General features: G+C 32.0%; 7 protein-coding genes and 1 pseudogene across 8 annotated transcripts; 5 read left to right on the top strand and 3 right to left on the bottom strand.

Annotated features, from left to right (window-relative positions):
• Positions 1-5,614: 5,614 nt before the first annotated feature.
• Positions 5,615-6,309, top strand: LOC108468743 (agamous-like MADS-box protein AGL80; annotated as a pseudogene).
• A 1,820-nt stretch (positions 6,310-8,129) lies between these two features.
• LOC108467670 (CASP-like protein 5A2) lies at positions 8,130-11,400 on the top strand. Its single transcript, XM_017768393.2, has 3 exons — positions 8,130-8,884; positions 10,052-10,184; positions 10,948-11,400. The coding sequence occupies exons 1-3, from the start codon at positions 8,643-8,645 to the stop codon at positions 11,137-11,139; spliced, it is 567 nt and encodes a 188-aa protein (XP_017623882.1). The 5' UTR covers positions 8,130-8,642; the 3' UTR covers positions 11,140-11,400.
• A 1,252-nt stretch (positions 11,401-12,652) lies between these two features.
• LOC108467628 (homeobox-leucine zipper protein REVOLUTA) lies at positions 12,653-18,777 on the bottom strand. Its single transcript, XM_017768339.2, has 18 exons — positions 17,714-18,777; positions 17,460-17,625; positions 16,965-17,044; positions 16,784-16,874; positions 16,603-16,698; positions 16,388-16,501; positions 16,209-16,292; positions 15,928-16,083; positions 15,763-15,837; positions 15,392-15,498; positions 15,091-15,274; positions 14,761-14,949; positions 14,555-14,635; positions 14,055-14,189; positions 13,561-13,895; positions 13,314-13,419; positions 13,092-13,241; positions 12,653-12,980 (listed from the first exon to the last, which is right to left on the bottom strand). The coding sequence occupies exons 1-18, from the start codon at positions 17,944-17,946 to the stop codon at positions 12,831-12,833; spliced, it is 2,532 nt and encodes an 843-aa protein (XP_017623828.1). The 5' UTR covers positions 17,947-18,777; the 3' UTR covers positions 12,653-12,830.
• Positions 18,778-33,134: 14,357 nt separating this feature from the next.
• LOC108470183 (double-stranded RNA-binding protein 2-like) lies at positions 33,135-36,496 on the bottom strand. 2 transcript variants are annotated; one of them, XM_017771449.2, is made up of 3 exons: positions 35,927-36,496; positions 34,300-34,519; positions 33,135-34,174 (listed from the first exon to the last, which is right to left on the bottom strand). In XM_017771449.2, the coding sequence occupies exons 1-3, from the start codon at positions 36,170-36,172 to the stop codon at positions 33,375-33,377; spliced, it is 1,266 nt and encodes a 421-aa protein (XP_017626938.1). In that variant the 5' UTR covers positions 36,173-36,496; the 3' UTR covers positions 33,135-33,374. The 2 variants fall into 2 exon arrangements, with proteins under 2 accessions (XP_017626938.1, XP_052874202.1); XM_053018242.1 differs by lacking the exon at positions 35,927-36,496 and adding an exon at positions 35,587-35,889.
• A 1,564-nt stretch (positions 36,497-38,060) lies between these two features.
• Positions 38,061-44,447, bottom strand: LOC108468744 (vacuolar fusion protein MON1 homolog). The gene is made up of 15 exons (XM_017769603.2): positions 43,762-44,447; positions 43,415-43,494; positions 43,229-43,300; positions 43,052-43,091; positions 42,290-42,391; positions 41,965-42,086; positions 41,061-41,193; positions 40,826-40,917; positions 40,152-40,233; positions 40,002-40,066; positions 39,484-39,783; positions 39,281-39,372; positions 38,766-38,830; positions 38,540-38,662; positions 38,061-38,186 (listed from the first exon to the last, which is right to left on the bottom strand). Exons 1-14 carry the CDS (start codon positions 44,200-44,202, stop codon positions 38,567-38,569), a joined length of 1,782 nt encoding a protein of 593 aa, XP_017625092.2. The 5' UTR covers positions 44,203-44,447; the 3' UTR covers positions 38,061-38,186; positions 38,540-38,566.
• An 8,631-nt stretch (positions 44,448-53,078) lies between these two features.
• Positions 53,079-54,006, top strand: LOC108467594 (60S ribosomal protein L12-3). The gene has a single exon (XM_017768290.2). The coding sequence runs from the start codon at positions 53,291-53,293 to the stop codon at positions 53,789-53,791; it is 501 nt and encodes a 166-aa protein (XP_017623779.1). The 5' UTR covers positions 53,079-53,290; the 3' UTR covers positions 53,792-54,006.
• Positions 54,007-63,006: 9,000 nt separating this feature from the next.
• Positions 63,007-64,685, top strand: LOC108468942 (probable aquaporin PIP2-2). Its single transcript, XM_017769809.2, has 4 exons — positions 63,007-63,574; positions 63,663-63,958; positions 64,052-64,192; positions 64,292-64,685. Exons 1-4 carry the CDS (start codon positions 63,277-63,279, stop codon positions 64,403-64,405), a joined length of 849 nt encoding a protein of 282 aa, XP_017625298.1. The 5' UTR covers positions 63,007-63,276; the 3' UTR covers positions 64,406-64,685.
• A 2,696-nt stretch (positions 64,686-67,381) lies between these two features.
• On the top strand, positions 67,382-68,088 carry LOC108469207 (uncharacterized). Its single transcript, XM_017770103.2, has one exon. It carries the CDS (start codon positions 67,484-67,486, stop codon positions 67,901-67,903), a length of 420 nt encoding a protein of 139 aa, XP_017625592.1. The 5' UTR covers positions 67,382-67,483; the 3' UTR covers positions 67,904-68,088.
• The last annotated feature ends 3,799 nt before the right edge of the window (positions 68,089-71,887 follow it).

The raw sequence follows: 71,887 nt of genomic DNA on the forward strand, positions 1-71,887 counted from the left end.
TTATGAATTGTATTAATTTCAGTAGTCAATGTGGTACCGAAATCTCGGCTAAGAAAGGACAAGACAAAGTCAACGGAGTTAGCTCAAAATTACGGTTTGTATTTCTATAATTGAACTTAGTTATTATTTGTTATATTTATATACATATGGCAATTGTTAGTGTTAGAATTATGATGTTTTACAATTGGAATGGATTGATTTTGGTATGCGATGAATTTATTGAATTTATATTGATTGAAATTATTTTGATTGAATTTATATTGATTGAATTATATAACATATATGACTTATGTAGAAATTTGAATATTAAATGAATGTTATATTGAAATATATATTGATTGGAAATATGAGAAAATTGATATGAATATATGAGATTGTGATATTTGAATATTTGGTATTGAAAAGTGAATTGAATTGTATTGAATTATGAATTAATGTGCATAATTGAAATATATTTGTTGAATTGAATGAAATTGTATGAATTGTGAAAATGGGTAAATATGTGTAATTATCGGAATGAGATATTGATGAAAGAATTATTATATTGAGAAAGTGAATGAAATACCCTATTAAATAGTCAATTTGAGTCGGATATAATTGGCATGCCATAGGATCTGGAAGTGTACGGATTTGCGGCTTTATCGATCGGGCACTTTATGTGTCATATTTCAGGCACCTCGTGTGTCGTATCGGCACCTCTTGTGTCGTTTTAGGCACTTTATGTGTCGATATCGATCGGTACTATGTACTGTTTTAGGCACAATGTGCCGTCTTGGTGTGTTTGGGTTGGAATCCGTGTATCCGTCAAAGTCTGGGTTTGTTAATAGGGTAAATAAGTGAAAGATAAATCGAATAAATTTGATTGATCAAGCTATTGAAATGAAACGAGAAATTAAATTGAGAATTGAAAATTTAGATATGAATTGAAAATATGAACCAAAGGTTCATGAAATGATTGGAGTTCGAATTGATGATATATGATGCCACTTGATGGATTGAAATGTGATTTGAGATATATGAATCGTATGTATATCTTGAAAGCTATCGGGATAGTAAGTTGATATGATATAAATGAAATTGATATTATTGAAATGAATTAAAATGGAATATGATTGATAAGTGTATAGTTGAATATAGTTTAATGATATTGAATTGTGAGTAAATTAAGGAAAGCTATACCGAGTAGTAAGTGAAAGAATGGAGTAAATAATAATGGATTTAGTTAAGAATTGAACAATTATGTTATTGTGTTTATTATATGATTTGTATAAAATTTATATGGTAAGTAGTTGAAATTTATCTATGAATAAATAATTGCATAATTGTAATTGTTATTATGATCTTAAGTATTTGTTATATTATTAAATGTTCGGATTTTAGAAATACCACTGAGTATACCATACTCATTGCGTCACGGTTTGTTTCGTCTTGTGAGTTAAGTAAAGATAGTACGTTGAATCAGCATCCCGGACGATCCCGAATTCATTAAGGTAAAGTATGTTGAGTATTGATAGTGGCATGTACCCAGGATGTTTAAGGAGAGTCATTTAGGTTGTAGAAGTATTGATGAAATGAGCAAATTATGGTTGGCAACGGTATGTAGTATGAATTTTGAAATTTACTGTTCATATTGGACCGCGAGGGCCCATTAAAGGGATGACATCTTAAAACTAGGATGTGTGTGAATATTTATTTTAATTAATGACCGGAATTGGACTGTACTGACTGGTAAGGTAATGTCTCGTAACCCTGTTCCGATAACGGTATAGGGTTAGGGGACGTTACATAAATAAGACCGTGGATGGGAGATGCTATGACATCAATTGAACAATTGATATTCAGGTAATATGTATCTGATGATGAATGGTTATATATGTACAAAATAGTTGTATGAAATAATTAATGTAGCGACGTAAAAAAAAATTTAGTTTCGCTTGGTCGCTAATTGTGGCGATTTATTAAACATTTGAAAACCAACTTTCGATTTTATTAACAAAGGGAGTCGCCACCGATCCTTTTTTATAGGTGTGATCGGACACCTAATTATTATAAAACAAAAAGAAGGCCAAATTTAGGTCTACATGAAAGTCTAGAGAAAATTGGGGTTCGAGTCGATTCTGTGAGGAAGATATTAGCACCCTCGCGACGCCCAAAATTGGTATCTCATAAACATGTGTTGACTTGATTTTCAAAAATACGAGTTCAATATAATATTTAATCGTGATCCGATTGAAAAATGAGAATTTTAGTTTTCAATTTTTTTAGAAAGGGTGTCCTGCTTTTTAACACAAACCAATTTAATTTCACCCAACATAGCGATGAAATCGATGGCTTAATATTAAATCGGTACATTGCCTTATTTTTGAAATTAATTAAAACATGAGAAAAAATATTCCTAAAGTGAGAAATTAAAAATAGATGAAGGACTTAAAAAAATGATATCATTAATGAAAATATTAACATGGAATACTAGAATATTAGAATAACAATAATAATGAAATTTACAAAAAATAAAAATAAAAACAAATCATGTACTAATAATAAAATAGGAAAAATGATATATTTGGTAATAATAATATAAAATAATAATATGTACAAAAATATACATATATATATAGGCATATAATAAAAGTATGTAATAATAATAATAATATCTACAATAAAAGAAAATATTAGGAAACGTACATAAATAATATATATATATAGCTAAATGTAATATAATAATAACAATATATAAAAATAATAGTGATAACAATATTACATATATAACATGATTAATATTTAAAGCTAAATTAAATAGCAAAATAATATGAAATCCAAGGTGAATCGAAAAATAAATGAAAAAGGACCAAAATTGGATTAAAATCAAAACTTTGGGGCTAATTTTTTAAAAATATAAAGGAGAAAGGACCTATTAGAACGCAGCATAAAAGCTGTGGGGACCAAAACACAATTAATCCTCCCTCAAAACATAACATAGCAAGAGGGACTAAATGCAAAGCGCTACATACTTTAAGGCTAATTTTGACAAAAAAATCATTTTGAAGAGAGAAAAAAAAGGAGAAAGAAGAGAGAAGAGAGGGGAAAGGAAATCCGGCCAAGGGGCGATCCCACGCCGATCGTCGATCGCCATGCCTGTCATGTAACCATCGCCCACAGTGGCCGGAAAAGGTAAAAAAAAATTTTCTTAACAATATATGTATATGTAAAGAAAGAAAAAAAACACAAAAAAAGAAAAAAAAGATTCGAAAGAAGAGGAAAAAAAGAAAAAATGCAACCTTTTTATTGATGTTTCTTTTGTGTTCAAAATTTGAAGGATTTTGTGTTTGTCTCCTTTTTCAATCTTTGTAAAATCCCCTTACATGATTTTTGAATGGCTTTTTATAGTCATCTTTTACATGATTTTCTATTATTTCTTTTTCTATTTTGTAGGTGGTGGTGGTAGACAATGGATATCAAAAATGGGAGGAAAAATGGGGCAAGTGGGAAAGTAGCTAGGTGGCTAGGGTTTCTTAGTTTTTTTGGGGGGTTAGGTTTTTCTTTTTTTTGGGGGGGTTAGGTTTTTTTTTTTTGGTTAGGTTTTTTTTTGGGAGGGCTTAATGGGCTTTTGAATTGGGTTTAATATTTGGGTTTTGTAATGGGTTTAGGTAGATGTAAATGGGTCATGGGTTAAGGGTTTTAGTGGGTTTAGAGGTTTGGTTGGGTTTTGATATAATCGGGCCCGGGCAATTTGGGCTTCTACAATTAAGAAGATAGATAAATGAAATAAGTATAGGTACATGGAATTTAATTTATATTAAGTTTAATATGAACTATTACCGAAATAAATATACATAAGATATAAGGAAATGATGGTGCATGAAATATTGATATAACGAAATGAATGATATATGCTTATCAAAAAACGGTAAGAGAATAATATGTTTCGTGACATGTACATATATGATTATCTTTGTTATGTTGATACAAGGAAACTATGTAAGTTGAGACTATTATTAAACTCAAGTGTGATATGTCGAGAAAATAGGTATATCAATATTAAAATTATATGAAATATGTACAAGTATACTAATAATGTTGATGTTTGATACTTAGACAAGTGCCAAGCTATTGATTGAACGGTAATATGTTTATTTGTATGATGCATTGAATCGGTAAGTATTTAATTGAAATTTTTGTTAAATGGTATGTAAATCTTGTTAATGCTTCGAAACCCTGTTCCGGTAACGAATACGGATTAGGGGTGTTACAATCATCTCAATAATTGCAAGTATGTCAAGTAGATGAATGTTAGCATTAGGTATTGAATTTAATCGAAGATGTGAGCTTCTCAATGGTATGACATTAGCAAAATATAAACGATTGTGGCATCTCCTTTTAACTAATGGTTGACTCACCCTGTATGTAATTTGGCTATTCAAATAATAATGAAAGTCGTTTATACTTAGTCTAGTTGGCATTCTTATCATATGTTTTTATTTTTTATTTTTTTCACACCATTAAAATATTGACCAAATTTAAAAGAAAAAATTACAGCACATTATTTCATTTCTTAGTTAACAATTTACACTAATTAAACAACAAACATTCTTATATGGTAATTATATAACTACCGCATACTATTTATGTATTACAATATTATTATTTTTCTTTTTTAATTTTCCAAAATAATTTTATTTAACCTTTTGTTTTTAACAAATAAATATTTGTTGTTTTATATATTTTGTTATCATTAATAAATTTTTGAAGAGCAATTACCATTAATAATTAAAAATTGTCATGGTGTAGATACATGTATTGTATGTCTGAACACTTGAAATTTATTTACTTATATATACACATTATTTTTATCTGGATTACCATTTATAAATTAATATATAAAACATTTATGGCTTTTTTGTAATATGGATAAAATATGCTATTAGTCCCTCTACTTCTTTCGAACTTAAGATTTAGTTAGGATACTTTAAAAGCTAAAAATTAATTGTCTTACTTTTTCAATTTAAAACCCTAGTCCCATAATTATCATCATTGGTAGTTTTCGTTAAAAATTATTAACTTAACAATATAATTTTTCATCAATCATATACCATGTTACATGAGGACAACTTAATCAACTTGTCAAATTGATAAATTTGGATGAAAAATACTTACGATTTTAATTATTGGACTGAAATTTTAAATAAAAAACTTAAAGTTGACATTAAGATCTTTCTTCGCTAGACTTATATATACATTATATATTTTTCGCTGCCATATATACATGTATATATAATACTTATTTTAGTATAAATACATGATGAAAGTCGTTTTATCGTTTTATAACTAACCAAATTATTTGATATTATTATATTTGTATAAATATGAAATAAAAAATTTTGTAATACAAATGACGTTGCTTTATGACTAAACAAAATATATATCCATGCGAAACTTTAATCATGATAAAAATAAAAATAATAAAACCTAACCCATTCAATTGAATTCTTTGTATTACTTTACAGCGATATCTTCTATATACTAAAATTATTGGCTATTATTGTTATTTAATTTGAGAATATTTTCACTCCCTTCACATCTATATAAAGCGTCCATTTGTTGTTTGGCCGGGTAAGTAATACCATGGAAAAAGAGGAAAAAAAACCATTCCAATATTCCCATTTTATTTGCAAGCCATGACGAGGAAGAAGATTAATCTTGCTTATATCACCAATGATTTAGCGAGGAAAGCCGCCTACAAGAAAAGAAAGAAGGGTTTGATGAAAAAAGTGTGCGAGTTGGGTACCCTTTATGGGATTGATGCTTGTACTATCATAAACAATCCGTATGAGTCCCAACCCAAGGTTTGGCCATCCTTATGGGAGTCCAACAAGTGCTTTCCAAGTTCAACAATATCCCCAAGATGAGGCAACTTAAAAAGATGGAGAACCAAGAGAGTTTCCTCTCCAAAAGGATCGTTAAAGTAGCTAAACAGCTCAAAAAGCATTGCAAGGAAAATTGGGAAAAGGAGATGGCATAATGTTCAACAACATTTGTTGCAAAAGGGTCATATGTAGTTTGAACTTGGGGGACTTGAACGATCTCAATAAGTTGCTTGATGAAAAAATAAGGGATATCGACATGAGGATTGATAAACTTTCCAAGACACTCCTTAATCCTCAATGTGCGTTGTCATTATTGTCCTCATCCGTGATTGCACTAGCACCGATGATGATGGTAACGCCTGAAGCAATGTCGAGGTCAAGTATGGAGGAGATCGGGCAAACAAAGGTGGACAACATGGAGCTGATGAACAACAACCCCCCTTAAACTCACGGGGGAGGCAATGAGATGATGCTCTAGTTTGGTGACATCTTCAACCCCAACAACAACCTATGGTCCAATGCTTTTTTTCCTTGGAAAAAAATAAGAGTTCATTTGGATTATTTGTTTTCGTTTATTATGGCTTTTGATCCAGAGGTATTTATCATATTATGTCATGATAGTGTTGTGCTTGTTCAACTTTGCTCATAGATCACAATTTTTTCTTGAAACTGAAGTAACTAAATCATGTTCCTTTTTAAGATTGAAACATTATGTTTGTTATTTGAATTCGGAGTTGTTATGTTATTCTCCTAATTTGGGGTTTTTATTTATCTTTTATTTTTCTATGGTTGAATCTTAATTACTTAAATGAAAAAAAATTATTAAGTTCATAAGTTAGATTAAATCTAATTTGATAATTTTGAGAATAAGAATTCTTATAACAATTCATAAAAGCTATCTCTAATGCATGCTATAACTCAATCTAGGAAGATACCTTATTATTTTTTAGACAAATCGGTGGAGGGATTAAAAGTGATGAGGGATAATTAGGGAATGATAAAACTAGATTTGATGTGGTTTTTTATAATTCTATGGGGACCAAAACTATATGTTTGATGTGTGTTTGGTTGGTATTCTTTTTTTTTAATACAACATAATATAAATTTATATAAATTGTTATCACTACATTTTAGTCTTTATTGTATTCATGTTTTTTTCAATCATATATTTCTATTGTGTTATTTTTCTTTATGTTCAAAAGTTTATAAATATGTATTGACAACTTGTATAAATATTAAAAATATTATATTAAATTAGATGTTATTGAACAAGTCAAATTTGTTTTGATTGGGTTAATTTTGATTGATTAATTTAACTTACAAAGCTTTTTTTTCTCATTTGGTTTTAAGAGTTAAGATTGGATTATTATGTGTTTGGATTATTTTGAATTTAGATAATTAGGGTTACTTTTTCAATAATTTCAAGTTTCGATCAATTTAGGTTAGGATTGGACAAGTTTGGGTTGTTGACTTTTTAAGACTAAATCAAGTTGGGTTCTATTTGGGTTCAGATTGATAGGTTGGTTTTCGAATTCGGATTAGAATTTATAAGCCTATATAAAATAATATGAATATATAAATAATTTAAAACTTATATAATAAAAATTATTAAAATTCTAAAAATAATTTAAGATAAATTACAAAATTATACATTAACATTCATTCAATGTACATTGATATGTGAATTTTATGCAATTGTATAAATGAATTTTTCCTTTTAATTTATTGTACAAACCACTAGCATTATGATTAGAGGTAAGTTAAATCCATTTCGATTCAAAAAAATAAAAAAAAATTAAATTTCGAATTAATCGAGTCAATTAGAATAAGTAATTCGAGTTTCGAGTTCGAATCGAGTTAAATTTTACAAATTGAATAACTCGAATAATTCGAATAGCAGATTGGTGTAAATATGGTTACTGTCAATTTTGAAAATGAACAAATTAATTTCTCTTTCAACAAAAATCACAATAAAAATTAAAATAATTTTAAAATTTTAAAATAATTTTAAAATTCAAAATATTTATAAAAATACTAAAATTTAAGTTTTTTTTAAATTATATATTTTTTTAAAATTCTAAACAATAACAAAGAAAGTTAAAATTTTCTAAAATAATAATTATGAAAAATTAATTAATTATCGGATTTATATTTGGAAGATTAAAATGAGAACTCCTTAGAATAAATTTACCGTGTAATCGGGTGGACCTTGAAAATGTTGACCATTCTGTGACAAAAATAAAGCAGTAGAGTTAAAAGTTGACGTTTTATTACTCTATAATCTGTAATCTCTCTTTTTTTTTTCTCTTTAATTTTTATTCCTTTAATTCACACTTATTTTTTACCTTTTACTTTCTTAAACCTGAAGGCAATTAAAAAGGCATCACCAACAATCACTTTCTTAATACCAGATTTTATTTTTTTAATTATTTTAGTTTGACGAATCTCTGTTTTTATTTGGTAACTGTGAAAATTTGTTGTTATTTCCTTTTTCTCGATCTGTTAGTAGCAAACAAGATTCGATTTTAATTTTTTTTTTTACCTTTTAAGGAATGATTACTTGATTAGAGAAGAGTTGTTTGATTATCTCATTTGTTGATAAGTTACATGAGCTGATTTTCAATAGCGATGTTTTAGCGGTTTTGAACTCTTATCTTTTTTTTCTTTTATATTTCCATTTGATTACGGTGTAAATCAGTGAAAAAGATAAAACGTGTTTGGTTATATGATAAGTTTCTGGAGCTGTGAGTATGAACTGAAGGAGATTTAGTGGCAGAGATGAATGTAAGCCATGCTTCGGTTCACCCAGCGGAGTATCCACCGACCACGGACGAAGGCGGAGGCGGAGGCGGTGGCGGTGGCGGCAACATCGAGGTGCCGAGAGTAAGGATGAAGGATTTTCAAGGGATGCCCGGTACCCAAGGAGGACTTGCGTTGCGGATATGTCAGTTTGTTTTTGCCGCTGTGGGACTTTGTATTATGGCAACAACTAGTGATTTTCCATCCGTTACCGCCTTTTGGTAATTCTTTTGATTACATTATAAGGGTTTGTTCTCTGCTTAATATTTGTTTGGATTTGCTAGTGATGATGAGGATCTCCAAAATTTGTATGGTGATGCTGATGCTATAAATGAAATGTCAGAACCTTGCTTGTGCTTATATAGATAGGATTTTAGAATTTAAGAATTTGAATATATGAAGCTGTGTGGGTATATATAATGAGGAGGGAATAGGGAGATTGGGTCATCCAGATTTGAAGCTCAAATCCTAAACCTAATGTCAACCAAGACTTTAAATCAATGGAACTCTTTTGCCGCTTATTGAGTGGCTTGGTTGACATGAAGCTGTGTAATTGGTTACTATAGTCATTGCCATCATTCAATCCAAGCATTCTGGTTTTTCTTTTGGTTACATCTCTAGTTATGAGTTAATTTACATATAGTTCAGTCATAGTATGTCTTGTAAAAGCACCAATATTTAAATATATTTAAATTGTAATCAGTATCTTTAGTTAACGGGAATTTAAATTTTTATGGAATTAATTGTTGAAAGTTAAAACTACACTTCGATATCCTGTAATTTAGTTCTTACTATGTCAGTGAGCTTTTTGGATAACGAAGGGAAAGAAACCAATTTCACATATGTTGTTCATGTGAAGATTAGCATCTTTCCCTTAATTCATCTTTGATTGCTTTCTGTTTATGGGTTTGTTTCTAGCCTAATTCCAGTGGGTGCCAAAATCTTAGTGTAATTTGCTAACTTGACATGTTTTACATGCTTAGTATCAATCTAATGCCAAAGAACTAGAGTGGGAGTTCTTAGAAAATGGCAAATGCTGATAATAGGATGTCTCATGTGGCACTCTCTAGGTGCTCTACTATCTGGGCTTGTTAATAATCTTAAAATGCGGTGTGCAAGAGATAGATTTTCATACTCTAACTAGCACTTCAGAGGAGAACCTAAATTGATTTCTCTTAATGGATTCTTTACAGGAATGTTTATTGTTCAGCATGGTTCTTACATGCATTGCTATTTGAACCTTTTTCCATATTCTGGATCTTTTGTTTGCAAGCTTTTAGCTTTTTTGGAATTCATATACGATTAAAAAAGTGAAGCTGCTAGTGTTGTTGTATAGTCTCAACTGTATATTGATCTAACATGGAATTTTTTATTATTTTCTACATCAGCTACCTTGTTGCTGCTACTGGCTTGCAGAGTTTATGGAGCTTATCATTAGCTATTATTGACATTTATGCTCTTCTAGTGATGCGTTCACTTCAGAATTATCGAGTTGTTACTTTCTTTACCATTGGTGATGGGGTAAGACATTTACTTTTTGCAGTTACGAATGAAGCTAGAAGGCTGAAGAACATGTGATGTCCTATCAATTTCTGTTGAAGCACATATATGTCTCTAGCTTGCATGTCTGGCTTTCTCATAATCGTGTAGTATATCTACCTTTGTTATTGTACATTTGGCACATACTTATATGGCCTCAACTATGACTAGTTTCTAGGATGTCTACCTTGTGCCTCCTTTTGGAGAAAAGCTTCAATCTTCGTTTTGAAATATGCAGTAAATCATTACTCATTCCAGTATTCTTCAACTTTCTTTCCTCTTTAACAAATTTGGCTTTAAAGCAACAAAATTGTATTGACAGTCTTCATTTCAATGTGAATATTCCAATCAAACTCATTGACTTGCCATAGGATCTGATCTTAGCTGCTATAAGACATTGGTATTTGCAATGGCCAACAACTAGTAGAAGACTAGTAGTCTCTACTAACTCTTAAGTTATGCTGGTTGGATTTTCAGCTGGCACTTTGGTATGTTTTTTACTCAACTGAAAATTATTGTTCATACTTTATACCTGTCTCTGTTTGAAGAAGCCTCAGGGTTGCCATGATTTTCTCTTATTACTTATATAGCTATTCCTTAGACTCCTCCAGAGCCAATTACTAATTTACCCATTAGAACTAAGAACTTAACAATAGTTCCTGTTATACATTACACACCTCTCCATTGTCTTGATACTAGTTTTCTGTAATTTATTGGTCCTGATGATATGTTTTCTGCACTGCAGATCGCATCCACTTTGACATTTGCCGCAGCTTGTGCTTCTGCAGGCATAACCGTTCTTATTGACAATGATCTTGATATCTGTTCGCAGAACCATTGTGTGCAGTTTGAAACTGCTACTGCAATGGCCTTCATTAGCTGGTTTACTACATTACCTTCATTTCTCTTCAACCTTTGGTCACTGGCATCCCGATAGAAGGTTACACAGAAAAAATCGGTGTAAATGATGCATTTTATTATGCCAAGTACCATTTTCTTGTAACATTCTCGGGTGCCTTGAAAACAAAAACTTGTTTGTGTGATTTTAAAAGTTGTATAGTTTGGTCTATAACTATTATCAAATTGAATCAACAGCATCCCCTATTAAAAACATACTGTATTGTAATTATTACAATTCGATGAGCCCCAATATTGCAGGCTATTCATGATGTTTTATCCTTTTCTGATTCTTCGTTAATTAGCCAATGTCGGGTTTTTAGCCAAGACTCTGATGGAGATTGAATTGCCAGGAAACTTCTACATGGTTTAAACTAAAGTTGGGTTCACCAGGAAGGAAATTTTGAATTAAATTAACAAAAGTTGCATACCTGATCTGGATTGGGTGTTTGAATATTACAAAAGGCTCAATTGGGGATTGAAGTATACTTATTTTTCTCATTTTGATATTTAATCTTATATCCAATCATAAAGCACCATAATATCTTTTGTATTAAATGTATATCCATATTTAAAAATATAAATATATAAAATTTAGAAAAAAACATAAATTATAAAAATTGATAAAAGTAAAATCTCCAAGAAAACACAATAATTGAAAATAAATTATTTGAAATTAATAATATTATTAAAAATGTAAAAAATTATAAAAAGAAAATTGCAATTTTTTAAAAGTTTTAATTTTTTTGTAAAATTCTAAAGTTTTAAAAAATCAAAATAATATATAAAAATGAAAAATATTATAAAATTAAAAATAAAAAGACACATTTATTGTAATAGATGTGATAAGTCAACATCTATTAGCGCACAATCAATGTTGGCCAACTCAATCAACCAAAATATTTTTACTTTTAACCTATTGTCGACCCAAAGTTGACCAAAGCGTGAACCGGCCACGTGGCACTTAGAATTCACTAAGCCTTTTTTAACTTTTTTAATACTATATATACTATATTGATTAAAATGTAAAATATATAATATATAAAAATTAAAAATATGTTAAAAATAATTCTTTTATAAAATTTTAAAATATATAATTATAAATTTTAAATTTTAAGATAATATATAAGAACTGAAAATGTTATAAAAATTAAAAAGATAATCAAATTTCAAGTAATTGCAAAAAACCCTTGAAATTTAAACTCTTTTAGAATTTTAGAATTATATATTTTATAATTTTATAAAATAATACTCTTTTTTAAATTAAAATTTTTATTAATTTTTACAGTTATTGTACATTTTTAATAATATTATTAATTTCAACAATTTACTTTCAATTATCATATATTTTTGTAAGTTTCATTTTTAATTTTTATAATTTATATTTTTTCTAAATTTTATATATTTTTATGCATTTTTATGTATTTATTTTCTATTTTTAATATTTGTATATTTAATAGAAACAAAGTCGCTTTGTTATTGACTATAAGATCTTTTTAACATCCATCATAAAAAGACCAAAAATATAACGAAAGCATACATACATTGAGAGGTGATTGATACTTCAGATACCAAATTGAGACACAAAAAAAAAAAAATTTAGGTACAAAGTAAGAAAATAGGTATACTTCAGGCCAAATCGTGTATTAAGCCATTACAAAACTTCTTTTTTTTCCTTCTCTACTGGGGAAAGCCTGAGGTGTAGAACATATAAATTACAGTCAAATGTTTCTACACAAAAGACCAGTTTACAAAAGAGAAAGCCAAGCAATGGACAGTGCTTTCATCAGCTTCAAGGACTTTCCAAGCAACTGCTTGTTCATATGAGACATGGCGTCCCATTGTTGACATGCAGATTCCGGCTGGTAAGTATGCCAATCCCTGTTTAGAGAAGGTACGAAATTTTAGCCAATATTTACGAATCGAAAACTTGGTTGAAACAAAACAATGCTATTTTAATAGGGAGTATGGTGGTGTTGTTTAGTTTCAAACCTCCTGCATCAACTTGGCAAAATCGGAGCATAACGTCTTGCGTCCAGTCTCATCAAATATTTTATCCAATGTGATGTCTTGTAGAGCCATTAGAGTTGTCTCGAGCATGTCAAGTCCGGCTTGATTTGCGAAGATCATAACCGGTAGCGACTGCAAGTCCGAACAGAAACATTAATAAAAAAATGCAGTTTTCTAGATTTTTTGATAACATTGTTGCCGTACCTTCAATGAACAACACAATACGGCATCCTGATGTTGCCAGAGATTCTTCAATAACGAGTCACCAACAGGTGGTTCAGGTCGCAACAGTTCTGCCCCAAAATGGTAACTGAGGAAATGAGAAATGAAAAATATATATTAGCACTACCAGAATCATAGAGGATGGAAAGAGCTGATTCTGCGTAAAATTGAAACTTCCAGTATAGCAAGTTAGCAAAATCTAGTGATTTTTGAAACGTTGAAGACTCGCCTATAACTCCGGCAGATCCAGTGAGCCAGTGTAAGTGCTTCCGGAGAGCTAGGAGATTGCTTTGGTCCAACAGCTGGGATCAATCCCGATGGAGATATGGCAATGGCAATCCTCTGGACAGAAGATATGATGCTACGGACATATTGGTGTGCCATGTTTGCTACATTATCCTCAAGATTGCTATCAAAAGGGAACTGGAAGGCAATTGTCAACACTGATCGGATGTTTGGACATGATGGGGCATCTACTGCAATATGGTTCGTTGCAGGCCCCGGTTCAAGACTAGAAGTAAGATCCAAAGTTCGATTTGTTGCCAGTGAATCTTGTGTATCGGACTGTAAAACAATACAGTTAGCACTAGCAAAAAAATATGAGTCCTATTATGGCACTTATTATGTCGTATTTCAATGGCATTAGCATTTTTATAGGACTTTCATCTCATTGTCTCAAAACACCAAGGAAAAAAGATCAAGTGAAGTGCAGTGAAACCTAACTGATTTTGTATCCAATGGTATAACACGGAATCCCGAAGGTAACAAAGGAGCATCATCCGGGAACATCTCATTAATTGGAGCAAACAAAAGCTCAGAACAGCCCCCCACGGCATTCTCATCAATTCCGCTGCATAGCTGCGAAGATGATAATGCAGATATATTGAATTTATATATACATACGCAAAGTCAAATTCAATCAACACATTTGGGCATTCCATACAACTTTAAAATATGAGGGCAATTTAAAGGAACTGAGATCATATTAAAACAGCAGTGAGTATAGATTAAGGCAATTAATCAGAATACAATTTATCATAAACATCAAAGGCGGTTAAACGAAGGACCTCTGCAAATGCAGTCACGGATGGTTTCAAGTAATATGAAAATATTGATTTCATGATAAACATGTTATAAAACTGGTAAGATGATAAAAAGTGTGAAGTTCAATATTCTGATTTAACATGTAATTATGTAAATAAACATCAAAATTCAATATGTACCTGCAATAGATGAATGTCCCTTGACAAGAAGGCATTGTCTTCTGCAAAAGAATGGCCTTCGAGTCTTACAACTTCGAGTAACTGATGCACAATAATTACAGAATTAGCAAACCTTATTGGAAAAAGTTACAAAGTGCTTAATACTCACATATCATAAAATTTTAAAATCGCCTGGGAGGAATAGAATGATCACATAAGAGATGTACCTCTTCGTGCTCAATCGTGTGGCCAAGTTGCATTATGATCTGACTCCCAGTAAACCTTGTAGGCCTCATCCCAGGATAAGCATATGATCCGGCCTTCAATGATGCAGCAGAATAAGCGTCAACGTTGAAATCAGCCCACTCTGAACGATGCTCCCTAAGGAAGCGAATAAGCACAGCAGGAGAAACATTCTGACAAAAAAAAGAAGCTTTAGAGCCAAAGGCATGGTCCGGAAACCTTAATTACTAAACATGCAATTTCATTAATTTAATATAGTTGTTTTTATAGATTATGGGATTGGGTTCAGTTTTCAGCGCCTTTTTAGAACTCACTTGGATCAGCATTGATGCCTTTGCACAAAGAACACCCCCAAGTAGCGGAAGAGCATTGACAGGATTCGGAGTGCTGTTCAAGCTCTTGTTTGAATTAATTGCAATTATCACATCCTCGGCACCATCACAATTCATTATTGACCATCCATCATCATTGAATCCATTTATTGCATCGTTGAAGCCTCTAAAAAGTATATGATAGACAACACAACATTTCAATGAAACAACAAACATGGAACATCTCATAATGCAAATAGAAACAGGGATTTTATATTCAATATTTAACATAATATTCAGCTACCGGCTTAATCTTTGGCTAAAAGTTCTCAGGACAGCTGGCTGCCTGCCTGGACCATAAACCACCTCACCACTTGTCTCCTGAGCAATCTGCCTAACGTAACGTAGTGCCTATGCATTGATCAATTAATCAGTACTTCCAGAAAATGCCTTTCAAGGCAATAAAAGATAAAAACAAAGAACTCTTCTTTATATTTTGGAGTTGTTTTAGTGTTTAGACTACCAAACTCGATACAATACATGCCAAAAAAGAGAATTAGCACCAACTGTAAAACATGAATCTGCATTTAGGTCCTTCGGTTTAAATGTTAAATGATCCATGTTTTACAGTTGCACTAAATTATTATTTCACCTTTAACTAAGGATTCTACTCACCGCAATTGTCATTTTCTGAGCAACCACTTTTGATGATTCGTAAAGTGGGCGTAGCACCTCTGGCACACTCCATGCCTGGAATGAGGAGTTTAGTAATTTAGCCTTACCACAAAAGAGGCATCTGATGAATACCGAAAAGAAGCACCTACTTATTAGAAGTCCTACCTCGAGATTTAGATGGTCAACAATATGGACTATTGATCCTCCACCCTCACAGCTTCTGATCAAGTAGCCACTAGGGAGCATTTCAGCTCTCACAAACTGAGCTGCAGCAGCTGCATTTGGGCCGGCACCAGAACCAGAAAGAGACCTCTCACAGACCTTGGAAAAGAGAGCATAAAGAGAAAATCCCGTCAGCATCTCTAATCATGTTACTCTCACAAAGAATGCATATCAAATTACATGGACCTTCAAGGAGGAAAATAAGAAGTTCAAGACAAGCATACCACGAGACTGCCATTCTCTAAAGTCGTAGTGTATCTTAAAGTCCAAAAGTCCCTTGCAGGAGCCAGCGTAGTTGGAGCAAACATCTAAACAAATCTCATTTTAGTCACCCCTCGTGTCAAGAGGATTAACATTGATAAATACAAAAAAGATATAAATCAAAGAATGGTTCTTCTTTGACCTGTGTGTATATAAGCTCAATTGTTCCGCCATTGCCAGCTCGAAACATGGTGAAAACTTCGAGGTTCCGGCAGTCCCGGAACCAAGATGGCCGATCTTTGAGAATTTCCACAATCTATAAACAATGACTTAAGGGTTTTGCTCAACTCAAATAGTTCATGTGCAATAACGAAAATAAAATGCTTCAAGTATTTATAGTGACACTGTAACTCATACCTTAGTAGGTTCTAAACTTACAAGACCACAGGCTCGGGCCGCCACTCCACTACAACTTTGGGAAATCGCAAATATCCCAACCGAATCCGGACCAGGCTGAGAACAGATTTAAGTAAATGAGCATAGAAACATTTCCAATTTGTGACACAAGAAAAATAGCATACTAGATGCATACACAAACCTTCATCCCAGGCATTTGGACCCAATCTACAGCAGTTCCTGTAGCCTTAGAAAGGAACTCTTTTAAGGTCCCCTCTGCAATGGACAAGAGTCTACCAAGAGCATAATGAAATCAAAACATGTATTATGTCTACATATAGAGAGGGGGGACGGGGTTCATTGTAGCTAATAATGGAACTTACCCAGCAGGGTTATTGGCATCTTTCAGTGAATGCGACGGAGTGGTAACCACAGAGTCACAGCTTGCATCATTTGTTGATGCCTGCAAAGCAATCCCAAAATAAGCAGCGATTATGTTAAAACACCTAAAAATGGAACAAGCAGAAAATGCACAATCTTTGTTTATAGCAAAAGGCCCGAGTAATCCTCTAAGACAAAGAAAGCAGCAAAAAGAACAAAGCCACAAAAATGCACAATTTGAGGCAAACATCACAGGGGAGCATAGGACACAATATTCACATATACCCATGAAGACAAATTAAAGACAATTCTCAGGAAAAAAAAAAAAAGCCAACACCAAAAGAAGTATAAAACAAACTAAGTTACTATATACAGTACCATGATTCAACTGAAAATGCACATAGAGGACATAAATTATCACATGATACATTTTGAAACAGTACATTAGACTACAATGCAATGGAGAAGATGAAAAGCAAGAGACTAAAAGAATATACATTTACAGTATGCAGTTGTTGCTTCATATACCCATTCTCGTTCACCAGCTGAGACACCTGTTTTTGCAACCGATCATTCTCCTCCATCAACAGCTTGTTCATGGCATTTAATTTCCTATTCACCGTCTGCAGCCTTGAAGCCTCTGTTTTTTGCTTATCTCTACATCTGCACGCCCCCAATGATAACAACCCCATTACCGAAATGTTCTAAAAAAAACAACTTTTTTCAACAGAAGACGAAAACCAAGTCCTACCGGCGATTCTGAAACCAAACTTTGATCTGTTTAGGTTCAATGTTGGAAAGAATGGGGCACTCCCTTATCAACTGTTGCCGACGCAAAGAACTTGGCTTGGGGCACTCAGCATACACTCGTTCTAAAGCTTCAACTTGCTCAGCTGTGTACCTAACATACTTGCCATTATCAAGATGCTTGTTGATGTTACTGCCACTACTGCTCTCCCTGTGTTGGGCCACCGCCATAGCCATTTCTTGCTAAAACCCAATCTTTCTTATATACGAAGAACTGATATATATATATATATAGAGAGAGAGAGAGAGAGAGAGATGAAGCTGTGAGCTGAGTGATAAAAGAGCTGCTTGTTTTGAAGGAATTTTGCTTCAGAACTAAGGTTCTTTTGTTTCTTGGTAAAGTCCGCCCCTTTTATATATGATGTACGCAACAAAAGGGCATATAAAGAACGGGGAAAGCTAAAATGAGGAGTTTCAATTTGAGACAACCTCCTCGAGTGAAAGCCAATTCGGGCGGGGGGGTTGTTTGCCTTTTTATGTTTCTAGCTGATGATGATCATCAGTCAAGCTGCTGATGAAATGAAAATAAAATGGGTCCCAAAATCTGAACTAAAAGATCCAACTTTGATGACAATTTTTTTAAATCTTTGATCCCAATATCAAGCAAGCTCGATTTCACTGAAAAACAGAAGGTCTTTGAGAAAGGCTATATCTCAAGAATATGAGAGCCTGTAAATAGTATTAGTAAAAAGAGGCTGGTCTTTTGCAAAAACCAACCACACAAATGTGAAGAGAAACTGAATTGCAAACCATTTTGAAGAAGAAGATGAGTCTCGAAAACACAAAAAATATTTGAACTCTCACTAAAAGGGGTTTTTTTTTCAGAAAAATAAAAACACAGACAAAATATAATGTTAGAGAGAGAGAATGAGAAGGAAAAAAGTTGGAGGGGTTGAAACAGTAGTAAGAAAAAAAGAGAGCTTGATTTGCAGGCAAACCGACAAAGTTAACAGAGATTATTATTATTTTGCTTTATGCTTTGCTTTTTTTTATATTTCAGTTAACCAGCTCACCTCATTTACTTTACTGCCTCTCTTGTCTATATGAATTGACATGTTATGTTATCCCTAAATCTTCTGACAGTAAATAAAATCTCACCATTAATTAACAATCTAAATGAAATTAGTAATAAGAAATAAAAGTTAGGGCCGGAACCGAGAGACTATGATCCCCCAAATTTTTTAATGTCTTTTTATAAATTTAATAATTTTTAGTTATATAAACAATTATATCAATCTTCACGTCACTTAATTTTGACTTAATTGACAAAATAATTACTTTGATTTTAATTTGATTTCACAACTTTTAAAAAATAATAAATCAATCTTTTTTAACCATTTTATGTTATAGAAGTAACGTAAAAGTGACATGGCATCCTACTATGTAAACGAACCAAATTTAAAACCCTAGTTGGGTTGGGCAGTAAAAGAAAAAAAAAGTCGTAGGAAAGAAGAATAAAAAGAAGAAGAGGTGAAGAAAAAGATAAGAAAAGTTCTAGAGTGGTTAACAGTAACATAAGGTTGTGGATCGCGATGACGGCAGTGGGGAAAGCTTCACAAAGAACGGTTTCAGTAACGAGTAATGAGAAATGTCAAGAGCTTTTCTTCACCGTATCTGGCCAAATGCACAATTTCATCTCATCTCAGGTCATCTATTCTTCGTCTTCTTCTTCTGTTAACTAGCCACATCGATAGCTCAGATCGTAGAGCATTTGCACCTGATGCTTTGGACGTAGAATTTGTCATGGTCTAGGGATAAAACGGTATGATTGTTGCTGTCATAGTCGAGTTTGAACCGATGGTTGTCGTATTTGGGATGTTGGGTTGGTAATTGAAAATGGTAGCTTATTATGATATTTCCACAAACAGGTGGGTTGCAATATTTACTTCTGGTTTTAGCGACATAAGATTGGAAGTTGTGGTTTGGCGACACAACAATGGCGGCCACAAGGGCATAGATCGGAAGCTGTAATTTGGGTTTTGGCATGACAGAATCTGGATGAGGAAATATTGGAAGGTAGAAAATGAGGCATTGATGGTAGAGTGAAGCAGATCATTATATTTGAAAATAGAGATTGTTGGGATAGAGAAAAAGAAGTATAAACATATTGGGTCATTTACGCAAAAATAAACATGTTGGGTCATTTACGCAAAAATAAACATGTTGGGCCATTTACGCAAAAAGTAAAAATATTGGGTCATTTATTAAAAAATAAAAAAAGGACAAAAAAATAGTCACTCAACTTGTCTCGTCCAACGTGGCAAGTTAACTGGCCACATAAACTAGTTAACTGGCCACGCCAATGGTCCCGTTAAGTCTGTAACGAAAAATGTTAATGGGTGACTAATTTGTTATTTTTCAAAAGTTGAGTGACTAAATTGAAATCAAAGTGATTGTTTTATCAGCTGCATCAAAGTTAAGTGATTGTTGTAGTTTACCTTAATTTTTATGTCAAATGAATTTCTTAGAAATTTTATATTTTTAAAAGCTTTTTTGGAATTTTTTAGAATCGTCATCAATTTGATATAATGTGTAAAGTTGATGGTCAAATTTGTAAATTTTGGACTAACGTTACACGAGCTGGCCACAGGCTTGTGTGACTTATTATTGGTATGCTCATTGGTTTCACACGGCACCAATTAGTTACATGGCTACCAACACGACCGTGTAATTATTGTTGATAAATTGCATTTTTGACCCACATGACCACAATGAGTTACATGGTCTATTCGCACGGCCATGTGACTCCAGCTCCACATGGGCTCAATTTATTATAGAGTTCATTCACATGGCCGTGTGACTCTAGCCACACAAGACTTCAGCTTTTCACATAGCTAGGGGACACAATTGTGTGATCCCTATTTGTAATAGCTTGTTTATTTTACAGCATGATAAAATTAGTGTGAAAGTTTCGTCAAGAAATCTTATTGTTTAAATGGTTAATTCAGTAAAAATGACTAAATCGCGTAAAATGTAAAATGCATGTTCTATTAGTTAAAAGTATTAAATAGCTATGAAATTAAATTGTGGGATTCCTTATGTTGAAATTAAACCATGGTTAAGGTTAGTGGACATTTATGTCCATGGTTTATGTGAAATAATAATGTCTTATTAAAGGTTATTAAGGTAATTGTCAAATAAAGATTACTTAAATAAAAAAAAAACAAATGAAAGGCTTCCATTAACATCTTCTAACCGAAATTAAAAGAAGAACAAGAAGAACTAGGGTTCTTCATTCGAATAGGAAAAATTCAAGCAATTAGGTATGTGTTTTGTTCCGTTTTTAATGATTTCTATGTTTTTTAGATCGTTGTTTCGTATTCTAGCTAGACCATACCCTAGATTTCGAAACTGTTAAAGATTTATCATGTTGCCACTGTTGAATGCTTGAGTAATTTGATGATTTATGATAGATTTGGAAGGTTTAATGTTAGATTAATAGCTTTTGTAAAGTGATTTTTGACAAAAATGTCAAAAAGGTGTTAAATTAAGGAAATGTGAAATGTGGTGGTTAAAAGTGTGAATAAATTGAAAATATTGGTTGCTAGTAACATGTATTAAATTTGGTTAGGCATGGGTTTGTACTAAATCGTATGAATTTGCAATTTTATGTGAAAGGACTAAATTGAAAAAAATGTGAAATATGTGGGGCAAAAGTGAAAATGTGTTTCGAAGTATGTTTTGGACTAAATTGAATGAATAGATTATCGAATAAGTTAATTTTGAATATATTTAGATTAAGAAAAACGGAATTCGGATCAAGATTGGGGAAAATGAAAGTTATCGACTAAAAGGCTTATTTCGTCGTTTATACATCCGAGGTAAGTTCATATGAATTAAGAATTGTAATAATTATGCTTTTAATGCTTTGATATTTCACAAATTGTATATACGATACTACAAATATGTTCGAAGACAAATCGGTTATTTGTGGCACTTAATGTGCAATTTGACATAGCTTCGACTATATATGACACTTAGTGTGCGAGATCAAGATACCTTCGACTATATTTGGCACTTAGTGTGCGATTTAAGATAGCTCCGACTATGTACGGCACTTAGTGTGCTATATATCGAGTATGGCACTTAGTGTGCAAGGCATTGAGTAATCAACGACATTCTGTATATGTATGAACTTGTTATGGATTGGTACATGTATGTACATGTATATTATGAGCTTAAAATCGAAGAATTTACAAAGTTTGTATATAAGCTTATGAATAAGCAGTTGAAAGGTTTGTTAGTAATCTTAAAATATATGATAATATGTTTATATTGATGAATGTTGTTTTTGTGATTAGTTAAGTTTATATCATACGAGCTTACTAAGCTATGAAGCTTACTTTGTGTTATTTTTCTATGTTTTATAGTGAATCAAGGCTCGCTCGAATTCAGGAGTCGTCGGGAACATCATCACACTATCAAACATCTAAGTTGGTACTTTTGGATTATACATTTTTGGCATATGGCATGTATAAGCTAGATGTGGTATTTTGGTTGTGATTATAGCCATGAGATTTGGCTTGTAAATTGTATATGTTTTGGTTTGTATATATAGTCATGAGTGATGACTTATTTTGGTATGTTTGGTATGAATGTGGTTATGGTTTCATAGTTACTAAAATGGTTACTTATAAGAAGTTATGTGAGTGTGAAATATGGTAAATGAACTATATAGATTGATATTGTTTTGGTATGTATTTGGCTAAGTAAATGGTAGTCATTTGAGATTTGGAATAGATGAAATTATAATTGCGTAAAATGAACATTTGGTTGATGATTTTAGCTGCATAATTGTATGATGAAATGGTACCATTTTGGTTGTTTAGGTGAGCATGAATAAGGGTGGCAAATTGGCCTTGCAAATGGCCTATTTTTGTCCACACGGGCGTGTGTCTCAGCCGTGTGTGACATATGGTCTTGTTACACGGCCGTGTGTCCCCTGTTGATGAAATTGAATTGAAGTCAGTATGCTCCACACGATCTCATACACGGGCGTATGACTGGCTGTGTGGTACAAGTCAGAATACTCCCTAATTGGCACACGGCCTAGCACTTTGGCCATGTTGCATAAGTCAGTACACCCTACAGTTTTAGCATAGCCTGGCATACGGGCATGTGCGGCCACTTCGAAGGGTATACGGGCTAAACACAAGGGCGTGTGGTTGGCCGTGTGACCAAAGTCAGTATGTATGCCCTATTTCCACACGGCCTAAGACACGGGCATGTCTGGAACCGTGTGAGGCACACGGCCTGTTCACACAGGCGTGTGACCCTTTTATGGTTGAAATTTTTCTAAGTTTCCAAAATTTTCATATGTTATCTGTTCAGTCCCGAACTACTTCTAAAGCATGTTTAAGGCCTCGTAGGCCCTTATAAGGGACAATGCGATTGTGTTGAATGATTTATGAGAATGAATACTTTATATTTGAGTTATGTATGTTAAATGTTGTGAATTGATCGGTAATACCTCGTAACCCTATTCTGGCGATGGATACGGGTTAGAAGTGTTACACTATTTTTCAAATTTGCCTACCTTTTTGCAATAGTTTCAAAATGATCCTTCATTAATACTAGGTTAATTTTAGAGCCTTCATAAGTTTGATTTAAATCCAATTTTGATTTTATTACATGAGTTACTGTAAAAGCCCATTTTCAGTAAAATCGGAACTGTGGTTTTGGGACCACAAATCCCAATCAGAAAGAATATTTATTTTAAAATTATTTTATGGTCTACTGTATGATAGGAATATTGTATAAAAATTTCGTTAAGAAAATTTTACCGATTACATGTTTAATTGATAAAATGACTAAATTGCATAAAATGAAAAAGTTGAATTCTAGTAGCTATAAGTATCAAATAGCTATGGAATTAAAAATTGGAGGTCCTTATATGGTAAATAGACCATTAAGAGGAGTTACTAGATAAGTATGACGATTCACCCATGGAAATTTAAGAAAAGAAAAGGACTAAATTGGAAAGTAAATAAATAAAAGATAAGAAATAAAGTAAATATCTAATATCATCATCTTATATCATCTTTCCCAATTAAAAGACATGGAAACCCTAGTTTTTGGGTGTTGAGTTCAAGTAAGTTGTTTTGGCTTAATTAGGTATGGATTCTCATCTCGTTTTTAGTAATTTTCATATTTCCAATATTGTAATAGTTTAATCTAACTATTTTAGGGATTAATTTGTAAATTTATCAAAGTACTAACGTTTTGCCATGGATGAGTATGCATGAATTATGAAATTTTATGGTAGAAAATGAAAGGTTGTTGATAGATAAACAACTTTTGTAAAGTGATTTTTGATGAAATTGTGGTTTAGAGACTAAATTGAAAAGTTGTAAAATTCATGGAAAAATTCTAAATTTTGTGAAATACATGGGTTAGGGACGAAATCATAATTAAATAAAAATATAGGGGCAAAATGGTAATTTTACCTAAGATGTGAATTGGATTGAATTGAATATGAATTGTATTAAATTGAATTAAATTTACTCGTATAGATCCGGATAGACCAAATACGGAATTGGATCAATGAAAGGAAAAAGTATCGGATTAGTAGATTACAATTCACGAACACTTGTCAAGGTAAGTTCGTGTAACTAAATTTTGTATAATTATATGTTTGAATTGCATGTTATATATGTGAATGGTGTAAATGTCATATATATGATATTGATCACATATCCGATAATGTCTGAAAAATATAAAGTCTCGTTTAATAAATGAAATTCGATGGATACTGGGTTCTCGTATTAGTTGTGGTCCTGCATATATTACAGACACATCACAGCTCGAAAGAGCATCCCGTTACTAGCCCTCTCAAGCTTCCCGTTATATGGTTCAGTGAGCTTCCAGTTAATAGCTCTTCGGAGCATCTCGATTGGTTGTCATTTTGCATGTGTTGTAGACACACCACAACTCTTATGAGCATCCCGGTATATGGCTCTTCATAACCTTCCTGATTAATGGCTCTCAGGAGCTTCCCGATATGACTCGCTTGAACTTACTGATATATGGCTATCCGGAGCTTCCTGATTAATGGGTTTTTGGAGCTACCTGTTATTGGCTCGCATGAGCTTCTTAATTATGACTCTTATGAGCTTTCTATTATATAGTTTGGATAAGCTTCCTGTTACATGGCTCACATGAGCTTCCCGTTATATGGCTCAATAGAGTGCTTCCCGATTATGTGTTTTAATGAGCACTCTCGAAAATGAATTGACGGATTACTGATTCATACACTTCATGTGTAGTACCGTGTATCCATCGATATTTCAAATGGTTCAACGGACAAAGTTTTGATATAAGTTAAGGTGAAATCTAAATGAGATACTGCCTGTATACACCTGAAAACACATGGAAATTTGATATTTGATGAGCTCATCCCTTATTCTTGATATTCACATGAAATACATGACTAACATGTTGATGAAGTTGTGTGTTTAGACTATTAGCTAAATTGCTTAGATGCATTTTATATGCTTACCTTGAATGTAAATGAATGGTAAGCTTATTTCTCGTTATACAAACTTATTAAGCATTAAATGCTTACTCTGTTTTATTTTCTCTGTTTTATAGTAGCTCGGAAGCTCATTAAGATTGGAAGCTGGTCAAAGACACATCACACTATCCATCGGCTCATTTCGGTATAAATAGTAAATTAATTTTTTGTTATAATGACATGTATAGGTTTAAATATCCAATGTTGGCATATAAATGTTTTGGTTGTAATTAGCCATTGGAATGGCTTATAATGAATGTGTTTTAATGTATATATATGAGATAATGTCATCTTTGATATGAGTGTTAAGTATGGACAATTGATAGTAAATCTCATAAGTAAGCCTAAATGTATTTTTGGTCAAATAGGTAAGTTTGGATATATGGATTTATGAAGTAATATGTCATGTATAAGAATTGATTTTTGGCTTGGTTTAAATGTCTTAGATTGGCCGGTGTATGTGTTAAAGTGTTGATGTAGGTGGAAAACTAATTGGGTGAAAAAAGTGGCCTCGAAAATGGCAATTTTTGTCCACACGAGCGTGTGTCTCAGCTGTGTGTGACACACGGCCTAGCTCATGGGCGTGTGTTTCGGCCATGTGTCCCTTGCATCTTTAAATTTTCAAAACATAATGCTCAGAATTGATCACATGGCCTGGCACACGAGTGTGTGGCTTGGCCGTGTGACCCCTGCACCTATTTAATGCTAATTTTCATATTCACACGGCCTAGCACACGGGTGTGTGACTTGGCCATGTGACCCAAGTTATGAGAGTTACACAGGTACGGACACGGGCTGGGACACGACCGTGTGCCCTACTTTGAATACCCAATCGGCCTGAGACACGGGCATGTCTCTTGACCGTGTGGCCCATGTCTTAGGCCGTGTGGCTCACACAGCCTAACCATACGTGCGTGTGTCACTTGCACCCTCGAAAAATTTTAATGTTTTGCGAAATATTCTCTGAGTACCCAATTTAGTCCTGTCTTGTTTCTAATGTATGTTTTGGGCCTCAAAGGCTCATATAAGGAACTTTAAGAATAATATCTAACATGAATATTAAATAATATGAAATGCTTGTATTTGATCTGTTTATTCCGGTAATACTTCGTAACCCTGTTTCAGCGACGAATATGGCTTAGGGGTGTTACTTTTATATATTTGTACGTGATTATTTAATATGAAATTGAAATTTGAATTATAAATTGTGCGTAACTATTCTGTAATTGACTATAGCATCTTGTTGTTCGACTTCGGCAGCCAAACCGAGTGAGGGGAGTTACAATTTCACCCCCAACGACCATAAATATCCACAAACACATTTCTTGGTATAAATACAAGTCAAAGCCACATCAAGAGATAATAGATGAACATTTAAGCTTAAATCTCAAGAGAAAAACCTTTAATTCATTATTCTCTTTATTTTCTCTTGTACATATCTCTAGGAGCTTATTTTTATATCTTTGATCATTATCATTTTCCTTTGTTTAGAGTTCAAACTTGTAAATATCCACCTTTTTAGAGGTTGTTATTATTTATTTTTCATTTCATAATTGTAAATTGGGTTTGAGTTGAGTCATAAAATTAAGAAGAATTTTAATTTAGCCATAAAAACTAGGGGAAGAGTTTTATCTAAGCTTTAAGAAAAAATAGTGCTATAAAAGTTATACCTTCTCATTGAAAGGTATAACTAAAAGTAGTAAGTTGAGAAATCTTTAGCATGGAAAACTAAGGTATGGAGGTAGACAATTGAGTTCGAATCGCTATAAATTAAAGTGTCCAAAATTTTCTTCAATTTCCTTATATAGAATCAAAGCTAGCTGTGTCTGATGAAGTTGATAGTAATGTTCTTGCTTTCGATTAGGGAGATACCCAAAGTTTTCCCGCTCTGGAAGGGCCTGGGAACGAGGTAAGAGATGTTTTTTTTCAGATGATGAACCAATGGTTCACTCGGTTTATGGGAGCTACCCCTTCAACTCCACAACTTCAAATCCACCATCCACCTTTAACTGTACTTCCTATGACACCTTTTTGTCCTGAAAACCTAATACAGTAACTGTTAATCGATCCCCGATCGATAAAATTCGTAAATATAGAGGATTATATCAAATGGTGATTTAGAGGTACCCAAGGATGAATATGATGGGAAGTTGAGAAAAAGAAGGCTTAACTCAATGTCAAGGTTATACACGCTCTCTTTTGTGTATTAAGGCCAAATGAGTAAATAGAGTGTCTTAATGTCAAAATTTCAATGAGATTTGGGACAAGCTTACCACCATTCAGTAATGAACAAACCAAATCAAAGATTGGTCTATTCACTACTGACTATGAGCTTTTCAAGATGAAGTTAGAAAAGAACATCAAAGATTTGTCAAATTAACTCATCAATATCATTAATGGACTGAAGACACTTTGAATATTTATTTTAACAATGAATTGGTGAAAAAAAATTCAATAGTCTTCCAAGTGATTGAGAAGCTAAAGTAACAATTGAGGTATCTAAGGATGTGAATAACCTTTCACAAACAAGATTAATATTTAATATTTTAAAATATTATTAAAATTTCAAATTTTATTATTAATAAATTAAGATTTAGCTTTATTCAAGTTAAATTTTATATAAAAATCAAGTTACTTATAAGTAAAATTGATCATAAGGCAGACTTACTCACCCATCCAGGTTTGATGGTCTGCTCGAAAAGTGGGAGAGTTTGGAAAAAATATAAGTCCAAAAAATGGGCTTGGATAAAAAATAAAGCCCATTTTCTAAAAGGGTCAAGCCTCGGGTAGGATCTTTTTACCTAGTCCCAACCTGAATTAGTTGTTTTATTGTCATTTTGTTATTATATTGCTACTATTTTGTTGTCATTTTGCTTTTATACTGTTACTATTTTGTTGTTATTGTTTTATTATTAATTTTAATACTATTTCAGAGGCACTTGCTTTCTAAGTTGATACTATTTTAATATTTTTAGTGTATTGATGTATTATATTTTTTTAAAATGTTTTTTCTATAAAAAATAATCTAAAAAATTAATAAGGTCGGGTCAAGTTTGGGTAGAATTTTAAGATAATTTTTGGGCCAAGTTCGAGCCTAAAAAATGAGTTTAAAATTTTACATCGATCCGACTCGTGATCAGGTCTACTTATAAGAAACTATTTTCTATAAGATAACTTGTGGTTTTCAAAATAAGAAGCCATTTTTCAAAAATATATATTTTTATTTCACCACTAAATTATTTTACTTGAAACAAATATAAAAAAATACATAAATATTTTCACAAGTCATTTTGGCTAAATTTTATATAAAAAAAAGTTTATTTAAAAAAATTAAGGTTTAGGCCATTTTCTGGGATATTTAGGAAAATAAAACTATTTTGAAGAGAGAAAGTAAAAATGCATCCTGTTAGACGTGCTTTCGTCTAATATGGCAGGGAAGGGCTCATTTTCACAACGATAAAATTTCAACAATCACAAAACTCCAACGGCTAAAAGACAACTAGTTTATAACCATTTTCTTCATTTTTCACTTAAATCTAATTCCCTCAATTCATCCATTCTCTCAAGTTTTTAGTTCTCATTCTCGCAAACATACGATGGAAACGTGGGAACACACCGCACTCAACCACAGAGGAATGGGATGAAGATGGAGATGAAGCTCGATGTGAAGATGAAGACGATAGAGATGAAGAGTCGAAACCCCAACTTGTACGAAGAAATTCGTTTCGTAATCAATACCCATCGAGTTGTGGCACACATTCGGCCCGATGATACCGATGATTTTTTTCCACAAAAATTTTGTCTAATTTGTATTATATTAATTTTTTTTCCATCCATAATGTAGTTGATATCAATAATGCATACTTATTTTTTTGTAATCTACGGAAAAATGAAAAAAATTGCTTATGTTGTATCTCAAGGTATTTTACATCAATAATATATCAATATTCACAATTTATCAAAAATGAGAAGCAATGAAAAAAATGAACAAACTGTCTATCAAAGGAATGAATAAATGTGTTAATGAGGTCTTGTCCTCAATATTCCACCAAGTGTGGACATGGTGGCCTCGTATGCCCTGAGTTCCTACAATAATTGCATAACCTTGACTGGTTTGTCCTCTCCCGAATATCCTCTTGTCGCGTATCCAAGTAGAAGTAGACCGACCTTTTGGCTTGCAACACAACAGAATATTCGATATCAACTCAAACGAAATGTTCGATACAAACGACCACATACTTTCATTTAAGATCGATGAGAATTCAAATTTTCATTCGTTATACATATGTTCTAGTTTGTACACTTCGTCAACATAGCTCATATAATCTAGTCGTGTCAAGGCACGTGCAGCAATTGTTTTAGAAAACGGCTAAAAGCCCTAAACCTTTAAAAACCTTAAACTCTTAAAAACCCCAAAATCTTAAAAAAATGTCGATGAGAGAAAAAGTGAACTCGTGCATTTTCATTTTTTCTCTCTAAAAGCAACATATTTCCTTAAATGTTTTAGAAAATGGCCTAAACCCTATTTTTTTAAAATTGACTTTTTTTTTTCAAATTTAGCCAGTCATTTTTCCATAGGAAAAAGGCATAATGATTTTTTTGGCCCTCCAACTTTATAAAAAAGTTATTTTAGTCATTCATTTAATTTTTTAAAAATCTTTTTTAGCCCTTAAAATTGCGTTATTTGTCAAATCACCCCAAAATAGATGAAAAAAATCAATGTTTATTAACCTTGTTGACGCTGTAAAAATATGGATTGCCATGTGAATGTCACTTTAACAATGAATTATTTTTTAAAAAATTAATTTTTAATTAAATTATTAAAAATTATATTTTTAGGTTTTATTTTTCAAAATTAATTAATTACTAGCATGATATACATGTGACAATTAATGTGTATGTCATGTCAATAAAATTAACAAACATTAACATTTTTATTCGTTATAAAATGATTTGAGAAACAATATAAATTCAAAAACAAAACATAAGTTTTGTTTGGAAGACAGGTAAAAGCATTTTGTAGTAGAATGAAATGGCATAAGATAGCAATAACAAAGTCAAAAGGGTATTTGCATATATATTAACTTTAGGCGATGGGATTAATATTCTTCCACTTTCTCCCCAATCCCCACAATTTCTGTTCATCTTATTTTTGTTTTTTTCTTATTGGCCGAAAGGGCTATATAGGTGGAGGAGGAGGGTTACTATTTCATTTTGCCAGTGCTTTTGGGCCCATTTTAGTTGAATTATAAAAGCCCACTTCCTTCTCACTATTTAGCTTCAAAATCCGATTTAGAGAATTTAAATACAAATATTAATCTCAAGAAATTACTTCAGAGAAAAAATAGGAATTTAATTTTTATTATTCAAAGTTTGAATTTTGACCCATTTTAATATTGTAACTTATTATTTTATTTTTATATATTATATATTACATAAAAATTAAATTTTTAGCAATATATTTATACTAAAATATTAAATATTAAATATTAAATTATTTATATTTAGAATTTTAATAAAAAGTATAAAATTATTAAAAGTGACAAAATATATATTTTAAAAAAGTGTAAATTTAAGAGGAATTCAAAATATCCATTTATAAGTATAGATGAAGTAAGAGAAGATTATAAATCCAATGGTACTTGAACGAGTACAAATTATATTAGTACTTGACCTAACACATAAATCCCTCTAATCTGGGAAAAAAAAATGAAAAAGGAGAGAACAGTGACGTGGCATTACCTTGAAAGGTTGTCCTAGTTGAAGTGGAAATTTGGTCCCACACAAAGGTCAGCCACTTGATCACACTCTCAAATTTGGACCATTCAAAATTAAATTGTTGTGACATAAATACATAAGCTGGCTGCTTATTGTTTCCATATGATTTTCTATTCTTTTTGACATGAAACTTCACCTTACAATATCATGAAATCTAATTAAAAATATTGTAAGTGCTAAATTATGTTGATATGACTACAAACATTATGATTAATGTTTATGAATGAATGTGCTGAAATGAGATATCATGGGTCACCCACTCTACATTTACACAACCATTTTTGAAGTGAAATGATAAATATTTCAATTTTCCCTATTTCAAATTTGCATCAACCTATGTTTTCATTCTCATTATTTTTAATAATAATTTTTTAGTCGATGAATTGTTTTTTTTAAATTTATTTTAGCTCTTAATTTAATTTGTTATTTTTTAATTCTTAAAATTAATCACCATAAAATAAATAGAAAAATTAATGTCTATTTAATTTTGTTGACGTGACATACACATAGATACCACGTTAGTAATTAATTTTAAAATTTAAAAATTTAAAAATTATTAAAATTATAAAACTATAAATATTTTTAATATTTTTAAAATTAATTGCTAACACATCCACATGATAAACCATATGTATATCACATCAATAAAGTTATTAGACATCAATTTTTTATTTATTTTGAGTGATTTGATAAATAATATAAATTTAATAACTAAAAAGAAAAAAATTAAATAGGAGCTAAAATTACTATTTTTAAACTTGGAAGAGAAAATAAATCATTATATTTTTTTTTGTTATTCATGTCTATTTTGCAATGTATTCTTATTACACATCCAAATTACAATACTGTTGAGATCATAAACCAGTGTGAGTGTGTGTCTTTGGAAGGTTTTCATTTGATCAAAACTGCAGGCTTTATAAATGTATAGAGAGAAAAATGGACGGAGAGGGCTGGATCAACATGTTTGTAAGAACATCAAAAGAGTCTTGTGGTTTAGTTCAAGGAATCAATGAAGATAGCTGAGGGCTAGGCTAAGGCTAAGGCTAAGGTTAAGGTACCCCACTTGCTTTATGTTTCACAGTTTTCTTTTCCCCACTGGACCTTTGATTAATTTACCTCCCACTAAATTAGATAGTGCACTCACATACCCCACGTCCAATTGCCATTCTGTGTTTTACTTTATCACCTACTTCCTGCCTGCTGAAATATGCATTACTTACTTTCACAGCAAACTTTGACTTTGTTGTTCCGTGGTTTCAATACCTTTTTTTGCGAATATATTCATTCATATGTTAAAACCATTTTGGCTGTGAAGGAAGGAGAAAGACAGGAGGGCAGCCAAAGGGACTGTTAGAACTGCTACTTAGGCTCAGCCTGTGTTAGGGGGCTTTATGATTTTGTCCTTTCTTGCTTCTCTAAACCAACAAAAAGAGGCATTTAAAAAACAAAGGCCATCACATCATCTGTTTTGTTTTTGTTTTCGGTTAGATCCAATAGTCAAGGACCAATGACAAAGACATTGCATTTGGGTCAGTAAAGATGTCTGTGGGAGGGGGCGGGTTCCTATCTTTTCAACTGTGTGTAACAATAAAGAAAGTCTGTTCTGTTTTTCTGGTTTACAGACCAGTTAAAAGGGTTTTCCTTTTTTCTTTTTCAGATGATTGAAAACAACCTATTTTGTTTGGTTAGGCAAAATTCTCAACTTTGGTGCTGTCAACCCCAGAAAGAAAAGAAAAATATCGGTGCTATCAGCAAAGCCCTTAATATGCAATGTGTGTGTGTTTTTTTTAACAAGCCAATAAACCCTTTTGAAGTTTGAACTGATTGATTTTTACTTTGTCCTCTCACAAGGGGGGCCACTTTCCAGGGAATTAAGGGCTTTCGAGGTCCCATTGGGACCGACCATCTCTTCTACAATATTTTGCTATTCCCTTCTGGATTGTTTCATACCCTTATTTTCAGCTTAAAATGTCAACTTTCTAATTTCTTTTTCGGTATCCTTTAGTCAACTACACTCCAAATCTTCTCTATTCATAAGCTTGAATAAGAATGGCCCTGGATGATAAAAATAAGCTAAATAAGAAATCAATCTAAAGATAGTATTAACTTTAATTGTAATTATATATGACTGCTGATACTAACTTAACCTGCAGAAAGTTTAGTTTCTAAGAAAACAAAAAAAGGATAGTGAAGGGGTGGAAAAAACACAAAGAATAAAGATAAAAAGCACTCATATGATGAGGTGACAGAGTAACAAAACAAGCTCGATTTCAACACAACCATGGCTCCTGTCTTAATGCCTCCTTCACTACCATCAGATTTTGAGTTGTTCTAAACTCTGTACTGTCTCAGATTCTTGCAGGTTCTTTGTTTTTGTGTTCGCATCTTCCTCTATTTGAGCATGTGATTTAGTGGCAGTTGTGTTGTCTTCGTTTATAACTGGTGGAGTATCTTGTTTTCGTACTGGTGGAGAAGCAAATACTGGAATTGCTTGCCTAATAGTGACGGGTGGAGGGATACGTAGCAATTGGGTTGGAACTGTAGATGGTGGCTGCTGAGGGGTAGCTGCACATTGTGGTGGCTGAGAGGAAAGACCCGACTGTCCTTGCTGAGTAGGAACTGCAGATGCTGGTGGCTGAGGGGATACTGCAGATGGTGCTGGACGTGGAGGCGCAGAGAAAACAGGCACAGCAGTTCTTATTGTCACTGGAGGAGCAATGCCATGGCAAGGTGTCCTGAACTGTTGGATGGGAACATATGGAGCTGCCCCAGCCACAGGGAATTTCTGCATACGAGGCCCACGGCTTTCAGGTGCCTGCACCAATGGCAGCATGGGCTTGTCACTTGCTGTTGCTGACATAGATCTGTTTCGAGGAACCACCTTCCGGCAAATAAACGGAAGGATTTTTGAGGTGGTAGCAGGAGGCTGTGGACTTGTTGGTCTTGGATTCTGAATCGGAAACTTCTTTGTAAATGGTATTGGGGCAGTGGAGGAGTTCGCCATAGCCATTTTTTCCTTTATGCGGTAATTCAGCAATGCTCGAGCTATTGTAATCTGTTCAAGCTCATCATTGTTCTCCGGCTCTGATGAAAAACTTGCAGTTTCTTTCGCCACTGACAAAAAAGAAGACAATGTTATTCAGTTTTAGGGTCACACTACTACTTACTGCATACAGCATTTTTAGGTCAGCTCAAACATGAGGAGATTGATAATTCTTCTAACCACGAAATGGACTCACATTGTTTCAGAGAAGTCCAAGCAGCCATGGCAGCATTCTTTTCCGCTTGTTTCTTGTTCTTAGCAGATTCCCCGGTGAATGTGATTCCAGCCAATTCAACTGTTCCCGTAAAAATGGGTAGATGCCCAAGGCCTGATCTAAATGTTGTATACTGAGGCAATGGAGCTCCAACTCTCTGCGCGATTTCCTGTAAGAGGTTCTTATAAACCCCCGTCTCGTCCTAACATCATGAAGCAATATCAGTATCAAGCTCCACAAAAGAAACTCCATAATCTACCCTTCTTTTAAATTTGAAAGTTTTCTTATACCTCTATGAACTGAATGAGATGACGACAAATTACCAATATCCAAGTTCACCCACGTTTTCTTATAAAAAAGGTATTAACCTCTACAAACTGAATGAGATGACAACAATTTACCAGTATCCAAGTTCCTCCACGGACTGGACACTATAAGCTGAACACAATTTAAAGTACACAAACTACTTCTACCGGGGGGTGAAAATCGAACAAATGTGCAAGCAACTTAGCAAGATAGAACAAGGCCAGAAAGGTATCAGCCAATAAACATAAGTAGCAACAACCATCATAGATGATGTATGAGATGAACATCTAAAATGTCTCTCATACATACTTTGTAGTCCTACGTAAACATACTTTCCGATCAGCTTGATCATAACTATATACTCCTCTTTCACTACATCTATAGTTCACATTACAAATGCACTAAAATTCAAGTCTCAACAAGACCGAGTCCAACGGTATATTAACTTAATCTCATATCAACATTTGCTAGATTAAGCCTCTAAATTATCTCTGAAAAGTGACATCTTTAGTTTTTGGAAGATTCAAAATTTACACATCTGCTTAAAGCAAAACTTCTTTTTATCCATGGAAGAAAATCAGACCCCCCCCCCAAAAAAAAAAATAAACAAAGCATTTCATTTGCATTTTACATTTATTTTTCTTTGTGGGGTTTTTTTTTTGGGTTGCACCGACAAGTGCTCCTACAACTACTCGAATTAATTGAGTCTGCAGGAAATTAAGACGCCTTTTTTTTTTAAAAAAAAAATTAGAAACATTAATTTTTGCCCTCTCTACGGTTATTTCTCCAGACAGTCAACTGAGACGGCCGGAAAAAAATTATTTTTTAATGACCGGAATACCCGTGATTAAGCCATTAATTACACCAATAAAACCCAGATTATTGAAGTACAGCTGTTTCCCAAAATATGAGAATTATTTTTTAAAGAAAGTCACAGTTGTAATTAATTATGGCATTCAATACCTGAAGAGAGAAACTTCCCCAGTTCCCATTGTTCATTTCCATGGAAATTAATTAAAATTTCGCTTTCATCACCTAAAAAGTCAAGAAAACCCCCCACTGCCTTCTGTTAATTCATTAACCCCGAAGGACTTTCCGGTAATTTCCACTCCTCTATCCTCCCCCACCCCAACCACCTGAATTGAACCTCCGGTGAACGTGGTTTAACGCCGATCACCGTCAATGGCTCAACTTAACAAACAAAAGAAAAAGAGCTTCGTAAAAAAAAATCCTCCCCCAAATTTAAGCCTTAAATTAAGAGACGCATATTAGCAAAAAAAAAAAAAAGCTTTGAGAAACTTACTAGGATTCTAGCGGCTAGAGAGTGAGAGGGTCCACGACTAGAGAGGGATTGAAGGGCGACCTCGGCGGCTGAGTGTTCTGCTAGACGGAGAGTAGAACAATAGTGAGGACTCTCAAAGGTTTCGCCGTTAAAGTTAACGGTGGCCTTGAACCTCGGTGCGTGGTCTGGACCTTCCCTAATGCACGTGTAGGAAGGAAGATTAAAGCAGCTCCTCTGGGCTAGCTCTTGAAGCTGATTTTTATACATTTCTCTAAAAAAATCTTTTCTTATTTTCACCTTCTAATTTTTTTTAAAAAAATATCACTCTTCTTCTTCCTGGGGTTTATCTACTTCGGGTAGAATAGGAAGGCAAAATGGGAGAGGACCCAGATCGGGTCGGGTTGACATAGGAAATGGGTTGTATGAAGATCAAGGTTTTTAGGGTTTTTGCATTGGAGAAGAAGAAAGGTGGAGGAAAAAAAAAACAAAGAAAAAAAAAAGGTGAATTTTTTTTCTGAAAAACTGAAATCAGAAAGGAAGGGCTTTGCTTTCTAGGAGAGAGTGTATTTTAATGGGATATTATGTATTTATTATATTGCTCTTTAATTATTTATTTATTATATTGCTCTTTAATTGCTGGGGTCAACTGAGCATTAGGCTGCAATTGCATGCATGCATGGATGATGTATACGAGTTGTGTATCTTTTTTGCTGGATTTTCTATATTATTTTCCTCCTCCATCTTTTTTTCATTTTAATTGATTCAATAGGTTTTGTTGATTCAATTAGTATCATTTGATTTTTTAGTTGCTGATTCAGTGGGTTTATTGATTCAATGAGCAGTATCACTTGAATTATTTGCTTAGTGATTCTTCGCTCATTTTGACCCAACAAAAATTGTCTTCGTGGATGAAAAAAATGGGATAACTTTGCTCGCATCAGGGGTTGACAGGACGAAATTTCAAGTTCAATAGGAGCCAAAACTATTATGGAAGAATTAAAATTAAACAAAAAAACTTCAGATTATTTTGAATTATCAGAAGAACCATGGGCAGAGATTGAAAAGTAGAAAACGAGTTTCATGGATGTGATGACTAGAATTGAATGTGTGAAAGTTACAGCTCAAAATTAATTAAAGATAAACAGAAAACTAGTATTGAGGCTATTTAAACCTCGCCATGCTAGGTCTGGCTAGACAGTCCAAACCCAATTAATGACTGTAGGACATTATTATTATTCCCACTATAAATTATCCAACTACACTTCGTGTAAAAAGACGAAACACAAAAAATTTAGATAAAAAAAGTTTTCTTCACAAATAAAAAGGATTTAGCTATATTTGCAAGGTTAACTAAAATTATCTAAAAGAAAATTAAAATGATTTTTTTACAATAATTGAGAAGTAATAAGAAAAGATTATTATTATCCCATAATAATTGTCAAAAAAAGTAATAATGGTTCAAATAAAATAAAATAATAAATAAATAATGGGGTGATCACGTGAGCCAATGAATTAAAGTATTATTGGGTTTGGTTTTTTCCATGATGAATATGAAAAAGAGGTGGCCTAGGCCTGGCCTCCATGACCACACCATATATAGTAGTATAGTGCACTCTTTTTATAAAAATAAAATGATGATGCCCCCCAGTCAGAGTCAGAGCACCTGGTCCATGCACAATCACCAATATACCCTGCACCTTGTATTTCTACTTTATTAATTTAATTTTCCTTTTACATTTAACATATTAATATTTTTATTAAGTAAAATTTAATGCATATATATCTTTATTTTTATCATATTTGCATATAATATAATTTTTCATACCATATTTTAGTTATGGTTTTAAAAGTACTCGAGTTTATGAAGGAGTTAATGGTCATTCCACCAAAATAAAACAACATACTAAGATTTCATTATCGTGGACTAAGTGGGGAGCAAACAAACTTTAATGATAATGATAATTATAATCTCCAGAATTGAATCCATGAACTTTGACCAACTTGAAATGACGAAATTGTCACCAACGAATTTCAAAGACGAGTTTTAATACTCGGTGGGATCAAACTCAAAAACTATTTACGTTTTTGTGTTTTATAGCAAAAACCCCATCAAGACCTCATTTTGTAAGGTTAGATCAGTTTCTTAAATATGAACTTCCTGCAAAACCAAAGACTACCTTTCACTTCACTTAGTTCATGCAATAACGTTAAATGATCTCATATGGATCTCGAATTCAAACCTTAACATCTGCAACCCCTTTCTCTTCAACTTTCCAATAATCTTCTTTGTCCACCCCCAAAAAAAAAAACAAAAAAAAAAAAAGAAAATAGTTCAGCTAAAGTCATACTAGGAAAATATGCACATAATGAGCTATTTTTCTCACCTCTATTTATCATCCAAACTAATACGAAACAAGGCCTCAGTTTGAAAGAATGAAAGAGTACCGCTAATTTTAAATTTTCTCTAGCACGTTAGGACTTATTATGTTACTGATGAAAAAGAGGTAAATCTTTAGGAGGATGAATCGTACAAATGGCCAGCTAGCTAACTATAAGTAGAAATTCTAAAGTGTATGACCGCGGGGGATTACTATGAAGAGCAAATTGAAAAGGACAAAAAACTAGAGTACATACTGTATAACCGGATTGACTTATCAGTTATCACCATGAAAAAGGGCTTGCTCCATGCAAAAATATCTCATTTTCCACACCTTTTAACCATTGACAAACCCGGTTGCATGTCTTTATGGCTTCTGCCTGAACATAATGTAAAAAAAATGGAACTTTAAAGCTTTTTCCACGGAGATGTATTCAGTATGTACTTAAGACATCATTTCAATTTTGAACAAGCTAAGCAAACCTTGTCTGCAAGGGGATCAAATGCCGCATAGAGTTCAAAATCCTGCGTGACCCAGCATAGTAAAACTGACAAATAAAATTAATCACATTAATTCTATAAAGGCTGTAAAATAGAAACTGCAAACTGATAACTTGTAATAAGCAATTGCTGTCAATTAACCAGAGAACATTAAGAAGGAGAACTATAGTGAGAGACACTCAAAAAGTTTTTTTTTTTTGTTTTGTCTGAGACCCCCAAGTGTCCTGTAGTCACATTGGGCTCCGACTAAATCCAAGTCAAGTTGGGCCGGAACCTTAAACGGAGAAAGATCTCTCATAGTTGTTTTCTCCATCCACAAGACTCAAACCCAAGAATTTGCTTAAGGGGCATCGAGCCCCTTACCATTTGTCTCAATAGACATTGGTACATCAAACGAAAAAATTAAATTTCATCTAGTTAGTTATAGTTCATAATAGACGTCAGCAAAATTAATGTGTGTGTGTGAGAGAGAGAGAGAGAGAGAGAGAGAGAGTTACCGTAGTTTTCATCTCTTTTGAACTGCGTTTTGTATGGTCCAATTCCTTTATCATGCATGGAAGCATACAGTCTTAGGTAAGCTCTATACAATCTGGACCAGGAAAAACCAGTTACCCTCCCAACTATCATAAAGCAAAATATACTATATCGATTCAACATGAAATAAGTACAAATTGAACTGGTACAGGTTCAACAGTTTTACCTTTTCTGTTGCTGATGATTGTTCGGTGGTGGTGAGAACTCTGAGGATACATATTGATCTAGATATATACTGCGATAAATGAAATGCCAAAGTCCAGCAGGACCACCAATGCCAACAAATGGTTCCCTAGGCCTCTCAGGAGAATCTGTTTGAAGTATTTGCTGGACTTGATGAGGTAATGGTCCAGATCGAGGCAATGGGGCAACATGCAAATCCTCAACTCGAATCCCACCATCTAGCAGTGATCTCCGAACTTCACTAAGAACATTGGACTTTAAGAGGACTGTTTCTATGCGTATCCTATAAAATTTCAGTCAAATTTCTCAATTGCCGAGAGGATCAAAATAAACATTTTATATTTCTATACAGAAGGCCTAGAGACAAGTAAATCTGGCTATATTTCCATTTTTTCAGATGGACATAAGTCAGCCTCAAGATATACAGTCAACTGTCATAAATAATAGGAAGGTTATACCCTAAGTTCACTAATATCATAATCAAACAAACATACAGTTTACCTGCAATCTTTAAGATGATAGAAGGCATCTGAACTAGTAGTAAGCAACATCAAGTATGTATCGACCTGACACAAGAAAGTAGAAGTTACCACAGCATTGCATGTAGAAGTTGCATAAAATTTAACATATTGCAAACCAAGTGTCACTCACATCAAGAAAATGCACATAAGCATGCAAAAATGCCAAAGGATTATATCTAGGCAAGCAAATTGGAGAAAATGATTCTGAGGTCCTACATAAAGCATGAAGAGATCATTCGTAAAAAGCCCACAAAATCATTAGCATCAATGAAACATTAAATCTGCTAGATATAGAAGGAAAAGAGGAAATAAATAAAAAATGCAAAGACTACACAAACTCAGGACTCAATTGTCTAAGTTCTGGATTATAAAGAAATTGTTTTCTGCCAACCAAATGTAGTTTTGGACTGTTAAGAACTATTTTTTATGTAATAAAAATGGTCACCAAAATAATAAAAGTGCTAGTAAGCATGTTAATTGCTTAAAATATGCAAAAAAATTCTAAACTGGAATTTCAATTTAGAATTCAATTAGCACATGAGGAATACTTGTAAGATAAGATAATGAAATCGAGGTTGTTTATTGTACAAAAAATGTTTAGCTAGAAATCTGCATAAAGCCCACCTCCTATCCAAGTCAAAAGGATCAACATTACTGATCCACACTCCCTACTAAGGAGGATTATCTAAGAGATGGTTCTGAAACATCATAAGTAATGTGTTTCTGAGGGCAAGTGCATTCAGATTCTCAGGAGTTGACTGATAGAAGGGGATTAAAGACCAGTTAAAAGTTTATTCCACTTACCTAAATGACTCTGATGACATCACAAAGTTTGAAAGTAGCAATATATCATCAGGATGAAGAGAGGCTTTTTGTGCACCAACAAGACTGATAACCTGAAATTGACCTTCTGAGTCATTAAAATGTTCTAAACGGTAAAACACTTCTTATGAAGTAACAGGGAAAGAAATAAGAACAAATACAATGCTGAAGCTTATTTTCGGGGCAAAATAAGAAAAAAGAGATGCCAGAGTTTTACCTTGTGTTTACACATTAGTATTGCAAATAACACCCCTGAATCAGCAACATCTTGCAATATGGCACCAGCAGCCTGCCTTGTTGCATAAGCAAGGGGTAGGCAGGTGTATGCATGAAGAAATGTAGCTGGGTTCCTAAGAAAAAAAAAAGAAAAGGTTAGAAGATACCATTCAGCTACTGTGGAGGAAAATGAAAGTAACACAAATGTGTAAATACAAACACATATTATCCTTGTTCTGAATGCATAATCAATATTTTCAACCAGGGATAGAATAGGACAAATTTTTAAACAACTAGAACTAATAGTCACGCAATTGACTCGGGGTCTAGTAGAGATTACAATAGTGCTTGTGCCGAAATTAGTTACGATAATAGTGAGACTGGAGTTGCAGTGCAAACTGCAGAGATATGTTTAGATAGCAAAAAACCTGTAACTATTAGTGATAATAGAAATTGAGCATTAAGGACACTGTTATTGCTACATTATTTTATGTATTTATTTTCCTATTTTCATTATTTTTGTACTTATTATATAATTATATAATCTTTTCATTAAATTAAATGAATATATAATTTGAAAAGAATATAGTTTAGAAACTTTTAAGTAAAAAATAGTAAAATTGGAAGGAAAATTGCAACCATAGGGATGAATTTTCACTGGACCCATGAGGGTCCAATCTTCAACTGAAGGTGCAACACGGTGAGAATATTCCCGCCATGTTACCCATGAGTTGTGTGGTGTGATTGAAGACCCAATCACGTGCACCAATGTAATCCAAATGCGGCCTTAAAATAAGTCAAAGTAGGTTTAAGCAAGAAAGCAAATGAGGGGGGTAGCAGGGTAGGATGGAGGCAGAAAGGGGAGCTCCAATATTTATCTGCAGGAAAAACCCAAAGAAACGCACCAACTGAAGGAGTGAATAAGGGAAGAAAAAACATCATCTGTTCCTCCAAGCAAATGTGTCATATCAAACTTAGGATTCTTCTCGAAGCTCCTATTTATGGACTTTGTTAAGATAAGTATCATCTGCATCCATTTGATAACCAATCAATAGTGACTGAGAGAAGTACTTTTGCGTGACCGTCATTAACAAATAATATAAGGGTAACCAAATAATAAAGCGTGAGAAATAAAGGGATCAAGGGAAATTCACAAGCCTTGAATAGGCAGCAGCAACTGAATTCATCAGTCAGGAACTAGAGATTTGCAAGGGTTATTGTACAAACTACCTGACCATAAATAAGCTCCAACTGTCCCTTTAGTGATTCAAAGGGCTCCTCGTTGCAGCTGATGCAAACTAAATAAATCGGTCCCTTTACAACGAAGACTACCTGAATGAAAATAATACATCACCCCATATTTTATTCAATTGATCAAACAAAAATGTTTGAATATATAAGCTTTAAGTTGGGCCAGTGTTCAGGCATTCTATTCCAAAAGAATAAGAAAAAAGTGAGAGTTTTGTGTGCTTTCTTGATGAAATCAACAGACAATTTTCATGTAAATGTGTGCCTATTTTCAACAACAATATCGTTTAGAATTTTTGCTTTCTTTTGCAGTCTTCGTGTGTAATAGAATTATTAGATTATTGAATATTTAGTTGCTTGTGAAATGCAATTTCAGTTGTCATAAGTTTCAAAAAAAAAACTTTCTGCTATCACGCCACGACATTCACTTTTCTTGCCAAAAACAATAACTCTCAAATAAAATGTCTTGAAAATAATTATTTTAGAGGATTAAAGTTCAACTATAAGGAAACTATCAATAAGATAATAAGATTAAGGTGAAATAGAAATTAAATTGAAGCTTTTCACTATTTTTTTCCTATGGTATTTGATATGTGAAAGGAACTCCAAAAGGTGCACTTAAAAACCTGAACTACTAAGCGAATGAGAAAGTAGTTTGAATGCAAGTAATCTAATAATAACTGATTCTAAAGCTAAAAAGCATAAATATCATCTCCAGAAATAGAAAATTTAGCCATGCAATACCTGGTGTTTTCCAGCCTTCACCAATTTGACACGGTCTCCCCTGAGAATCAATCAACGATACATTAAAACTCCTTCAAAGAACTGACATAAAAAGGGAGAAAGTAGCTGAAAATTTTGCATTTGATTAAGCAAAAGAATCATTTGTAAAATCTAAGTAAGCTAGATCCAGCCAAGTACCCATTCTCCATGAAGGAAATAATGGCTTGTAGTGTCGCAGAAAAACCAGCTAATTTGTGTTCATCTCCATATCTACAAGTTAAGTATACAAAAGAAACTGAAATAGGAATTATAAGCAAGCAGCCGCTAGTAATTCGCACATCATGCACCTTCCAGTGCTAGAATATTTAGGAACTATTAACGAACCTGGAATATATTGGTTTGCCAGAGTTACTCAAGATAAAGAAGTGTTTCTTCCTCTTTCTCCATGATATCGAAGCATCATCCTGCACTTATAAATCAGACATGGTTTATTATAGAAATAGCACTTGAAAATAGCTTCTTCTTTTTTTAAATAAATGCTGACAATGAAAGGCAAACAATAAAATCGTTGTTGATTAATTCAAAGCTTCCTATCTGTTTTCAATTCCAAAATCTAGTTCATAAATATGAACGGCAATGATTGGTGAATTTGGTTAAGAAAAAGCTAAACAAAAAAGTTTTCTCCACATTAACAAGGCCAACAAAAACAAAATGTTAATGAAATGGCTCACCTCGTCGACGCGGTGTTTACCGGGCACCCCAGAGGAGGGCTGAGAATCCGAGATACCTTCGAATGAGCTCTCGTTCCTCACTTCCTGGATCTCAATATCGTCAATATCACTCGCTGCATCAATCCTCGACACGCTGGTGGCGCTGGCGCTCCCTCTCTCACCGGCGTAACTGTAACTGTTTGGACTCGAAGGCCCTTCATCGGCAACCAATTCCTGATCCTCCACTCCTAATTGATCGTCGTCTTCGTCGCCGGTGCTTCTCTCCGGATTCAAGGATCCATTGGTGAATCCATCGCCATTTCCTCGATGACCGGGTTCGGATTGGATCGGTTCATCAGTCACTGATAATAAATCAAACCGTTGGTCCACAGCTTTGGGATCAGAATTAGGGCTTAGTTGGGTGGAGTCATCTAGAGATGAAGAAGATGAGACCGAATCCATTGATATTTAGCTTTACACACTCAGGAAATAAAATCAAAATAACTAGAAGCACTCTTTCAGCTACGCTGCCCGCCTTAAATTTCTTGTTTTGATTGCGCGGTTTTTTGTTGGTTGGTTGGTTTCTCCCCGACTGTTTTCCGCTTTGGTCATGAAAACCGATAGTCTAATAATTATATCAGGTAAACTAACAAAATAATCTTTTCTTTTTTTGAAATGTTACATTCTAATTATTGATGTTAATGTGTAAGGATAAGCTGATATCACCTATTAAATCATCATTTTAAATAAAAATTTTAGATTAAATTATACAATTAGTCTCCATATCTTTTTTAGCAATTTAAATTTTTTCTTTTATATTCTTTTAACTTTTCATTTTATTCTTTACTTTCTATTTTCTTCTACTTCTCCTCTATTTTCCTCCATTCTCCGTCTCTTTTAACATAAAAAAATTAAATTAAATTACTCAAAATGAAAAAAAATATAGAGACTAATTGTATAATTTATCCTTAAATTTTCATTTGAAATACATGTTAGGTTAGCTTATCATTATATCATTAACGACAATTAACGCTCAATGACTAAAATGTTACAATACGATAACGTAAGTGACTAAAACGAAACATTTTAAATATATGCGACTAAAATATAACCTGAGATAAACTAAACTAAGACAAACTAAAGTGACTATTTTGATGGTTTACCCATTATATTAAGGTTTTGTTTTATAATTAGAAAGAATTATAATTTTCTTGAGTTTTATAATTACCAATTATAATTTTTGAGAGGTGTTTAGTTGATAAAGTGTAATTATATAATAATTTTATATATGATGTTTAATAGTACAATTTGTAAAACATAATTTATATATTTTTAAATATTAATAACCATAAAAACTTGTTAGTATGAAAATAATATCGAAGCAAGTAACAAAATTAAAATCAAATCATTAGATGCATTATGATGGTCTAAAAAGTAGTTGATAATACAATTACTAGTAAAAATAACAAGAAAAATAAATCTCATATGTAATTTATCTAATTATTTTAGTGCATATTTATTACGTTATTTCTTCTTTAATATTTAACGTATATGCTTTATTATCATCGGTTAGTCCTTAACCGAGTTCACCACTGTAACACCCCTAACCCGTATCCGCTGCCAGAACAGGGTTTCGGAGCATTACTACCATTTACAGATCACTAAAAAAAATTTAAATACTTACCGATTCAATGCATCATATAAATAAATATATTACCATTCAATCAACAGTTTGATGAGTTGTATAAGCATCAAACAACAACATTGTTAGTATACTTGCACATATCTCATATAAATTCAACATCGATATATCTATTTTCTCGACATATCGCACTTGAGTTTAATAATAGTCTCAATTACATAATTTCCTTGTATCAACATATCAAAGATAATCATATATGTACATGTCATGAAACATATCATGCTCTTACCGTTTCTTCATAAGCATATATCATTCATTTCATTATATCAATATTTCATGCTCCATCATTTCCATATATTTTATGTATATTTATTAGGTAATAGCTTATATCAAACTTAACATAAATTATATTTCATGTACTTATACTTATTTCGTTTATCTATCTTCATAATTATTTCATATAACCATTCGTCATCCGCTACATATTACACGAATATCAATTGTTCAATGAGATGCTAGGCGTCTCCCATCCACGGTCTTATTTATCTTTGACATGATGCCATAGTGTCTTTCAACTATGGTCTTACTCATTTTTCGTCATGTTGCCATGGTATCTTTCAACCATGGTCTTGTTCATTTCATATCACGTTGCCATGGTATCTTTCAACCATGGTCTTACACATTCATATCGAGTTGCCATGGTATCTTTCAACCATGGTCTTACACATTTATATCGAGTTGCCATGGTATCTTTCAACCATGGTCTTACACATTTCATATCGAGAGCACACTCGCGAACCTCATCCTTGCGGCGGGATTACCGGTCAGGCTAAATCACGCAATATAAACTCATAGAGTATTGTCGGGATTACCGGTCAGGCTAAATCCTCGCAACGACAATTACTCTAATGAGCTTGGATCTGAATTACCAGTCCGAGCTAAATTCAGACCCTAATTCGGATTACCCGTCCGGCTAAATCCATTTTACACATATTATTCGGGAGGGCTATATCAGGATAGGGTCACCCGTCCGTGCTAGATCCTTTTTACCGTCAATTCCTTTTCAGAGATCCATCGAATTTTCCTTTCATTCAACCGAGATTTCTTCCCATTTTATCAAATATATCAATGTTTTATAAATTTTCATACAATGAACATTCAAATCATATTCACATCAATAACATACAATCTCAAGCATTTCAGAATATAATTCAAGTTACGAACTTACCTCATTGATTGCTCGTGTTTATTATTTCATTATTCGATATATTTTCTTTCCATGATCAAGTCTCGTATTTGTGTCGTCGGATCTTTATAAATAAATTTAATCATCATTTTCATTCATTTCATATTCTAATACATTTAATTAATGCTCTAGGCAAAATTACCATTTTGCCCCTAAACTTTAATTAATGACGATTTCATCCTTAGGGACAGGAAAGTAAAATTCTTGCAATTTAATCCTTATTTCCAACTATTATTCTCATATATATTGATAACAGTCCATGAATTCTATAAAATATCAAAATTTTCCATAATTTCAACACTTTTCAATTTAATCCCTAAAACATGTTTTCCCCCGATCTTGAACTAAATTGATAATTTCGTTAAATTTTTGTAATTTAAATAATAAAATAATCTATTTCATGCAATTTAGTCATTTCGACATTTTACAAAATTGCCCATAAAATTTTACTTTTATTCAATTTAGTCCCCGAGCCTAAAACATGCAAATTAGCCATGCTAGATGAATATTCATACATATTTTCCTCCTCCTCCTCTCCATTCCACATCCTTAATTTATATAACATACAACAAGTAACATTATCAATAATTTCACTATTTACTTATATGTACATTCAAAACTGTCCATTTGCGTCATAGTCACTAAATTATTTATATATTAAGCTACAGAACTCGAAATTAAGATCTGTTAATTTTTCCTGAAACTAGACTCACATGTATTCTTATCATAAAATTTTCAGAATTTTGGTTTAGCCAATTAGTACAGTTTATTCATTAAAGTCACCCCTGTTCTGCTGTCTGACAGTTCTGACCCTTCTTCACTAAAATTAGTTATCTCCTTTTACAGAATTCAAATGATGTTCTAGTTTGTTTCTAATAAAACTAGACTCATTCAGGATTCTATAAATATAAATTTAAGCCTCTAATTATTTTTCTTCATTTTTTATTATTTTTCAAAGTCTGAACAGGGAACCCAAATTCATTCTGACCTTGTCTCACAAAATTCATTATATATCAAAATTTACAAATTCATTGCTTACACTGTTTCTTCTATGAGAAACTAGACTCATTAAGATTTAATTCCATATTTTTTTTATCTTCTAATTCAATTTATAAAATTTATGGTGATTTTTCAAAGTTAGACTACTGCTGCTGTCCATAACTGTTTTAGTGCAAGATATTAATTACCATGTTATAACACCCTTATTTTCTTTTTCTACACCATTTCTCATCACTTTCTCTTATTTTCTCTTCACTAACATATCAAGAACATAGGACCTTATGTAATAAAACTCTACTATAACATTATTTCCATGATTTATCAACAATAACAAACTTAAAACATATTGAAATCTTGATGTACTTACCTTATTCTCTTGATACCAATCTTTAACTTGATTTTCTCTCTCCTCCAGCTTCTATTTCTTGAATCCAACTTGATATTTAACTCCCATGTTCTCCTTAACATTTTCTCTCTTGGTAGCTATGGAAATTCATTTGATTTTTGGGTGAAAATGGTGAATTTTTGGTAAAGGACCAAATTGTAAAGAAAGTAAAACTTTCTTTCTTCCTCTCTTTCTCTCATGTTAGTTTGCATGGAAAGGAATGATGATGAAAATTCTTCATCTTTCTTTCCTTATATACTAAATAAATAATAATAAAATAATATTAAATATCTCATAAAATATTAATAAAATAATATTTATTTAATTAATTAATTTAAAATATCATTAACATAATCATTACATTCTAGAATTCTCTCTCTTACTAATTGACCATTTTGCCCTCCATGATCTTTTAGAATTCCATCCTTGAGTCATCATTTAATTTGGTAAAATTGTAATTTAGTCCCTCATAGTTCTTCACTTATTCAATTTGGTCCTAATTCATCCATTTTCCTTAGTTTCCTTAAAATATTTACACTATTGGTCCTTCAACTTTTTCATATTTACACTTTAACCCTTTAAGTCTTGAGTATTTACTCTTAGGCAACAAAACTTTTCTAACTTTTACAATTTAGTCCTTTCCTGAATCAAGATATCATAATTTACTTCCCAATGTTGCCATAACTCAAAACTTCCCTTTTTTATCACTTTATTTCCTTATTTTATTATATCAAGGATAATATATTACTGTAAAGATTTTCAGGATATTACAACCACATAATTAAAATTATCAAGATATCCTTCTTCTATGTACTCTTCGAAATATGAATCGTCTCAATTCAACCTATGGTTGAATTTATGAAATATACAATATACTAGTACAATTTAACATTGTTTTTTCATGCTATATTAAGTTGACGTTAATATAAGAAATATTTTTTTAGAACAATAAATGTCTTCTCAATTATATTTCGAAGCTTTGAATATCAAATTAAAGAGTTAGCGAGCTGTCTTAGTGCTTGTGTCTGCATAATTAACATCAACCTTATAATATTTTGGTTCATTCTCTAAATAGTCTGTAGCTTTAGTTATAAAAATTTATATAAATTTAATTTAGAGGAAGACTTATACTAGATTATATTCATTTTTATAATATGTAAAGTAATTAAAAATATATATAATTTATACTATACAACTTTTATAAATAAAGTTTTATAAGTTGTCCAATAATTTTCATATCACTTCTTATAAATAATATAATTTTTGTCATGACTTTAAAAATTAATTTTTTATAAATAATTTATGATTAAAAACTATAACATTTTTTTATGAATAATTTTATTATTTTTAAAATATATAGCATGGACTCATAAATAAGTTATGTTTGTACTTCTTGACTATAATTTTTATAAATCAATATATTAAACATTTTTACAACTTGTAAATTATTTTTATAAGAAACTTTTTGATAAAAAATTTAGAAATTTTTAAGATTTAATAATATAATTTTTTGCTGTAATTTTATAAAATGCAATTGCACAATTTATATTTATAATATAATTTTTAGGATTCATAATATAATAATTTTTTATCATAAGCATCCCAAACACTCATACATTTTCATACTTATAATATAATTTTATAAGTTGTATAAAAATACATTTTAAACTTGAATTGAGTGTAATTATCGTGTAATTGCTTCAATTCTCACCCTCCTTTATGAATTCAAAAGTGTAATTAGGGTACTCGATTACAACCAATCTGGTGAGACCCATCAATTACAATGGTTACACAAACATATCATCATTGTATAATTACAAGCAATTATACCGAATCCAATTACTAAATAACTTTTCAAACACTACCTATAATTTTTTTATAATTGTATTAGACGAAAACTTTTATATTAATCACTACTAACATGTCACATTAATATTAAACTAGAAATTCCATCTTACGAAAGTAAAACAATTTGTATTATAAAAATAAGGATAGTATCAAAATTATACCAATTTGTATTATAAAAATAAGGATAGTATCAAAATTATACATGAATTTTAATTCAATGTGCAATGTCATACATGAACTTTGATTTTGTGTATTTTTATACTGAAAATTTTGATTTAATTTAATTTTCACAAATTACTAATAACATTACCGAATTAGCATTATTTTACATTAATATATTGTATACACAAATAATTATATTAATATAATATGAAAATAAATGTTTGTATTCATTTTTAAATGTGTACAATTGAATCAAAATAGAAGTTTTATGTATACATATGAACCATAATTCAAGTTTCATGCAAAAAATTGCACCCAATGAAAGTTCATGTATCGGATTGCACATTGGACCAAAGTACAAGTACAAATTTAATATTTATCCCATAAAAATATTAAAACAAAGTTTTGATTGGAGTAGAAAATACTAAGTATCAATCTTAAAGTAAGCTTAATGTCCAATGTAAATGAATGTGCTTTATACCGCGTTCAATTGGAGATTAATTGATAAGTTGCTACTCTGCGTATGTGAAATTGTATGATGTCATGATATGAGTTGTAATGTTAACATTATAGATATTGAGAAGATATATTGAAGTGCATAGTGATGAGATTTGATAATAAAGATTTGTCTTATTAACAATACGGGGTAGAATTCAGATATAGTTGGCATGCCATAGGATTTATGTGTTTATCGATGGGAGCATTCTGTCACATCGTTGCAATTTATTTTGACACTTTGATGCAATTCATTTTTGCACTTCAATGCATATTTTGGCACTATGATGCATATTGTGGAGTGTTAAGGGATGTTGATGTATTAATGCTCAATCAACACTTATGTGCATATTGTGGAGTGTTAGGTGATTAATCCATGTACATGTCCTTTATTTCATATTAAGTTAATAGAGGCTAATTATGAATGTGATACGTGATCTCGCTATGAATATGATATAAAATTAATTATACATACGAAATGTGATTGCACTGATAACAAGAAAGATAATTGTGACATGAAACAATTAATAAGGTATAAGAAGCATTGTATGAAATATGATATTTGGATTGGTAATGAAAATTGATTGAGTAACATAATGATTCATGGATATGAAATGCATATAGGTATACGAGGTATTATGAAAAGTGACGACATTGGTATATATATATATAATACATTGTATAAGAGACTATTGTAAAGTTAAATTAATTATTCAAAGCAACACGGTGTAATGTAATTGCATGAAATGTTAAGTGTTAAATTGAAATTAGTGTACTAATATTAAAGGTTGTCAGAATGTTTAATTATTTAATGATTTAATGTTTTTATTTCGATTTATGTTGGTACGACTGAGCTCTTAATGCTTAGCGTGTGAATTTGTTTGATTTTGTGTGCAGATGATGCATAAGTTTTGTTGAGCTCATGTTCTATTAACAGCATACAAGACTCTTATCTTAGCTCAATCACAATTTGTAATACTCTTTTTGGTTCTAGTTGCGTAGTGGCATATACCTAAGTTAACAAGGAATAGTTAGAGTCTTATATGTTATCTTCAATTTGTTGGCTTTTGGTAACTTTGTAACCTAAGTTAAGTATGTTTTGATCGTGGTTGTGTATGTTTATGTATATATATCATGCCATGTTTGATGTATGAAATAGTTATACGATGGATGAACATTAGAATAATCAATATCTTAGGTGTTAAGTAAGCTAACATGATGGTTGAACTTGGTAATTCTTGTGACATGTATATGTTCACTAGGTTTATAGGTGTTCTATTGCATATTTTGTACGTTTTGAACTTGGTTTTGAGTCCCATGAGTTAATATTTTGATAATATATAGTCACAAGTTAAAATTGATGAATTATGAGGTTAATTTTAGGCTTAGTCATAATTGTATCAGTCATGGAGCCAATTCAATTGTAATAACTCTGGTAGAATCTAAACATCTGTAATACCAAGGATTTGTATCCTTACAAGTCCCTACTCGTATCGATACATCTACACCAAATAAGACTTCCTCCCATGTATTACACTATTTTAACCCCAAAGACTCGTACTTTGTCCCAAGTGCCTTTGGACACTTACAAATAGTTTCAAAATATTTTCAACTTGATTTTAAAGTATTAAGATTGAAATGATTTTATAAAAAATATTTTTAACTTGATTTTCTAGTGAGTACCTTGCATGATTATATTTAGAGTTTCTTTAACAATGAATGTAATATTTAGCATTCGGATCGAGATATGAAGTGTAACATAATTAATAAAATTAAATGAAAGAGAGATGAAATTAGTTATTGCTCAATTGCTACAAATTATGTATATAATTTTGAATTTATAACAATTCTTATTATAACTTTCGTATACATATAAATTTTATACTCTTCGCCTGAGAATTTAAAGAATTAATTTTAAATTTATTTTAATTATAGCAAAAATTATCATTTTAACATTTCATCAAAACAAATTCAACATTACACTTATATAACTATGTTAAATTATATAAACATATAAAATAAATTGAAATATAATAAAAATATGCCGCGAGACTATTAAAATTCAACACGTGCCATAAAAGATTACAAGAAAATGAAATGAAAATATGGATTTTTTTTTTACTTTCCAATATAATGTTTAACATGGGCATTGTAACTTTCAATCTTAAATTTTATAACAATGCTAAATATTCAGAAATTAAACTATATTTTTCCACAACACTTCCTTCTAGTATTTTTTAAAATATTTTTTCCTAAATGCAACCATTTAAAAGCTTCTACACTACATCAATAATACCAAATTAGCCCTAACTATTTTGATTGAAAAGAAAATGATATAATATGGAATTAAATAAATATTTAAAATTATATTAAATTGTTTATGTTTAAAATATTTTTTAAAAATAATATAAACCAACCTAAACAATTTTGGATATCTACTTCACGAAATCAAAATATCTATTTATGGTGTTGATATTTCTAAAAAAAAAAAAAAAAAAAGGCATTGATATCACCTAGTCCAAGCCTTATATATAAAGTGGAACCCAATTGAGGATAAGCCCAAACATCGAAGTCTCACCTATTGCACAGCCCTATACCTGAAATTACATATATACCCATCAGATTTCGATTTTCCCGAGTTCACTGAAGGTTAAATCGGGCAATAAATCAAAGAAGCTGAAAACCCTAGCTTTATTACTCCACCCTTTTATATTCTTCAATTTCTGAAAACCCTAATCCTCCTTTTCTCCTCTATCAAAGAGTAAGCCCAACAATGCCGCCCAAGTTTGACCCAACACAAGTCGTCGATGTGTTCGTCCGCGTCACCGGCGGCGAAGTCGGAGCTGCTAGTTCCCTCGCTCCGAAGATCGGTCCACTCGGTTTATCTCCCAAAAAGATCGGTGAAGATATTGCCAAGGAAACCGCAAAGGAATGGAAGGGTCTCCGCGTGACCGTCAAGCTCACTGTTCAGAACCGTCAGGCGAAAGTCATGGTTGTCCCGTCGGCGGCGGCGCTGGTGATTAAGGCTTTGAAGGAGCCTGAAAGGGATAGGAAGAAGACCAAAAACATCAAGCATAATGGGAACATTGGCCTTGATGACGTCATCGAGATTGCTAAAGTAATGAGGCCAAGGTCGATGGCGAAGGACTTAAGAGGTACGGTGAAGGAGATTCTGGGCACCTGCGTCTCCGTGGGATGTACGGTTGATGGCAAAGACCCCAAGGATTTGCAGCAGGAAATCGACGATGGCGATGTCGATGTTCCCCTGGAGTGAGAATGCTTGTTTTCTTTTTTTCTTTTATTATCAATATTATTCTCCCGTTTTTACTTTCCTTTTTTTTTTTAATTTTTGTTTAGTTTTAATGTTTTGGACAATTTGCCGATTTTTGTTCACCAGAGGTTGTTTTTGAGGTCAAGTTAGACGATTTTAACATTTATGGATCCTCAAATCGCTCTATATGTGATGTTTTTTTACTTTGTTTCCTTAAAGATCCCTTTTTGCATCTTATGTTGCCCGTTTAAATGAAAATCTTGGTAGTGCTTCTGCTTGGAGGGTAAGAAATCAGTGGAAAATGCAGGTCTTGGTAGTGCCCTGTTTGGTAAGTCGGAAATGAATGGGAAATGCAAGTTTTAGCAGTCATTCTGCTTGAGAAATGAATGAAATATTTTCATGGTAGTTGAGTATAATTTTTGAACTTGTTTTAGGAAGTCAATCACATCGTTCTGCTGGTTATCAATGTGTAATCTTTTTGTGAAGGATGTTAAATATTTTCAGCTTTGATTCTATTGATTTATTGCTGTTTTCTCCCTAAACTACACCCCAATTACCTGTCAATGTGGTTGTGTTGTAGGATTGGGGTTTACTTCTTCATAGAAGGTTGAGAAAAGCTCTTTTTTAGATCTTATTCTTGGAAGCAATTAGTACTTGTTGACATGTTTGCATCTCCTTTATTATTTTATCTGTCGTGCTAATGGTTTGATTCGAGATCATCAACTCTTGTTTTTAGGCTTTATTCCTTAAATTCAAATGCGTAAACCATGTTTTTTCTTGATTCATGTTGCAACCACAGGGAAGTTTTTCTGTGTATCATTTGCTGAACTGAGATGGTGTTGTCATTAAGTCAATTCATCTGTGCTTTCTGCTTGTTCCCTCGCATCTGAAATGATATAGCAGTACAATGTGTAAGGTGTATACTTCCCTAAACTCTAATCTAGCTACTTAGAAGTACTGCTTACGAATACATATTCTCGAGTTATGATTGACTTCACAGTTTAAGTTAGTTTGCACTGGTCATGAATGTGTCTGATACTCTAATCTAGGAGATGTTGAGTGACCAAAAAAGACCATTCATGTTTTGTGTGCAAATTAGGGGTTTGGTAGAGGAACAACCTGGGTTTTTATAGATGCTATAGGATCTCTTGTTGAATTATCCCACTCCATGACTGTCTCTTGAGACAGTATTGTATTGTTGGTGTAAAGTGCTTTCCTTTTTTTTAGTCTGGATTGGAAAACCGCTGCAAAAGTGTTTTTTTAAATTAAAATATTACTTTTGGGAAGTTAATTTAAGTAACATTTCATTAATATTACGATGTTATGATATATAAAATATAAATGAAATAGAAGTAGAAATGGGTTTGAACAAAAGTTTTTTTTTTTATTTGAATGAACAGTAGAGATTGAATTGATTATTTAATTTTATTTCTTCTTTTCAACCTTAACCTCTAGCAATTATTATAACGAGGATGGAGCTGGATTGTTGTCTCCTAAGCTGAGCCACTGATAAAAGCAAAGAATTATATAAAGAAAATTTCCCATGCCTTTGGAATTCAGCCAAGTATGTGTTTTCTTGTTCAACAAAAAGTTCAATTTATAAATCAAAATTATTAACAGCAGTCTTCATTATAAAATAAAATTCAAAATTATAATTATTGGTAAATTAACAAAATGATACGTAGTTATTGATAAGGAAAAAAGCAGTAGAAAGTATAGGAGTGCTTTTTAAATGAGTGGTCATTTTCATTATTTTAAAAATTAAAAATAAGAGACTTTGAGTCACTAGTTAATTATTTTTCCTTTTGGAGAAAATGAAGAGAAACATAAAGTAATCCGAGTAGTGGGGAAAGAAATGTTTTTTTTACACGATTTTATGTAGGATCTTTTTTCACTCCACTCACAAATCATATAATATATATTATAAAAGATTGCATGTATATGAAATTTTGAGTTTTGGGATTATTTTTAAATTAAGTTTTAAACATGATTTTCTTGTCATAAATAATAATGTTTTCAATAATAAATAACTTTAAACATGATTATTAAATTATAATTATAATTCAAAATTAAAATCTCAACAATAATCACAAAATAATATAACTGCATGAGATATAATAACATTTTTCTTTTTAAATTATAAAAATATTTTTAAATATAAATATTTTTATATATTTAAATGACATTTAGAAAATAACCAATCAAACCTTAAATGAAATCAACTTATAAAAAATAATTATTTTTTAAAATTTCATGAAAAATAAAAAATGATTTTTTTACTATCGAGAAACGATTTTGCTAGCACCATAAATTTTGTATTTTTACCTTTTTTTTCTTCTAAAAATATAAACTTTCTAATATTAGAAACTACATAATTATTGGGACCTATGATATTTCCAGTATTGAAAACTAGAAACATTTAAATTTTCTTGTATTGAAATAAAACCCAACCTAAAAACGATATATATATATATATAGCAAGGAAAAATAAAGAAGGGAACTTTTTTTTCTTTCAATTTTTCTTTTATTTTTCAACTATCCCATTATACATGAAAAAGAAAGCTAAATCATCAAATTGGGCTCAATCTTTTAAGGGTTACTCACGTAAGAGTTAAACCTTTAAAAATATTCGTATAAGGGATTAATATTTAAAGAAATATTTAAATAAAAGGAAAACCTTTCAAAATACTCAAATAAAGGCCAATTTTTTAAATACTCAAATAGGGTCAAATCTTTTATAGTGCTTAAATAATGGTTTCTCACATGTTGTATATCTTGTTTCAAATTATATTATTTTATTTTTATTTTCAAGTAATATCTAATTCAACCGTCATATATTTTATTTTAAATACGTTAGAATTCACCTAATTTTTACTCAATTTGAGCTAAAGCTAATAAAAATGAATATTTTTATAAAATTTGCTTCCTTTCTTTCTTTAATGGACGGTGAAAGGAGGAGAGAATGAGATTAAGGTTTTTCTCTCTCCCATCATCAAAGCATATATATAGAGATAATTAACGCATTAATTAAGTTAATTAAGTCACTAATAATGATTTAATTAACTTAATATTCACTTAGTGGAAAATGATGACACTCCACGTAATTAAGCTCTAACATGAAATTAAAATGGTTTAATTGCTAATATAACTTTTGTTTAATTGTCATTTAAGGCACTTGCTAATTTGAAAATCACTTTCCTTTTCAATTTTGTCACTAATCAACTTAGTCCTTGTGCTATTTTTATTAATCGATTTAATTTAATAACACTTAATTACTTAATCTCTACGACCTATACGTAACTCTTAATTATTCTATTTTAAATTATTTACTAGCTCAACTCAATTAATCCGATCCAAAACCGAGTTTTACGACACTATTAAAAATCAGGTTGTTACATGCAACCATTTGATTAGTCAAAGCAACATTCTCATATTTTAAACACTTGTTTTCTTGAGACAGTTGAGTGTTGATCTCACACACCATTGCACATTTACCAAACATCTCTTTATAAGTTTTCGGAAAGTCTTCATCGTTTTCACCACAAAACTTTATATTAGAATCCTCTTTGCCAACATTAATAGTAAAAGCAATAAAGTTTTGATGGTCATCTTTGAGTCAGAGCCACTAGAGGAATCCTCATCACTCCATGTCACATAAAAAGACTTTTTCTTCTTTTTAAGGTGTTAGCACACTCAGATTGAATGTGGCCAAACCCTTGACATTCATAGCATTGTACACCTTTCTTTTTGTCATTCTTAGGTTATTCTTTGATCACAACTCTCTTTGACTTGTTTTTGGGAAAATTGGTATTGGCTTTAAATTTCTTGATTCTCTTTGAATGTTGTCTGAATGCTTTACTAAAATTCTGAGTAAGCAAGGCTATCTCTTCTTGTAAGTCCTCTAATGTAGTATTTCGAGAAGTGGGTACTTCCTTTTTTACTTGAAAAGAAATATTTTTATCCTCTTTTCCTTTGATTCGCTTTGCTTCATCTAGATTTATCTCAAAGGTTTGTAGAGAACCAATGAGTTCATCTTGGCTAGTTGTTCAAGGTTCTTGGCCTCTTCAATGGCAGTGACCTTGATGGAAAATCTTTCAGGGAGAGATCTTAGCGCCTTTCTTAGAAGCTTGGCTTTCAAATGTAATTTTTCATAAAATTCACCAATTGTCTTTGACTTCTATATCCTCAGACTTTCAAATCTCGAAGTTAGCATTTACATTTTTTATTGCTTGACTGTGGAGGTTCCTTCATATGTTGTTTCTAAGATATCCAAAGCATTTTTTGCTACAATACATCTGACATTCTTTTGAATTCTTGCATATTGATACGGTCATTGAGAGCACCAAAAATATCCTATTCCCTGTAAAATAGTAAAAATAACAGTAAAAGGGAAGTGGGGTCGAATCCTTGGGGACCGGATTGTACGAATGCTCGTTTCTTGAAATTCTGGACAATTTCTTGGCCAAGAAAACCTGCGTTCCTAAAAAAAAAAGACAGAATTAAGAATTTCGAAATAAAATAAAAACAGAATTTAAAGTCGAATTGAATTTGCGAAATTAAATAAATTGCGAAAATTAAAATAGAGAATATAAAAATAAACAGAAGTTGGGGAAATAGAGAGTTTCTTATGTGGCGAGATTCCAACCTTCGGTTGTCTCGATTCGCCTTGGGTTCAATCCTTGGCTTTTAAGTAACCCTTCTCGAGCAGGATAAGCCACTTATAGTGGAAGAGGACGCCTACGACCACCAGCTCCAAGAATAACTTTAGCCAATAATCGCTTTTGTGGGACTATCTTCTGCTAGATCATCACTTCCCAACGGTGAATACCATGCCGTTTTGTCTCTTGAACTTGCCAATCTCTGACGAGAAAGCCAACGAACCGACTGTGCAACCTTCTTAAAACGTACAAAGCGGCCCTTCCTTGCACAAGTTGAAAATATCACCTATTAAGGGACATGGACGGAAGCGTCAGCCCCGTAATGCGGAGAAGCGATGAATACCCTGTTGAGAAGGCTAAGCGCAGATTCTAAGCCTCATGAACCTTTTTTGGGGAATTTCGACAACCTTTGACTAGATTGCTTTAGTGGCTCATGATTTTTGGAAAAGAAATAAATATAATAGAAATGAGATTTTTATTGAAGAAAATATGGAGAGAAAAAAAAACAGAGTTTTTGGGAGAGGGAGTGTTTACAGAAAAAGAGATGTCAAATATGTGCCACTCCATCCGCTATTTATAGTACTAGAAAACCTAACATATTCCTAATTAAATTCTAAAAGATAAATACAAATAAATAAAAATAATTAAAGATAAATAAAATAAATCCTAAATTTAAATCTAAATAATTATCCTTAATAATTATCCTAATATAATTAAACATTAACTAGAGTCTTGTGCTACAAAATCTTTTTTTTTGCACTTTTACCCTTATGTCTTCATACTTGCATTTTTGGCACCACCTTTTTTCCTGTGTTGCATGTTGGGCCATTGTATCTTCAAATTATTTGCCTCTAAATTTACTTTTGCCTCCAATTTAATCCCTAAAAGATAAAAGATTATAAAATAACCCAAATTAGTAGGATCATACTCAAAATAAACATGCAATTAGCACATAAAATATGTCGTTCTAGAGTATTATCACATATCCACTCTATAGAAAATTGCATATAATGCTTTTGAGTTAACATTTCTCAACTTCTCTTCCTCTATGGTCCACTGTATTTTTTACTTTGTTACTCTCTCATTGTCACTATCCATTTAGGTGCCTCCAATCCAGTTAACATAGCACGACAAGCTTTCTCATCAATTGACTTTAAATAGGACTCCATACATGCTTTCTAGAAGGCATAATTTCCAACTTCAAGCATAGGGGGTCTTGACGTGGATGAACCTTCCATATTTAAATCTTAGCAACACTTTGAATTTCTACTATCTATTTTAAGTGGTAGGCTTTGATACCAATTATTAGCTAAAATATGTTGCTAAGAACAAAAACTTCACAATCAAATTGGTGCCTGAAATGGTAGGTGCTTCTCCAATGACTAAACTAAAAACAATAAACACACAAGACACAAGAAGATGATTACATAGTTTGGTTTCCTTACGCTTGTGAAGCTTAGCTCACTAAGAAATATGCACTCTCTTCAACAATTATAAAGTGAGCCTACTCAATCACACACTGTGATTGTTTCCCTTACCATTGCACTTTAAAGATACAATATTCTCACCATTATGATCACAACAGGTAAAACCACAACCAAAGATTTTACTAGCAAAAAACACTCTTACAAATTATTCTCACAAGAATAGATTAAGTGCCTAACTCTCAGTACATTACCCTAGGCAAGTCTCTCAAATATATAGGCATTGATTTCAAGGCTTGCTTACAATAGAAGATCTAATACAACTCCAATAAAACATTAATACCATAAAAGTAATACAATATAATAATATATGAAGTAAATATGAACTCTATGTAGCTCATTAGCAGAATCATGATCCAATCCAAAATCCATAATCTAAGGGATTGCTTTGGGGAATTTTGATCCAAATCAATTGCTAATGTTAGTATTCCCAAGCAAAATGATCTTTCATAATGAGCTAGATATTCACCATGTAATTAGTATAGCCCCAAAATAAGGTTCAATAAATTGTCAGCACCTAAATATAGAAACTGTCTCAACACAGATTTGGTGGGTAGGGAAGTGGGCACTCTCTTTGGCATCAAATTGCCAGTTTCATATTTTTCAACACTTTCCTAACTTTTATTGTAAATAAAACTATGACCATAGTTTTGTCTCACATTAAATCATTTTGTTTAAAATATGTTTACATTTTTATTAAAATATTTATAAAAAGGCAATATATTTTAATTAACACATGATCATCTCGAGTAAAATAATTTTAATACTATTTAAATTTTAATATTTTTTCAGTAAAATATATGCATGTAATAGATTAAAAATATTACAATATTACAAGCATATTATATTTCAAATATTCTGTATAAAGTAAGCCCATGCTTCGCATGGATAAAGAAACTAGTGGGTATATAAATTATACCATTATTCTCATTTTGTATTAATTTTTTTTGTCACAAGTGATACTCAAATTATTTTCATTGCTCATTTTGTGTCAAAATTTTATATCTATAAAAGGAACTTTAGCTGATAACAATAATTTTTAATTCTTTTATTTTAATTTTTTATACACTCTTTCACTTTTTCTTTATTCTTCCTTTATAATACCTGGTAATGCCAACAATGCTCAAAATTTTCCCTCCAAGGTCGAGACGCTAGCGATTTATTTTGTTTTCGAATTTTATCACCTACTTGCTCAACCTGATAGGATTTAAAAAATTCTTTCTTCAATCAAAACTAACAGATCAACTAATTGAATATGAAACTAGTTGAGATACCACTTTAAAGATGAGAGGTTGAACCAAGTTAAAAAATTAATTGAATTATTATTATTTTATTTTAATAAATTTTTTAATAATTTATTTAATTGAACCGAATAAACCAATAAAACTTAAAAACAGTCCATTAAATTAATTGATGAAAAGAAAAATGGTAAGAAGAAATGCTGAAACGAGAACCACATCCAACCTTGAGTGATGAATAAAATAACAAGTCTAATAAGAGGGTTAGTAATCCATCATAGTTCCATAACAAAGAAGAAAAAGGCCACCGCCCAGCCTACTCACTTTATTAGATTTTGAATATTTCAGAATCCCATGCTTGATTTTAGGATAATACGTGGCGTCTTTCTAACCATACCTCATATTCAATGACCAGCCAGCCGCCGCCACCAGAGTAACCCCAAATCCAAACAAAAGCAACGCATAGAGTTTATATAAAAATTTGGAATTTAGAACATGCTAGATGATCATACCATGAGGTTAACGTTTGAGAACAAATATATATCTGATAAACGTCAGATTGGTCGGTTCATTTATACATTAATGTCAACACTGGGCATGAATTATGTAATTTATGGTATTATTTTAAATTTCCTTTTTTATTTATAAATATTTGAAATTTATTTGTTTTAATTTTTCTAAATTTGATGTTTGTAGTTTACAAAAATTAAGTTTTTATTTCAGTTTTTCATACTTAGAAATTAGACAAGTGGGTAGTAGTGTTGAACCTTATTACTAAATGTTGAATTTACATAATGAAATAGTAATTCAATGATTTATATACAAATGGGAGCAAGTTATCACTTATTATAAAGTAGAAAAATTAAAATAAAGGGACCAATCATAAGATAGAGGGATGGAGTTCTAATTAGACCATTTATAAATTACATTTTATCATTTTATTGCGAAAAAGCTGATGAGGATATTTATTTTGTTCCATTAAATGACCATCTTGTTTCTCCAAATAAAATTAGTATGGGAAAAATCAATTAATCCACCCTATAAATATATAGTTCGGTGAAAGCTTTGCAATTTGCATGTAGGTTTTAATGTCAAGGACCGACTTTTTTAAATGCTTTTATTAATTTTGATTTTTTTTTTCCATGGTTCAACTTGTGAAATGGAAAGGAAAAGGTGAAAAGTTAAAATTTTCACGTCTCAATCTTATTTTTCTTGACCAACCAAGTGTTCCGATAGTTGTGAATTGCAAGTATAACTATTAAAATATTAAAAAAATATGGATTGAGTCTTAGTTTAATTTATATGAGTATTATTGTCAATGTTATGTTGAAATGTATTATTTTTTAACTATTTATAAATTAAGAAGATGTTATGGTTAGTTTTAAGTATGATGTAAATATGATTAAAATTTATAAATAGATTCGATTTATTAAATTTAATTTTAAATTCGAAAATCATAAAAATGATGTGATGTGGAATAATGTAGCAAATTGTTGAATTAGGTTTTAGGTAATGGCAAACGGTGTTGCCTAATTTACTAATTAGAGTGGAAACCCTACCTATTTATATGTTATTTTTCTCTGAAGGACATAAATGAATGAGTTTTGATAATTTTAAAATGACCTAATTTAATTTCTATTTTGTATTGCAGGCAATGCTTTGATTATGATAAGCTTTTAAATTATAAACTAATAGAATGAATTTAAGGAAAATTACCATTCAATTTTAATCTCTATTTTTTTACTTCTCCTTTTTTTTTTTTGCATTGATTAAGAAAAAGGGCCAACAATGCATTGTTTCTTAGAATTCAGTATCTCTTTTATCTGTTATGTTGCATTTGCAATTTTTTTGTTATATATATATATATATTTTTTTTTTTTTGTATTGGTTTTTCGTGTTAGTAATAATTAAAAAATCGAAAATCAAAGGTGGATTGGACGGCTAAAAATTAATCATAAAATGATCATTAATTTAAACTTAAACATAATTACTTTGTTTAATCAGTAGAATCCTCCCTCCTTTATATACCCTTCTTCTCCCACTCAACTCTCTTCATCTCTTCAGCTTTTGCTTTAAACCCACAAATTCCAAGCCAAAAAAAGCAAAATATGGTTAAGGATGTAGAGATGGCAGCAGGAAGAGACTACCATGACCCACCACCGGCGCCATTGATAGATTCTGAAGAGCTCACCCAATGGTCATTTTATAGGGCTTTGATTGCTGAGTTCATTGCTACCCTTCTCTTCTTGTATGTCACAGTATTGACTGTGATTGGCTACAGGGTCCAAACCGACCCTTTAAAGAACACCGTCGATCCTGATTGTGGTGGTGTTGGTATCCTTGGTATTGCTTGGGCTTTTGGTGGCATGATCTTTATTCTTGTTTACTGCACCGCCGGTATCTCCGGTGAGTACTATATATATATATATATTTTTTTTTTCCTGGTAACCAAACAAAAGTTAGCAACGAATATAATGTAATGAGACACTTGCAGGAGGACATATCAACCCGGCAGTGACCTTTGGGTTGTTCTTAGGACGAAAGGTGTCACTGGTTCGAGCCGTGATGTACATGGTGGCTCAGTGCTTGGGTGCTATTTGTGGTTGTGGGTTAGTCAAGGGGTTCCAAAAGAGTTACTACAATACCTATGGTGGTGGAGCCAATGAGCTACAAGATGGTTTCAATAAGGGAACTGGTTTGGGTGCTGAGATCATTGGGACTTTTGTTCTTGTTTACACTGTCTTCTCTGCAACTGATCCCAAGAGGAATGCAAGGGATTCTCACGTTCCTGTATGTGCTTTTATAATCTTACACTCTTTAATATAAAATCATTTTTTTTTTGGTGTGTGAAATAGTGATTAATTAAACCCAAAAAATGGAAAGGTATTGGCACCACTTCCCATTGGGTTTGCTGTGTTCATGGTTCACCTAGCCACAATTCCAATCACTGGCACTGGTATCAACCCTGCTAGGAGCTTTGGTGCTGCTGTTATTTACAACAAAGACAAGGCCTGGGATGACCAAGTAATCTCTCTCTCTCTCTCTATATATATATATTTCATTTGAATATTTGTGTTGTAATGTATGTATTTAACATTAATGAATGTGTTATTGTATGGGCAGTGGATGTTCTGGGTTGGACCTTTCATTGGAGCTGCCATTGCGGCAATCTACCACCAATACATCCTAAGAGCAGGAGCAATGAAGGGACTTGGGTCTTTCAGGAGCAATGCTTAATTAAAATCGATGGGCTTTTATTTTTCACATAAAGTTCAAGGAGTCATCATGAATTAGAGATGAAGAAAAAGATGAGCGTAGGTTTGTGAGAGAGGGTTCCCTTTTGCATTTTGTTTCTGCAATGTGTTTGGAGGAGAAAAATGCTTAAGAAGAGCCATTGAACTGTAAATATAATATATTTTAACTTGTGTTTTTGTCTTCTTTTTCTTTTCAAATATTCTGTATACTCTTTTATGGAAGAATGTTTGCATTCTTTTCTTAATAGTGTTAACTATATTAATTGGTTGCATGTTCTTTTAAATACTTAATTATAATATATATATATATATATATATATATATTAATTTCAACAAGGTATAATTATCTAGAGACTAAATTTGAAGACGTATGTCAATTTAAGATTTCAACACAATTTTTAGCAGGTTGAATCCACATTCTCAATCACCATACTTTTTATTCATAATTCTACTACTATATAACATAATATTAGGTATTCAATTTTATCTTCTAACTTTAAAATTTTAAACCATTTAATTCAAATTTAAATAGATACTAATTGATTAAAAGCGAAAATCAACTTTGAACAAAGATTAATTTGATGAAAATATTATTCACTTTTATTTGAGTGGATTATTCAAATTATTACACTAACAAATTATGTATAATATAATTGAAGGTCATTAATAATTTTTTTACAAAGTTCATTAAAAAAAAGTCATTATTTGATTTAGAATTTTTTGTGATGATTCTTTGGATTTGTCTAAGTTTTTTAGATTTTATTTATTTCTCTTAGGAGTGACTTGCTTTGATTTTGGCACATTTCATGTAACAAAATTGTATGGTCCTGAAACATGAGCGTCGAACCTTTATGGACTAACTAGCAAGATCCAACCTGTAAATCCAGCATGGGTTGTAGAAGGTTTTGATCCTTTTGTTTTAGGAGGAATAGTCTCTCATCATATTGCAGCAGGGACATTGGGCATATTAGCAAACTTATTCCATCTTAGTGTCCGTACGCCCCAATATTTATACAAAGGATTATGTATGAGAAATATTGAAATAGTTGGTAGAATATTTTAGATTTCACAAGTGAGGCGAAGATGTGACAAATATCATATTTATTTATATCATTAAATTTTTTTATTTTCTTTACTACACTTTATAATCACTTATCAAATTTTAATCACTTGTGGAGTCTAAAAAACTCTACTAAAATATCAATAATTTTCCTTTAAAAAAAAAAAAAAGAAGGGATAGAAGGTGACATTTTTTTTATCTTCTTTGTATAGCCCCCGGGTTGAGCCTTTGAGGAAAACCATTGGTGTCCCAATTGTTGTTCTTAAGAGTAGCCCATCAAACCACTAAATCAACCCTTTTCTCCTCTACACACTATCTAAAAAGCCCATTAACTAACAAACACCAAAGCATCATTGTAGAAAATGTTTAAATGGGCCACACTGCAGGGGTAAGAAATAAACATATTTACTTGTAAGAACATCAACAAATTTTGACATGATTTTTAACTATTCATGTGGGGGGAAGTTGGCTGCTGCAATTGATTTCAATTGTTGGGGCTTCTAGGGCATGCTTGTCCCCTTCTCCTACAATAATATTCAAAGGCCAGGTGTCACAGCCTAGCCATTATAATTACTCACATCAAATTATGTTTTTTTTTGGGCCCTTTATTGATCCTTCAACTTCAAGCTAACTAAAGTGTAACCCTATATGCTTCCATTTCTTTCTTCTACTTTTTTTCTATCATATACAATATATATGAATAGAAAATCATTCACAGCATAGTTTCCTATCCATTTGTTTTTCTTTTCGTTGATTTTAATTATTTCTATGTACATGATGAGATCAGAGTATGATTTTTCTTCTCATTTGAATTACATGTGAGTGAATTGTAAATAATAATTAAGTTAAAAATAATATCTTTTGCTATTAGTCCCTAGTCCATTAAAGTGTTAGGGAAGGCACTCAATCAAAATGATAAGTCAATGGAGATTGAAAAGAAAAGAAAAGTTTACTAGAACTCTACTAAACATTGCCATGTTGAGCCATTATTAGCTTTATTCTACAATGATGAGAGAAGGGGCTCAAAATTAATAGTACGAGACATTTTAGTTTAGAAGAACAATTCGCTATATTGGGCACTTGGGACTACAACAAACACTTTTTTTTACCTACTTTAGATCAATTATTTATGGGTCGGTTTTTAAAGATGATAACATGCTTGAAATAAGTTTTTCTAGCAATCTTTTCGGTTAAATGATATCTCGAATCTCTTTCAATTTTGATATTAAGTGAATTGAATATTCTCAAACAAATCGAAACAATTTAATTTATGTTAATTTTGAAAACGAGCAACTAAAGATAATTAATAACAATGGTAATGTTTTCAGTCAATTGTACATATTTTTATTGGTATAATAATAAAATTATTGCTCAAAGTTTTTCTATTCTATCAATTTGACCCTAATTTAACAAATTTAGCCCACAACACATTTGTGTAAATTTTGAGACTACATTTGTTGAATTTCTTAGAACCAAGACCTTGACAAAATATATAGGCATTGAAGATTAAATTTGTTATTATACCAATCAAAATTATGTATAATTGACAAAAGACATTAACATCGCGATTAATTGCTTTTGTTGCTCAAATTTAAGCAAATTTAATCAAAGTTCTTGTTGCTCAAATTTAAGAGAGATCAATTTGCTTAAATTTATATTTTAGAGGGATGGAAGAAATTTTTTACCTAATATTTTCTTTTATTGTTAAATTATCATCTCTTCTTTTATGATTAGCATGCACCTTAATTTTGTGCATATTGTAAACTGATATTCCAAGACTGAAATCAAGGGGAAATTTGGGAGACCAAACTATTTAGAAAGAATCATTCTCATCATTTTGTTCCCCTCTTTTGTACCATCATTTGCCTTACCAAAATTAAATGCTAAGCAACCACCACTATAAAACGCCCCTTCCAAAAGCCAATTGTAAAGCACACCCAAAATTTTAACTCAAAAGCCTGCTGCTCTTTTGGCCTCTCCTCAATCAAAGAAAAACAACAAATGAATCCATTTGCTTCTTTCTTGCTTCTCTTATCTTCTCTAGCTTTTCTTGTCTCCATTGGTAATGGTCAAGACAGAGCTCCCCATGGCATTGCTCACGAGAATCCGATGGCCTTCTCCCCGTCGGCTTACGAATTCTTCCACCCCAAAACCCAAAATCAAGACACCAAAAACCCATGTGCAGCCTCCAAATGCTCACCATTGCCTGTAGCAGCTGAAGTGGACTCTAACAAAGCACTTGAAACCAAAGCATTACCACAACAGAAACCAGGGCATCCACTCGGTGCTGGTGGAGTTGTTGCCATTGTTTTCGGTTTGGCATTTGTGGTGCTTTCGGCAATGGGTGTTTTCTATGTGATTAAAACCCGCCGAGTTACTGCTACAACTAATCAACCAAACACTGTTCAACTCGATGCCTGATAGTGTACTCTTCAAGCACCAAATCTCCATTGTATAAATACATATAGGCGAATGCTCTATTAGAATTAAGCTTTTCTTCAATCTTTTTTTTTTCTTATTTCTCTTTGGGGTTTTTCTGCTTTCATGGAGTGTATTTGCTTTATGATTCAATTTGTTATATAATTGGGATGATAGTGTTTTTCACATATTTAGACTATTTCAGTGTCTGAGACATAAGCAAAGTTTATATAACACAATCATTGGAGGCAATGGCAGACACAAAAACTGTTTAAAAGTCCTGAAAGTCAATGAAAGATGATTGAGATTATCATTTATGCCCCATAATCATTGGAAACAGTTCCAGTTCCTGGTAAGAACGTTACAGAACAAGTAAAAGCTATACCGTAGGACTTTAATTCTCTCATTTTATACTCATAATTGCATCATTGGTCAGATAACTAAGATACTTAAAATTGCATGTAAGGTGGCTAAGAATTAAACCTTGGTCACCAAGGGTTTTTGTAACCAAATCGGACGTTGAATCGATTAGACCATTGGTTCAAATAAATAAATAAATAAATTATTATTTTAAAAAACGATTCGTACCTATTCACAGGTCGACTGGTCTAATGCCACTCTATAGACTGCTACTGTGACTAAATCTGGTTCAAACAATCATATTGGTCGCTAAAATAACCATTAGAACAAACTAAATTTCCATTCTTTATATATAGTAGATCCTAAGAGCTTATTTTACCAACACGGGAACTTTTGATAAAAAAAGTCCAATAACATGTATATTTTGATTTTAGGAACTAAACCATGATGCACTATAGGGATTATATTAGTAACTAGAGAATGAATTTGGATAATAAGAGCAAAACCACTAATCTTACGCTCAGAATATAAACTTAAGAGAAGGAGTTTGTATATAATTTTTCTGTGAAAATTCTGAGCGTAATTGCAAATAGTATTATTACCCAACAAGTTAATAAAAAGTTAACAAAGATTCACAATTTATACCATTAAAAAAGAAACAATGGAGAAGAAATGAAATATGTCATGAAAATGAACTTACCATTTTTACGAGTTGTGTATTACAAACAAGTAAGCATTCCCCCTTTTGGTTCAAAGAGATTTGAGAGATAAAATTAACAGCAAGCAATTGTACGCATGCAATGATATGAAGTAAGAGGCACATCAATAGTTGACCGTAAAAATTACCCCAAATCTTCTACCATCGACGGGAACTAATGGCTTCAATTACTGGGACAAATATCTGGTCCACCGTTTTGTTCCATAGAAGGGCAAACTCTGAGCGAGATTTCTTTCCAAATATCGGTTCTTTCATCTGGGAAAAGTCAAAGTCAAACTATGAGAGCTTAATTAACTACATGCACTGCAGATGGCCAAAACCAAATTCAACTTACGAATGCGTAATCTTCTTGAATAGCTTTCAAATTAATACATGGCTAGAAAACTAAAGAGCCCTTACACTTTCTAAGTTTATTAGCCCTATCCTTTTAGTTTATATCCAATAAACCTTTAAAGCATTATTTTCATCCAATTGAGCCCTTGAAGTGCTATTTTATCTAATTATACCCTAAAAGTACTGTTTCTGCTTGACTAAAACCACTATTCTTCTGATTATATTTAGAGGTTTCCATGCAAAAAGGGGCATAATAAAACAGAAGTAACACTTTAAGAGCTTAATTGGATAAAATGGAAGGATCAAAGACAATTAAAAAAAAATTCCCCAAAAAACAAACAACTATATATTCCTTGGAAGTTTTCTCCTGATCAACCTCAATTCCTATAGATAACCAGATTAACGAGAAAGCAGAATGTTGAGAAGAAAACCATTTTGTCTTGTTGCTTCGTAGAACCAAATATAAAACTAAAAGTCTACATTTCTCATTACACATTTCATTTTCACATCTCCACTCCTTTCCTTCCCCCAATCAAATCCCCAACTTTTACCACTTGAGCTAAAGCACATTGGTCTAAAGGTCGACTAGGAAAACTTTACACCACATTAACTGGGTCTAGGACATACTTGTTCTAATGACGCATTAGCTTAAGCGATAAAAAGCGAGACAAGATTGGAGTAGGCATTAATATTGACTCTGGCAATAGCAATAGCCTTATCCAATATAACTTAATTTGTAATAATTCCTCAAAACATCCAAATCTTCAAATACAAAGCATCTCATTTCCTTTCATCTAAAATATAGATAATGACACAACAAAGTAATCCAGAAAAATCCTCTTCAATTAAAAAAAAAAAGCAACAAATAATGAAAAGAAGCAAATATGAAATAACTTTAATCTATTGCTTGCTTTTTCTAGGGTTTGATATGAACAAATATCGCTAGAAAATTGAAGAAAAAAACCTCAGATTGATAATTTGAAACGGAATCATATATGCGTTTACGTTGCTCGAATACAACGATCCCCGTCAATGCGCATCCTAATGTTGCACCAAGTAAACGCTCCTGCATTTTCATCAAACACCATATAATTAAAAGGAAAGAAGAAGAATTAGGGAAAAAAAAAAGAGATGAAGCGTTTTAGGATTTGATTCAAGTGGGAACCTGAGCAAGAATGCTGATCATGGTCACAATCTCTGAATTTTGGCCTCGGATTTGGGGGGAATTTCTTTAGGGTTTATTTTTTTTATTTTAGTTCTGCTTTAAAATTTAAAAAAGAAGAACTGAGGAAGAAAACATTTAGCGCTCCGCGTAAGTAGGTTTGCCCATACATGTCCATGGCCCGAAATAGAATAACATTGGGGGCTTGAGGCCCATTTTCCTATTCACATCCCAAAAGCTACGAATTTTGATGTTTATTTTTCATTTTTCAATTTTAGAAATTTAAAAAGCACTTTTTAAATGAGAATTAAAAAAAAAACTAAAAATAGGAAAACATATTTATATTTATTTTTTCATAGAAAAAATATATACATTTTATATCAACTTGAACTAAGTTTTATGTATTTGTTAAACCCTAAACCCTTCTGCTAGAAAAACATGTGTTAAACCTAAAACGCATTGTTGATTTGCATTGATCTTCTAAGCACAGTCATCTGACCTACTTCATATGGAACTTACCATTCGTGTTCATAGGAGAATGTTATTTTAATGTGAACGCACTTCCAAGACAGTAAGGAGTTTGTTTAAACTTAATTACTTCCCATTAATAGGATCTCATAATATGTGCCCATGATTATCCATTATGCATTTAATGAAATTAAATGCTTACTTAACCAATATCATACCATGGACAATGAGACTTTTTCCTATAAATACATTGGAAAACTATGGATAAGGGATTGACTCTTTTTATACCTTAGAGTTATTTTAAGCATTTATCTTTTTAATCAGCTTGCCCTCGTGTCTTGGTTTTGGCTTTCAACTTCTATAGGTGAATTGACCTCCACTACATCACTTTGATCTCCTCTTTGTTCCACTTTATCTTCTTCCATTGTTATACTTTGTATCAATAATTGGTGCGGTAAACGTGGACTAAATAAAATGTCTCAAAATCAGAATGATGCTACCCATAACTCCATTAACAAAAACATTGACACCAACCCTACCAATTCTTCCACTTCGAAGAATGGCGACAATGTCAGAAGCACTGAACTTCCTTCAACCAAATCAAAACATCGATTCACCTAAGCATGACTACTATGAAAGCCCTCACACAACTTTTAAATACTCCCTCAAGTAATCCTGCCATCATGGTCTTGCCTTCAACTCCCAACACGTTATACTCCCTTGCCACCCCATAAGACCTTAAAGATGATCTTTTAAAATAAATCCCCTCTTGTTTAGCCTCGCAATCTCAAGCTACTATTGTGGTTATTCCCTCATATCAAACTTCCCAACAACAACATCTATCAGCTTCCCTACACCATGTTGTTGAGATACAAAGAAAGAAGTGTCTCACGGAAGCATCAATTTCAAGAACAATAGGAATGCCAATGCCTGCTAGATCAACGAA

This window comes from Gossypium arboreum, chromosome 8 (genome assembly GCF_025698485.1).
Source record: "Gossypium arboreum isolate Shixiya-1 chromosome 8, ASM2569848v2, whole genome shotgun sequence".
In the NCBI taxonomy this organism is placed as follows: domain Eukaryota; kingdom Viridiplantae; phylum Streptophyta; class Magnoliopsida; order Malvales; family Malvaceae; genus Gossypium; species Gossypium arboreum.

Coding starts and splice junctions, on each gene's coding strand:
- LOC108467670 (XM_017768393.2), top strand. CDS start 8,643: ATGAATGTAAGCCATGCTTCGGTTCACCCAGCGGAGTATCCACCGACC. Junction 8,885..10,051: donor CCATCCGTTACCGCCTTTTG/GTAATTCTTTTG, acceptor TTTCTACATCAG/CTACCTTGTTGCTGCTACTG. Junction 10,185..10,947: donor TCTTTACCATTGGTGATGGG/GTAAGACATTTA, acceptor TCTGCACTGCAG/ATCGCATCCACTTTGACATT.
- LOC108467628 (XM_017768339.2), bottom strand. CDS start 17,946: ATGGCTATGGCGGTGGCCCAACACAGGGAGAGCAGTAGTGGCAGTAAC. Junction 17,045..17,459: donor AACAACTGCATACTGTAAAT/GTATATTCTTTT, acceptor ATTGCTTTGCAG/GCATCAACAAATGATGCAAG. Junction 12,981..13,091: donor TTGCCAAGTTGATGCAGGAG/GTTTGAAACTAA, acceptor TTCTCTAAACAG/GGATTGGCATACTTACCAGC.
- LOC108470183 (XM_017771449.2), bottom strand. CDS start 36,172: ATGTATAAAAATCAGCTTCAAGAGCTAGCCCAGAGGAGCTGCTTTAAT. Junction 34,520..35,926: donor CTCTAGCCGCTAGAATCCTA/GTAAGTTTCTCA, acceptor TCATGATGTTAG/GACGAGACGGGGGTTTATAA. Junction 34,175..34,299: donor TTGGACTTCTCTGAAACAAT/GTGAGTCCATTT, acceptor CTTTTTTGTCAG/TGGCGAAAGAAACTGCAAGT.
- LOC108468744 (XM_017769603.2), bottom strand. CDS start 44,202: ATGGATTCGGTCTCATCTTCTTCATCTCTAGATGACTCCACCCAACTA. Junction 38,831..39,280: donor CAAAAGAGATGAAAACTACG/GTAACTCTCTCT, acceptor TTTATTTGTCAG/TTTTACTATGCTGGGTCACG. Junction 38,663..38,765: donor TTGATCCCCTTGCAGACAAG/GTTTGCTTAGCT, acceptor CATTATGTTCAG/GCAGAAGCCATAAAGACATG.
- LOC108467594 (XM_017768290.2), top strand. CDS start 53,291: ATGCCGCCCAAGTTTGACCCAACACAAGTCGTCGATGTGTTCGTCCGC.
- LOC108468942 (XM_017769809.2), top strand. CDS start 63,277: ATGGTTAAGGATGTAGAGATGGCAGCAGGAAGAGACTACCATGACCCA. Junction 63,575..63,662: donor CTGCACCGCCGGTATCTCCG/GTGAGTACTATA, acceptor AGACACTTGCAG/GAGGACATATCAACCCGGCA. Junction 64,193..64,291: donor ACAAGGCCTGGGATGACCAA/GTAATCTCTCTC, acceptor TTGTATGGGCAG/TGGATGTTCTGGGTTGGACC.
- LOC108469207 (XM_017770103.2), top strand. CDS start 67,484: ATGAATCCATTTGCTTCTTTCTTGCTTCTCTTATCTTCTCTAGCTTTT.